Raw genomic sequence first — 72089 nt, forward strand, 5'->3', positions numbered from 1 at the left:
CAAAGGGCATCACTTCAGAAGAATGAGAATTGAGTAGCATGTTACTGGTGGTTTTTTCCAAATTGGGTTTCCACGTAAATCAATGTGTTATGTGTTGATCTTATATGTGTTATGCTTGTATGTTGATTTACAGTAACTTGCTAAGTAGGAAAGTTTAAGCTTGGATGAATGAACAATTCAAAAGGCTCACTTTACTTGATGAAAAAAACTTTAATTGGACATTTGGACCTTGAATAATTGATTCACCCCCCCTCTCAGTTATTCTAAAACATTTCTAAAAATTGATATCAGAGCCATCTGTTGATTTAGTTTAAAGGCACTAGAAGTAGGAAGATCAAGATGTCCAAGAGAGAAGTTCCCAAGCTCAACAAAGATAACTTCATTGCTAGGAAAAGCCTAATGAAAATGCACCTTGGATCAATAGGTGATTATGCAAAAACCTTAATTGGAGTGAAACATGTAGGTCGAGCTAGACCCCTTTCTATAGATGATTTGAACAAAAGGAAGGAGCATAATCAGGCAATGCTAGAGATTGCCTCTGCACTCACCTATGCTGAATTTGATGACATCAAAGGATGTGATTCTGCATTCAAGATACGAAAAGCCTTGTCAGATATCTATGGAGGAGATTAGAATGTTCAAAGAGCTAAGAGAGAAATCCTCAGAGGAAAGTTTGATGACATGAAAATGGAGGAAGGTGCTACTCAATATGCCTCTAGAATGAAAGAAGTGGTAAGTGCAATAAGAAGTCTAGGTGGTCATTTGGAAGATGATACTATTAATAGCAAATACTTAAGAACTTTTCTCCCCACCTATGCTATTAGAGTTTCAGCAATCCAAGAGCTGAGGTGTGTCTCAGGAAATTAGCTAATCTTTGAAAGTATAGTGAGAAGACTCACTACTTTTGAATTGTCCAATTTTGATAACTACAGACCTGAGAATCTTGAATGTTCTTTCAAGACTAAGCTATCATTGAAAGATATTGGGGTGGTGAAATGAAAGAAGAAGAGTAGAAAAGGAAAACATGCATCCAATGATAGTAGCACAGATGAGGAAGATGTGGAACAATTGGAAACATTATTAGCCAGGAGATTTCATAGAGGCAAAGGTAAATTCAAAGGTAAGTTGCCTATCATTTGTTGTAATTGCAATGAAGTAGGACATATTGATACAAAGTGTACACAAAAGAAGAATTACAAAGAAGGAAACAAGTAGAAAAACAAAAGAGAAGATGATAGTAGAGATTACAAGGACAAAGGCAAAAGATGCTACATTATTGAAGAAGATTTTGATGAGAATGATGATAAGGTAGTCTATGTAACCATGAAGGATGAATCAGATGAAGATGAGGCAACAACACTGGTAACCTATATGAACAAGAATGACAAGTGGATTATAGATAGTGGATGCTCACATCGCATGACTGGAGACCAAAGTAAGTTTATTACCTTTACCCAGTATGATGGAAATAGTGTTATATTTGGAAATGATGCTTCATGTCAAATCAAAAGAAAAGGTTCTATCAAACTTACAGAGAAAATTTCATATGATAATGCATACTATATTGAAGGATTGAACTATAATTTGCTGAGTGTGTCATAGTTAGGTAATATAGGTTGCAAAGTAGAATTTGAAAACAAAATTGCCAAAATCTATGACACTGATGGAAATCTGATAGGAAAAGGTGAACAAACTAGGAGTAATCTATTTTACCTAGATATGGAAGATGCATCTTGTCTTATTGTTAGACTTGATGATGTGTGGTTATGGCATAAAAAGACTTGTCATGTTAACTTTGACAATTTGATTAGCATTGGAAAAAAGAAGAAAGTCAGAGATCTGCCTAAGCTAAAGAAGCCTAAGAATACAATGTATAAACACTGTCAGCTAGAAAAGATGACAAAGTCAAGTTTCAAAAGCAAAACCTACACTTCCAAAGAAGTATTGGAGTTAGTGCATACTGACTTATGTGGCCCAATAGAAGTACAAAGTCCAAGGAGACAGATACATAATGCTATTTGTGGATGACTATTCTAAGATGAAGACTTAAAGCAAAAATTTGATGCATTTCAAATGTTTAAGTGGTACTTGGCCAGGGTTGAGAAGGAAGGAGGAAAGAGTCTAAAGTGCCTAAGATTAGACAGAAGAGGAGAGTTCTTGTCAAAAGAATTTGAGATATTTTGTAATGGTAAAGGTATCAAAAGGCAAACATCAACACCAAGAACTCTCCCACAAAATGGGATTATAGAAAGAAGGAATTTAGATCAGTGATAGACTATGCCAGAACATTGATGATGGAGAAAAATGTTGCTCTAAAGTACTAGAGAGAAGTTGTAAGTACTATTGCTTACACCCTGAATCAAGTACAAGTCAAGAAAGGAACAAATGCAACACCTTTTAAACTATGGTATGGTCACTCACTAAATGTAAAAACTTTCAAAGTATTTGGTTGTAAGTGCTATATTCTTAAGGCTACTAGAAATGGCAAGTTTAATGCAAAGAGGGATGAGGGATATTCCTTAGATAATCCACTAGAAGCAAAGCATATAAGTGTTTAAATACTAAGACTAACAAGATTGTGGAGAGTGCAAATGTAAATTTTGATGAGCATGCAGAAGTCCAAGTTGATGAATCCAAGAAACCAGAAGATTATAGATCTTTTGTATACTTCTACAAAGGAATGTCTATTGAAGATGAAGTTGCCAATCAAGTTGGGAATCAACAACAAATTTTAGTATCAACCAAGTCATAGCCAATGAATGTTGAACTACATTCAGAAGCTGAGTTGCAGAATGAAGAATATGCACATTCTGATTCTGAAATTAGTACACATGAAAGAGAATAAAATACCAAACAATTATGTGCAAAGTGACTCTAAAGTTGAAGGGTCAAACATGGAAAGAAGGACAGAAGCAAGACTAGCTAGGTATGTGAGAAGACATCACCCTACAGAACAAATCATCGGTGACAAGGATGCCAGACCAATGACAAGGAACATACTAAGCAATGAATCATGTCTACTGAGTAAGATTGAGCCCAAAATAGTGAAAGATGCACTACAAGATGATAATTGACATAAAGTTATGGAAGAGGAGATAGATTAGATTGAGAAGAATAAAAGCTAGACCCTAGTTCCAAGATCAGCTGATAAAAATGTAATTGGTACAAAATGGGTGTTCAGGAAAAAACTTGATGAGAATGGTGAGATAACAAGAAACAAGGCCAGACTATTCTGCAAAGGTTATGCACAAGAAGAAGGACTAGATTATGAGGAAACATTTTTTCCTGTTGCAAGAATGAAAGGAGTAAGAACACTACTTGCATATGCTACTTATAAAGGTTTCAAAGTTTATCAAATGGATGTGAAGTCTGCTTTTATGAATGGCATACTAGAAGAGGAAGTCTACATAGAACAACCATAGGGATTTGTTGATGATAACAACAAGGATATGGTTTGCAAACTACATAAAGCACTCTATGTTTTGAAGCAAGCACCTAGAGCATGGTATGAGAGACTACATAAATACCTTGTGAAGATAAGATTTGAGAGAACATATGATAACAATAGTTTGTACATCAAGGCAAAAAAAGGTAAAGACATTTTGATATCTAAAATCTTTGTTGATGATATAATATTTGGAGGAAAAAATGTCCTATGTAAAGATTTTTCTAATCAAATGAAACATGAGTTTGAGATGTCAATGTTTGGAGAAATCAAATTCTTTGTTGGATTACAAGTACATCAACTGAAGTATGGCATATTTGTGACCCAATTGAAATACATCAAGGAGATACTCAAGACATTTGGATTAGAAGACTCAAAACCAGTCAGTACACCAATGGTAATAGGACATAAGTTAACGAAGAATGATGAGTCAACTAAAGTAAATCAAACAATGTATAGATCAATGATTGGAAAGTTGCAGTATGTTGTACATAGTAGACCAGACATTGCATTAGATGTTGGAATAGTGGCAATATTTTTTGCTAATCCAAGAGAAAATCATCTGATGGCAGTAAAGAGAATACCGAGGTACCTAAAAGGAACTAATGACTTTGGTTTATACTATAAGAAGAGTGAAATGTTTGAGTTGAAAGCCTACACTGATACAAATTGGGGAGGTAATATAGATGACAGAAAGAGCACCAATGGAGGAGCACTTTTCTTAGGAAAAAGACTGATTACTTGTGTAACGCCCCACTCGGGAATCCAAGAGAAATAAACCTAACATGTTACAATGTTTACTGAACTATTTTTTTTAAAAAAGTTTTAACAACATCAAGATAACATTAATGCGGAAGCAATAAGAACATACACATCAAATACACATTTGCAATTACAGATACAGTTTCAATTCCTCAAGGGTTCCTTTACGTTGAGTCACATTTAATAGTTTAAAATTAATTAGTTTAAGTTCCAAGTACAATGTCTCAAGATCATAAAGAAATAATAGATACATAATCACATAAGCAAAGCATAAGTATATCTAATACAATGAAATTACATCCAATTAATAACATCCATTGCACATGTCGCAGGGTATGTGAAAATAGATACAATACATCAGAATATATGATAACATATATACATCAACGGAAAAGAAGTCTCTGAGATAAGAAATAAGAATGATAAAAGTACATCTTCTGCAACAAACATCCAACAGCTGGCAATGTGAGGGGAACCCAAATGGTAAGAAGGCACTACCTCCCGACCGCGTGGTTACCTAGTTAGGCTTCCACTCCCATCGTGCAGGGAAGATAATGAACGATCCACATACGGCTAATCAAACATTCCTAGGAAAGGTACCCCTAATAGCCAATACTACCTCAAAGGTAACACATGCTAATCAAGAAGATAAAATAATCCAAAAGTAAGAACTCGCAATCCAATATCCACACCAAATAACAAGTATAAACCAATGCCAAGATCATAAGATAAAGTCAACGAAAGATAATCACCTCAAGTCAAAAACCACATGTCAAAAGTACAACATCCATGAATCATCAATCCTCATTAATGAAAGTAAATATCCACAATAAACACATCCAACAATAAGTACACCACCAGAGGTACACAAAAAATCTATAGAGGAGACTCAGGCTACATACTAGGGAGTGTAATCACATGGCTGCTTGAGTTACCCTGGACTAATCTCTAATAGACCCTGGACCCTCAAGCGTTGAGTTACCCTGGACTAGTTACTCTGAACCCCGGACCCTCAACATCAGACATGTGGAAACCAAAAAGCCCTCTCAAGAAGACGAGGCACTCATCCCATTCCCATCCTTAGTCTATACAAGCACTCAAGGCATGGGTGGATCAAATATCTCTAACTTCCTCAAGGGTTCCTTTACGTTGAGTCACATTTAATAGTTTAAAATTAATTAGTTTAAGTTCCAAGTATAATGTCTCAAGATCATAAAGAAATAACAGATACATAATCGCATAAGCAAAGCATAAGTATATCTAATACAATGAAAGTACATCCAATTAATAACATCCACTGCACATGTCGCAGGGTATGTGAAAATAGATACAATACATCATAATATATGATAACATATATACATCAACGGAAAAGAAGTCTCTGAGATAAGAAATAAGAATGATAAAGGTACATCTTCTGCAACGAACATCCAATAGCTAGCAATGTGATGGGAACCCAAATGGTAAGAAGGCACTACCTCTCGACCGTGTGGTTACCTAGTCAGGCTTCCACTCCCACCGTGCAAGGAAGATAATGAACGATCCATATATGGCTAATCAAACATAAAACATTCCTAGGCAAGGTACCCCTAATAGCCAAAACTACCTCAAAGGTAACACATGCTACTCAAGAAGATAAAATAATCCAAAAGTAAGAACTCGCAATCCAATATTGACACCACATAACAAGTATAAACCAATGCCAAGATCATAAGATAAAGTCAACGAAAGATAATCACATCAAGTCAAAAACCACATGTCAAAAGTACAACATCCATGAATCATCAATCCTCATCAATGAAAGTAAATATCCACAATAGACACATCCGACCAGAGGTACACACAAAATCTACAAAGGAGACTCAGGCTACATACTAGGGAGTGTCATCACATGGCTGCTTGAGTTACCCTGGACTAATCTCTAATAGACCCTGGACCCTCAAGCGTTGAGTTACCTTGGACTGGTTACTCTGAACTCCAGACCCTCAACATCACACATGTGGAAACTAGAAAGCCCTCTCAAGAAGACGAGGCACTCATCCCATTCCCATCCTTAGTCTATACAAGCACTCAAGGCATGGGTGGATCAAATATCTCTAACTCCCTCAAGGGTTCCTTTACATTGAGTCACATTTAATAGTTTAAAATTAATTAGTTTAAGTTCCAAGTACAATGTCTCAAGATCATAAAGAAATAATAGATACATAATCACATAAGCAAAGCATAAGTATATCTAATATAATGAAAGTACATCCAATTAATAACATCCACTGCACATGTCGCAGGTATGTGAAAATAGATACAATACATCAGAATATATGATAACATATATACATCAACGGAAAAGAAGTCTCTAAGATAAGAAATAAGAATGATAAAGGTACATCTTCTGCAATGAACATCCAATAGCTAGCAATGTGAGGGGAACCCAAATGGTAAGAAGGAACTACCTCCCGACCGCGTGGTTACCTAGTCAGGCTTCCACTCCCACCGTGCAGGGAAGATAATGAACGATCCACATACGACTAATCAAACATAAAACATTCCTAGGCAAGGTACCCCTAATAGCCAAAACTACCTCAAAGGTAACACATGCTACTCAAGAAGATAAAATAATCCAAAAGTAAGAACTCGCAATCCAATATCGACACCACATAACAAGTATAAACCAATGCCAAGATCATAGGATAAAGTCAACGAAAGATAATCACCTCAAGTCAAAAACCACATGTCAAAAGTACAACATCCATGAATCATCAATCCTCATCAATGAAAATAAATATCCACAATAAACACATCCAACAATAAGTACACCACTAGAGGTACACACAAAATCTACAGAGGAGACTCAGGCTACATACTAGGGAGTGTAATCACATGGCTGCTTGAGTTACCCTAGACTTATCTCTAATAGACCCTGGACCCTCAAGCGTTGAGTTACCTTGGACTAGTTACTCTGAACCCCGGACCCTCAACATCAGACATGTGGAAACCAGAAAGCCCTCTTAAGAAGACAAGGCACTCATCCCATTCCCATCCTTAGTCTATACAAGCACTCAAGGCATGGGTAGATCAAATATCTCTAACTTATCTTTTTAGTATATTTCCCCCCATAAATTTTACGTACTAGATTATCACTTATTACATAACTTGCATTAGGTTACCCTGGCACTGACCACTTTGGGTCCCGAACCCCTATGCAAGCCACTCCCAAAGTCATGTACCTAGACAACCTCTCCTAAGCACATAAATCCACAGTTGTGTCCCATACCATAACACTCATAATGATCAAATTCGGTTCCTTAACAGGCAACCTAATAATAAGATGGTTCTCCCATCCAAGTATAGATAAATGCTCCACAAGATAAACCTCATAAATATAATCTCCAATATGAATTACAAAACACATCACGACATCCAGCCACATAAATGGTATCAAAGAAACCTCACAAAACCTTTGGTGTACATCCTAGACTAGTTGACATCTAATCAACACCAAAATCCAAAAGCATAGATAGTACAAGCAAACAATACAGTTCATAGTTTGGGTTTGATTTGAGATTACACAATAAAGTCAAAAATAAAGTTTTTAGTTTCGTGTTCAATGTATGTTTCAAGTGAATGAATTCTCAGTTTATTCCACAAGTCAACTCTATAAAATTACCCCCATTTATTTGTCTGACTTAAATATGTAAAATTACTTTCATAATAAAAGTCATTTTTCCTAAAAGAATTATCTGAGGATAATCGATTATTTATTTAAGTTATAAAAGTGACAATTACTAAATTAAATAAAATCTTTACAATTTTATTAAATTTACACATTCAATAAAATTACACATTGTTATATAACCATCGTATTAATCATTCTTAATTAAATCAAAATTTAATTAATTTAATTAATAATCATTTACTATATCTCACTCATTAATAGTTTATCTAATTATAAATATAATTTCATAATAAAAATTTAATAAATTATTAATAATCAATATATAAATTTAATTTAATTCAAACTTAATAAAAATTAACAAAAAATGATTTAATTTAATTAATAATATAAATTTAATAAAATTTATTACTAAACAAAAATAAGTTAAAACAATTTAATTTGCACACAAATCGCAAGCCTTAATATAAGGTTGCTGCCGGTGGCAGGCCTGCTGACGCAGGGCCTGTGGCAGCTCACCTGCGCAGTACTTGCGTCAGCAGGATTGCCGGCGGATCGTACGCCAGGGGGGTGGGGGAGGTCGTGGCCTCCACTTTCCAATTGATTATAATTATATTTTTATTTTTATTTTATTTTTAAATTTAATTTCATTTAAAAATGTAGTATGATTGATACATATGTTTAAAAATTATTATATATGACATTTAAAAGTTGTTTTATAAATTTATAATTTTTATTTTATTAGAATTTATAATATTTGTTTCAATCAATTCCACAATAATACTTCTTTTTAATAACGTTTACATTATTATTCTGATAGGAAAACTAATTTTAACCATTCAAATTTCTAATTCAAAATTTTCTTTTTATATTGAACTTTTCCTCAAATTAATTTTTGTTCTTAAAATCTATTGAAAATGGACAATGTTTATCTTTTAAATCTCAAGCTTGATTTTAATATCTAATAGATTCTCGTATTTGTTTGATTTCTTATAAAATCTTATTCATTTTAGAATACAACCCTCTAAAGTAAACTCAGCTACGTATCCATCTAAATCCATGTACAGATATTTCTGAAACAAGAACAATATTGCATACCAGAAACACAACACATGCAAAATACACGGAGCAAACAGAAACTTGAAGAGTGAAACCCACTATACAGTCAAGCCACGAGACCCTACCTGGATCTAATGCTAACCTCTGACAACTAGATGCAAATTCCTACCGCAAGCAAAATCTTTCAAGCTACGTAAAATTCTTTTCTTTCCAAACCCTTCGAGTTGCTCTCCATCAACCTGTGTGTGCAATAATGACCCTAAAACCTCTAATATAGAATCTAATTACCTTTTAGGGTTTCTGTCACCACCACTTCTAAAATTACAATTATTTTATTTAATTAATTCTTTCATGCACAATTAATTTGCTTTTAATTAAGACAAATGAATTATTAAATTACTTTATTTAATTTTCCTCTTGACTTCACTTTAATAAATTTATAACTTTAATCTCATGCGCACTTTATTAAAATATCTTAATCAAGTTCACATATCTTTATTAAATTCACATATTTTATCTCTTGATTAATTTCCTATATTATAGTCTCATGTAGGCATCATGCGAACTTAGATCTTTTTCATAAATTAATATCTTTTCACTTCTAAATTTATTTTTGAACGTTTTAATTTGATAAATACTTAACTTACATAACAATAATATTTAGCATTTACTTAGAAATGAACTCTAAATATATTATTATTAAATTGAATAAATATCATCACATTCTAAATTTAATCTTATAAGTTTTATCTTCAAATTCAATTCTTTTTATTTAATTAATTTCTCAATTAATTAAATATAATTAAATATTAAAATGTTATAATACTTCTCCATTAAATTAAATCATTAATTTAATCTTTAAATTATACTTAATTAATAGAAAATTCATCAAAGACTCACAAAACAACATATGCACAAAATACTCATGGGTTTTAAAAAGGGCAGACAGTCTGTTATGAGTCCTCCTTGCAGGACAAGTATTTTAGGCTATGGCTAGGATTGGACCTGATCATTATCTTCCCATTCTCACCATTTGAGTATATTTAATAGGGCACGCTCATCCTGGCAATTCAGGGAAGTCGATGCCCAGTACCTGCATCCTGCATAAAAGACGAGCATGTACATGTATATAATTATATCTAAACTAAACAGGCAATGGCAGGGAGTGGTTCATCTTGTAGATCCTGACTAGCAGGTGACTACGACTCCCTCCCTTAACCACATCAAACACGTCAGACAGAAAGATAAAATAAACATGCACACCATACACATGCAAGTATGGGGTAAGTATTGTAAAAATCACAAGTCTAACATCAAATGCGTACATATAATAATGCATCTCTATCAATACAACATAATCATCATTAAACACATCATGTTAACAGTTTTATGAAAGAAACCAGATTTACTAACTAGGAATCATCAAAACATCATTAATGTCATGTGAAATGAAATCAACTAAACAATTATAACAGATATGTTTGTAATTCAAGACATGAAATAATATCATAATATTGTAAATCTAGTATCTCTAAAACTAATCAATACATAAAATTAGCTTAAAATAATTTGACAATGCTCGCAAAAATGTGAACCAGGGGTAGGCACTACAACTTGGACTAGCAAAAAGCAAAGTTGTACCTCACAGTCCACAACAGAAGCTGAAAATGTTGCTGCTGCTATCAATTGCATGAATATTGTATGGATCAAACATCTGTTGCAAGGTATGAAGGAAGAGGTAATTGAACTTGTGATACTCTATTGTGATAACACAAGTGCAATCAACATATCAAAGAATCATGTGATGCATGCCAAAACAAAGCGTATTTCAATTAAGTATCATTATGTAAGAGTATTGGTGGAAGACAAGCAAGTAAGGATGGAATATGTTAGCACAAAGGAACAAATTGCTGACATCTTCACAAAAGCACTACCTAAAGATGCATTTGAGTATCTTAGAGGTAAGTCAGAGGTGATACCCCTATCCAAGGCTATTTGGGCAAGTAGAAAAGTTGTGAAAATTGTTGAATAACATAATCACCAAGTTTGGATGCCCATAAAGAATTGTGATAGATAATGCAATGTGTTTTCAATCTGATGATTTCATACAATTTTGTGACAAATATGGCATTGCTAGATATACCTCACCTCCATATCATCTGCAAGGAAATGGGAAAGTAAAATCCACAAATAAAAGCTTGTTGAAGATCATTGAAAGGATTCTAGATGACAACAAAAAGGCATGGCACTCCAAGTTACCATTGACAATTTGGGCTGATAGGGTAACCATTCAAAAGGCTATTAGAGTATCACCTTTTGATCTTGTAAATGGGATTCAGGCAAGAGTGCCCCAGAATAAACTAATTGGTTTATACAACTTTGTCCAAAAGTATGATGAGGATATTATAGATGATATGCAGGAAAGGATGGATGATTTTGCTGGGTTAAATGAGCACAGAAGAGAAGCAAATGTGAGAAACATTAAATTACAGTTGTAGATGGAACACTTGTTTGATAAAAAGGTAGTGGAGAGAAAATTTGAGACTAAAGACCTGATGTTAATGTGAATGAAAGAATAGAGGATAATGGGAAGCATTGAAAGTTTGATCTTATATGACTTGGCCCTTATTTAATAGACTCCAAGTAAGGAGAGAACTCATACATCTTGAAAGAGCTTAGCAAAGATATTCTTGAACTCCTAGTTCATGGATAGTTCTTGAAGAGGTATTTTCCTAAAAGACACTTCTTATTCTCTATGAATAGTAATTAGGCTGTTAAGTTTTGTATATAGTGTATTTCCTTATGGTTGGTTTGTTGTTTGTTGCATTTAGTTTAGTGCTCTCTAGTTTTATCAAGTTTGTGGTTTGTTTTAACTAGAGATTTTGAGCCCCTAAATGAATGTTGATCATTCGCCATCCCTAGACAAAGCCACTATTAGCCCCATTTAAGTTGTTTCCCTTTTCAAAGTTTGAATCTTTAAATCATGTTAGCAATGACCTTATTTTCAAATTTTATAAGGCAGGAAATCATGTCACAAACCTTAGGTAATAAACGAGTAGGTTAAATCCTATTAAAAATTTTGAACCTTTTAGGATTTTTCTTAATTAGGAATAATCCTTTTGATGGGTTATATCCTAAGTCTTTTATGTTTTGTGTCCCCTTTGTCAAAAGTGATTTCTAATAGGGCCTTCATTTCAATTTTCTCATTATATTATACCTTTGTGGACCTTTGAAATGAGCTACTATCACAACCATTAGATATAATTTAAATTAATGATCATCACTTCATCGTTATGAGAAATAGAAAGGATTTTATGTTTTGTGACATATCAAGAAGACGACACACGTCCAATGGGTCCACATGAATACAATAGTCTCAACATTTGAATGTGAGTCGTTGGATGTAGATCAATTCCATGTTGGTCGTATAGTCACCAAGGGAAGATGCGAGGCTTTTAGCTATAGTGACAAAGAGACATGTGGATGAAGTGGGATAGAGGGTTTGTTAGTTCCAAAAGCTATAGCATCAGCATAGGAAAACAAGGGTCATTTTGTGATTTGGTGTGTAGCTCAAGGTAAGAAAGTTTCAAAATTTATTCCTAGTCATTGATCAGATTAGAGATTGACAAGCATCACATAGTCACTAAAAGAAGATGCTCAGGTATTAGTTATGGTGACAACATGACATAGTGATATGTATTCATGTGGGCCACATAAAAAGGAACAAAATATATTTTTCCTAACTGTCAGATCAAAAATAGATCAATGGATGTTTCTTTGTCATGATGAAAATGTGTTTAGTAGATAAACCATGTGACATAGTGAGAACAAGCCACATGTCTCAGGTGGGCCTCACTTTGAAACAAAGAGTGTTATTTTGCTAATCATTGATCTTAAATAGATCAATGATTGTCACTTTTTCATGATATGAAGTAGCAAGGATTTTAAGTATAGTGACATAGCAAGAAGATGGCATGCATCCATGTGGGTCATCCAAGCAAAGGTAAGTGTCTTTTCTCATAGTCGTCAGATCAAAAGTTTATCTAGTGTTGTCATTATATTGCTATCTAAAGATGCAAGGTCTTTAGTCCATTTGACTATGCAATGAGGTGACGTGTGTCCCAGTGGGCCCAGTAGTATGAAATATCAATGAGAAATACTTACCATCCAATACTGAATAGATCAATGATTGTCATGATGTCACAAATGCAATATGTAGGGTTTTTAACCATAGTGACTACGTGACATGAAGAGATGTGTCCAAGGTGGGCCATCTATGGGGAGAAATAATGAAGGAATTATGAATGTTTTGAATCATCTAATGAAATATAAATCTATGCCTATCATTGTGTAACTATTCAAAGATGCAAGTTTTTTAACCACAGTGACATACCAATAAGCTGACGCATGTCCCAAGGTTGTTTCAGCCAAGCACAATGAGGATGTAAATAAGAAAGGTTCTTTCTAGCTAATAATATACTATTGGTTTGATTGCCACATTGATATGAAGAAATATGAGTTAGCAATAAGATTCAATCAAGCCCATTATATATAATATAGATCAATGACCTATTTTCAAAATTTTATGTGAAGCATGCATAGACACTCCCTACAGAACGTTTATAGTAAATTGAAGTCTCCTCATGTGGACATAATGTGGAAATATAATGGAGAAATAATGTTCTATTATGAAAAATAAGCAACTGAAGAACCATAACAGAGTACAAGGAAAAAGAAAATCTAGTGCTAAAGAAAGTGTGAATTGTTTCAGCAAGGAAGTAGAAAAGTTATTCTAGTAAGTTTCATTTTTCATCTCTATAAATAATTTTGTTGTAGAATTCTTCGATTTCTATAAATATGCCTCTCAAGAAGGATATCTATAGAAAGACATATTATCAACATAGAAATGTTCATGAAGATTTCCTCGGACAATTTTGTGGGGCAACCAATGATGCAAAATAGATGAGGAAATCGGTCCCTATCACTCCACAATTGAAGCTAGTCAAGGGTTTGTATGATAGGGGGAATTGGACTTGAGATGCATTGGTAACAAAGAGCGGGTTACAACTTATTTTTAAAATAGCTTTCAGAAAGAAAACTCTTTGCCCCACATGGTAATATCTGGAACTTTCACCTTGGGAAATTGGTAGTCCTTGGAGGGTTTATGGATTCAGACCTTTTGACATCAGTTTCAAGGATGTATGATCAAGTCACTAGGTTAGTGTGGGGGACCAAATGAGACTTGCATTGTGAAAATAACATGTGAGAAGATTAGAGAAATATTTGGGATGGATTATGTTTCTAAATATCATGAAGATTTCCTCGGACAATTTTGTGGGGCAACCAATGATGCAAAATAGATGAGGAAATCGGTCCCTAACACTCCACAATTGAAGCTAGTCAAGGGTTTGTATGACAGGGGGAATTGGACTTGAGATGCATTGGTAACAAAGAGCGGGTTACAACTTATTTTTAAAATAGCTTTCAGAAAGAAAAATCTTTGCCCCACATGGTAATATCTGGAACTTTCACCTTGGGAAATTGGTAGTCCTTGGAGGGTTTATGGATTCAGACCTTTTGACATCAGTTTCAAGGATGTATGATCAAGTCACTAGGTTAGTGTGGGGGACCAAATGAGACTTGCATTGTGAAAATAACATGTGAGAAGATTAGAGAAATATTTGGGATGGATTATGTTTCTAAATATCATGAAGCTATTAATTTTTCAAGAATTAGAAGAAGGGTATGAAGCCTAGAGAAGGACCTCTAAAAGAACATCAGGCAGTCATTAGAAGTACAACATTGGTCACAGGCTCAACCCCAGAGCCTTTCAAGAAAGATTTTTTAATTCCTGTGCTTTAGATATTTACATGTCTCTATGTAGGGTTTTTGGGGAAGATGAATAGAGCTATATGCCTGTTAAGTTCATGTATATGATGGTGCAAATTTCTTGCTTTGGATTTGAAGTTATATTTGATTTTCCCTCATTCTTAGCAAAAGAAATCCATAATGGATTGATTAGAATTGTAAAAGGGGAGGTGGAGAAGGCTTTCAGATGGTATTCAATGTTGATTCATATGATTATTTTTAAGGGAACCACCTATTTTGGAGGAGAGATGCAATTAACAAGGGAACATGAAGAAGAATCTCTACCTGTCCAACTTTGGAGTGCAAACATGTCATGGTGATGGGATGCAAATAAAGCTATCTTTGTCAGATTTGACAAATATTTTGCATCAAAGTTTAGGACATTGTTATCTAGGGAGAATCCAAGGATTCCTAAATTGCTACTATATCTTATCAGACCCATGGATTCCACTACTGAATTAAAAGTTTCTCACAATTGGGTTGATGTCATTCCCTATCTAGTTTCTATTGTTTTCATAGTGTATGGTTTTGAGGAACCCCTCATGTTTTACCATACGAAGTGCCTCTAAAGGTTGGCTTGGTTGAGATTCTATCGTAGATAGGAGGTTTGGAATAACCCAAATTAGAAGGAAGGTCAAGAGGTTCAATATTTCCCACTTGTACTATTGCCCATCAATTTGTAATCACAAAAGGGGGATGGCTCTTCTTGTATAAATTTTTAGATCCTTATAAAATGGCAACATCCCATGCCAGATTCTCTAATACCAAGGGATTTTATGAAATGTTTAGAAAGAGAACAAAGGCAAAATTGCATGATCATAGATTTTATTACCCTGAGGACATCATAAGGAATGAGTTCTCCCTACAAGAATAAGAAGTTAAGAAAGAGAAATGGAGGGTCTATTGTAGAGTTTGGAGTTTGTATATTCTTTTGATAAAGACTATAGCCCGTTAGCAAATGCTAAAACTATGGCTAACAAAATGAATAAATTGATGACTTTCTTTGCTAAAATTATGGACACATTAAATAAAAAGAAGTCTCTTTTGATCAAAACTTACCCTAATCAATCAAGAGAAGTCATGCAGAGATTAGCTTTTATTCTTGTTATGGACTTAAGGTATTATTTTATCTAGAAGAAGACAGGGTATAGTATAGTTAAAATGGAAGGGGAAGTTGATAAGAAAGGAAAAGAGAAGAGTGATATTGATGTGCCCTCCACATCAACATAGAAGAGACCTCAATCTAAGGTATATTCATCCAAGCATGCATCCAAGAGGTAGAAGACTGAAGAAGTCATTATGTTTGAATGTCAGATGTATACACCATCTCAATCACCTCTTCACCTAGGAAATAAACAACTCTTAGCTGAACAATTGGAACAACTTGGAAATCAAGGTGATTTTTTTGTTACTTTGGTTGAATTGGAGGAAGGGGCATTAAAGGAACCTCATATACCAAGCATCGAGTTAATTGTTGCTAATTTTAAAGGTAAGGAGTTGAATCCTTTGATTGAGCAAGCTAGTCATAGAATTTTGGCAGATGATAGTTTTCTAAAGTCCAGGGCATTCTTTTAATTTGCACGTGTTAGTGTAAATAATTATTATTTACACTTTGCTTAAGTTTACTTAGGTTAATGCATTATTTTATTATTTATTAGGTTAGACACCTAGGATTTTGCATACTCATACGAGTTGTCATGTTGACAACAGAAGAGTTAGCAACTCTATTTTAGCACATGGTGTCTACAACATTGGAGTTTGCATAATCAACTGTGTTGTCATGTAGACAACATAGTTGTTCGCACTCTAATTAAGCACATGGTTTCTACAACATAATTTTATGTAACACACCTATGTAAGCTTATACTCTCATTATTGCACTAACTTCTATGCTCAATGGAGGATAATCCACTCTTAGTGGACATGTGCTTAGCTGTGAGGCTTATCATATTGCTAACTCCTAGTCATTCTAGAAGCATTTTAGAGGCCTTTATATATAGGCACTTCTAGTGTACATGAACATCAAACAACATCAATTCATTATCATATTATTCTAACCATACATTATTTGGTCCATATTGTGCTAGTCTTGTGCTTCTTGATCTTGGTGTTATTTTGCCCTAAGGAAAATTTTTCATGGTATCATAGCTATACCAAATTCTTACATGGTTTTAGAGACATAGGAGTGTCATTTCATAGCCATTGAAGACCATTTTTTGCTTCACCTCTCAGAGGACCACGATTCAAATCTGAAGTATTTGCACCTATTGGGAGTGTCTAGAGCCAAAGCAGACCTCACCATTACATCCAGAGCGTCGATTTGGTGAATTTTAACTATAAGTTTGCCTACCCTAGGCCATAGTCAAAATTGAGGCAATTTTTTTTTGCAAATCGGCACGCGAAGGCTGAATTTGCAAAATTGGTATCATCTCATTAGATCTGTGCAATTAATTTTCAAATCTGCATTTTTTATTTGCATCTCTGCAAAAAAAATTCAGATCTACATTATTTTCAAGAATTTTTTTTGGCCATTAGGCCAGTAGGAGAGATTTTTTGCAGGTGAAGGTTGGAGCTTGTTGGTGCAAATAAGATATTGGCATCATATCTAGAAGGTCAAAAAAACCCCAAACTAACTTTTGCTTCATCAACATCAGACATTTGAGGTGAAATCTAGAGTCAATTGATTTTTGGAGGTGCGACGATGGCGATTTAGAAAAAATAATTGCAGAGGTGACTTTCAAAAAGTGATATCTCCCTCATATGAACTCCTTTTTTTAAGCAATTTTTTTTTTTTGTTTTGGGGTAGAATTTTGTGATCTACACAGTGGTACAGGTTGTTTGAGATCTCTATTCTTGAATTTTTTTGCAACTCTCAAATCCCAATTTTTGCAACTTCAAAGGCTTAGTTCGGGCTCATCTGGACACATATTCAGGTGCTATTTTTTAAGAGTGCATGATTTTTTGTCTACTTTCTAGATCTGGTATCAGTTTGGAGTAATTCTGAGTAGACATAATACTTTCATAATTTGGTCTCATTTTGGCCTATTGGCACTTGTAATTAATTAGATCCTTAAGAGGTCTTGTATCTTATCTTGTTGTGTCTAATATAGCTTCATATTTGTTGTTATAACCAGCAAAATTAGAAGTCCACTTTTGTCCATTTTGACAAGTGGCCTTTTGTAATCGCACTAAGTATAAAGTGCCAAATCATACATTAGGGGGGGTTCATTGATTATTTTTATATTTTGGGGGGTGCATTCATTTATTGATCTCATGGAGTTTTGTTTCACATGTTAGTTTGGTGTTAGAGCAAGGTTGACAAAAAGGAACTATAAGAAATGGAGTGCCTTGATAATTGATCATCTAAGAAGAGAGCATAGGAAGTATTTCCTTATCTATGTTCCAAAGAATTGCTCTCTGATGATCTGACACCTATTAAAATAATTTTAGATGTCATTTTTTTTAGTATCAATGCTAATTTCTTTGATGTAATTAGGAAGGTTAATGATCCTTATGACATTTGGATGGCTCTTTGGAAAACATATGGAGATCCTACCGTTTCTCCATTTCTAGAAGACATTCTATCTTTAGTGAGTCTAGTTATGGTACCTTCACCTCTAGATGAGATCCTACCTCCTGATGCTCTTGTTGCTTCTACTGATCCAATTCTAGCTACAGATGCTCCTGATTCAGTGCAATAGGAAATACCATGTCTTCCTACTTCAACTTCATGGAATGGCTTCCTTCCAAACATCGCAAGGTTGTTTGTGGAGTCTTACATTAAAGATGTGGGAGACATCATTGATGACAACTATCTTCTCTTTGTTGAGGAAAATTATTCTTCACTTGTTGCGAGGGAACACTCTAACACTCAACCACTTGATCTTTCTTTTGAGATTGACATGATTGTAGATACTTCTTTACAGCCAATGGAGAAGGATTCTTTCACTTTAGAGGAGACATTTCAGTCTTTGGAGATTGTATTCTAGTTTCCTCAAACATCATATTTTTTGAAGATTCTTCCAACTAGTTGGGGAGCATTCTCTACTACACCTATGGCACCACTTCTTCCTACAAGGAGGAACTTAATTCAGCTTTCATGGTGCAACTTCTTCAGTCATCAAGGAGCTTCTTCCATGGGTGTGTATTCATTATTGAGGGGAGGTGGTATTGCTTCTCTTCCCATATCTTCCTATTAGGATGCTTCATTGTCTTTGGAGGTTGACTCGCTTTCATACATGGACATGCTACCTTATTTTCCACCTTCTTTTCAATATCCACCAGATTGGTTTGTGGCATCTACACTCATCAAGGACTTGCCAACATATGAGCAGACTTCAGAGGCAACATCCATAGCATACTACATAGGGATCCCTCTTCCATCTTCTTATCCACAGTGGGAAGCATACTTGCACCTATACTTGATGTTTCTTCTTCCTAAAGGGAGAAATGTTGTTTATAGGCATTGGATTCTCTTTTGTCTCCAAGTACTTATCATTATGAGATCCTTCACTAAGGGGGGGATTTCATGGAGAGATTCTCTATTGTATATGCATAATGTATGTCGTAATGAAGGGGTCTTGATTACTCCATCCATACATGCATCTTTCTTTATTGTACTTATCTATCTTTTTGGAAGAGGATTTTTTCCATGAGGTTTTCCCTCTTTCTCCATTTTCAGAGAGATTTCAGCATTGCATTTGGACATGAGTACCTAACATAGCCTAGTAGCTAGGACCCATTGTGCATTTTCATCATAGCTTTTGTGAGCTTAAGTGCATTCCCTAAGTTGCACTTAAGGGGGGGTGTTAGTGTAAATAATTATTATTTACACTTTACTTATGTCTACTTGGGTTAATGCATTATTTTATTATTTATTATGTTAGACACCTAGGAGTTTGTGTACTCATATGAGTTGGCATGTTGACAACACAAGAGTTAGCAATCTATTTTAGCACATGGTGTCTACAACACTAGAGTTTGCATAATCAATTGAGTTGTCATGTAGACAACACAGTTGTTCACACTCTAATTAAGCACATGGTGTCTACAATATAATTTTACATGACACACCTATGTAAGCTTATCCTCTCATCATTGCAGTAACTTCTGTGCTCAATTGAGATTAATCCACTCTTAGTGGACATGTGCTTAGTTGTGAGGCTTATCATATTGCTAACTTCTAGTCATTCTAGAAGCATTACAGAGGGCTTTATATACGGGTACTTTTAGTGTACATGTACATCAAACGACATCAATTCATTATCATATTATTCTGATCATACATTACTTGGTCCATATTGTGCTAGTCTTGTGCTTCTTAATCTTGGCATTATTTTGCCCTAAGGCAAATTCTTCATGGTATCATTGCTATACCAAATTCTTATAGCATGGAGGTTGAATATTTTAGAATTTTAGGAAAGGTGTCAGAAGAGACAAGCTAGGCAACCTAGTAAAGAGGAAATGATGCAAGAATTTTATAAAATATCTCCAAAAGAAGGAAGAGCAATGATCAAGAGGGCTGGAGTGCAACTCCTCCCTAATTGGGATATTGTTGATGCAATGGTATTTGATGCAATAAGAAAAGAGATGAATACCGTGTACAAAAGTGAAGAAGAGATCAAGAGAGCACCAAAAGGTGTGAAATATAGTGAAGATCATATTGCTTTGGTTATTTGGTCATTGCAAAAAAGAAATAAGTTTCATTCTTCTGAGCCTTCTAACCCAAATTTAATAAGGAGCTTAATTGTAAAGAGAGTTTAAGATACCCCTAATGATGAGGTTGCTACTAATTATGTTGAGACTATAAATTTTGCATTAGCTACAACAAGAAAAGAGAAGAAAATCATGAATGAATTACATATGAAATTTGAGTAAGTTTTGGCAATTTATAATGAGGAAATTAGGAGAACATTGAAAGTTAAAAATGAGCTTGCTCAATATAAAGGACAACAGGTTAGATTGTCAGAGGTAGGGGAATATTCCCAAAGAATGATTGCATCTTCACTTGCTCCCCCACCACCTACCAATCCCATAGTTGGGATCCTTGATACTCCATTGCATTGAGAAGAACATTCTAGAGAAGATATAGAAGAGGAGAAAGCCAAGTTAAAGGCTATACAAATAGAAACATGGTAAAGATATGAGGAAAAGATAAGGAATACAATGTTACAATTTGTCTTTGAGATTGACACCAAAGGACTGCATCATATGATAACCAAATTAATTTCCATAATAAGATATCCTAGTGATAATGAAGATAAGTTAAGAGGAATTCTAAATAAATGGATTGGAAGAGAGGAGACAGTGATTGAAATGAGCTTCAATGTAGTTGATAATAAAAATGATGACTATCATTTTGAAACAACATATGATCAAGTAATTGGTTTGTTGGATTTTGATATTTGTAAATAATAATGAGATGAAGACACTTACAATCTAGAATGATCATGTTCTCGCTATGTTAAATGATAAAGTGAGTAAGATGGCAATAGTTTATTCATAGAGGTTGTAGAGGATTTGATGGATGCAAGAAGATTCCATAAGTTTTTCATCTCTGAGGCTAAGCAATTGAATAATAAATGGAGAGATATCTCTTGCAAGGAGAAAGAAATCTTCAATTTTTTCTAGCATGATGATTTAGTTTGTGATGAATGAGTGGCCAAATATATTTCAATAACAGAATCATCACAACTAGTAGTAGAGGATATACCACAAGACAAATCAACAACCACTAAAGAACTAAAATTAGTTGACAAAAGTGTCCAAGTAATAGCTACGGAGATAGGAGGGGCAAACCCACAACCAACACAAGAAGTTGAAGACAAAAAATCAGAGATTGTTGAGGAATAGGGAAAAGACAAAGTAGAAGAATCCCCAACCCCACCACAGAACACATGACAAGTGATTATTGGAAAGGCGATCATCATAACAAGATACCTTACCTTTATGGTTCATCCACTGTGGGTATACATGCACAAAAAATCATGAAACTACTTTTGATATCAAAATGAAAGGTGTCACATGTGCTCAACTCAACTCTCTCATGGTTTGAAGATAGTGACATTTTGCCAAGTTTTGTAACTATGTTTTTGTCAAAGGATAACTACCCTTTTTCCTATATGCCTGAAGCTTGTTGCAACTCATGCTATATAATTTGTTTCCAAGGCTAGAGGAAGTGTTCAAGTTTTCATTAATGAATTAGCCTATACTTTCATATTTTCAGTCACTCCAAAGTTGTATAGTTTCTTTTTGTCTCAGAGAAGCCATTAATGGAAAATATAAAATTATATTGCTGGGTCATTATTGATTTTATTTTCTTGCAAATGTTGACGCTAAATTGTATATTTTTAAATGAGATAATACAAAAAATATTCAGAATCTTATTACTCAATTGAGATCTTGTCTCTTCTTGTGTTTCTTTCAATTTGCTAGAATTTGATAACAATGTCTATTAAGTTTTAGTTATAATTTATTTAGAGCTATATTTCTATTCATATTTTTCTAATAATATAATGGTTAGGTAAATGTTAGGAATAGGTGTCTCAACCTTGTATAATTCCTATTCTTATTATTTGTTTTGTAATATGTATTTCTTGCAAATAATGTTGATGTGTCGACATCTTGAATTGTGTGTAAGGAGATCATGACTAAAATGGTTATGACGGATTCCTATGACACGTAAGAGCTATATTAGGAAGATTCAATGCCAGGTGAAGACATGTGGCAACTAAGATATTTGAGTACTGTACACTCTACCCCAATAGTGAAATTTTTTTTAGGGTTCCTATTTTCTCGGAGAATGGTAAAACCCTAATATGGTTTACCTTTTGGGAGTAGCCCTAAAGTGAAGTGCATGTTATAAGCATTTTTAGGGTTGCGAAGAGATGTGATGCGAAAAGGGTGTATTGTTCATACTGCGAGTAGCTACTGGAGTCTTCTGTTGTTGATGTTGAACTTGCATTGCAAGTGTATTGTAACCTTGTGTTGAAGATAATACATTGTGCAAGTTCTGAAGGGGTGGAGTTGTTTTACCGAAAGATTTTTCCCCACCGAAAAATCCTTGTGCTATGGTTTTCTTTCTTTGTCTAATTTCTGTATGCATGGTTGGCTGCAATATTGTTGTTTACATGATATTGAATCTGTAAGTGTAGAAGATTTTAATAGGATTTGCATCATACTTTCCTTATGAGATTAGTGTAGGAAGTTGTTTCTGCACTTGAGTTTCCTTACAGTAAATGCCCGATATGAACATGGAAGGATTGAAGGTTGTCTAAAGAAGATTATTATGAGAATGAGATTTATATTGAATATTGTTTTCCTTTTCACAAAGTGATAGGATAGATCTAGTCATTTGTGTCAAATTTTCTACGAGAAATATCCCAGTAAAAAAGCCACTGGCCATATTTTAGGTGTCGGTGAACTTTGGGAGAAAATACACAGTAAAAAATTAATCAATCAAAATCTTTTTACTTTTTAGTATTATGAATTGAGTGCATAAGCCTACACTTGGTTCAACATTTCAGAGGTAATGAGAATCAACCATTTCTCAACCACTTCTCATCTCCCTTTCAATTCCTTGAATTAGAAGAAAACAAGGCATATTTATCTACTATAATGGGAATTTGTGTTCTAAGGTGTTGATTATAAAGAAGCCATAAATTATTGGGTGTACACGTCTGAATCTTGCAGAGTTCAAAGAGAAGGAGGCCTGAGCAGTCTTGTTAGTTAGTCCTTTTGATTTGTTTATTGGAAACCCACCATGGTTTCTTTTGGCTAACTCCTACATTTTCCTTTGCATACTTGAGAATTAGTTTAAATCTTGTCAAATCAGGAGCCAACAACTTGAACAAGAGAAAGAGACTACCAAGCATCAGCAATCAGGCAATGTCAAGTTATAATAGAGAAGCTTTGTCAAGTGTCAACAAGTTGTTGAATATCGAGCTATAGGAACCAAGTCATAGAGAGAGCATACTGAATACTAGATAGATGAAGTCGAGTTATAGTAGGAGACACTTGGAGAAGACAAGCATGCTTGACTAAGTGAAGTACAACAAGGAGAAAGAAGACTTGAACCTATTTTAGAAAAATAAGTGAGAAGACACCACACACCTAATGAAATCAATGGAGACAAAGATTCAAGAGTCATGGAAAGAAACAAACTGAAGAATGATACATGTTTACTATGTGAATTTGAGCCAAGAACAATTAAAGATGCATTGGAGAGTGAATATTAGATTAGGGCAATGCATGAGGAGATTGATAAAATAGAGAAGAACAAAACATAGACTTTGGTACCAAGGACAAAGGATAAGAATGTGATTGGAACCAAGTGGGTTCTTAGAATCAAGTTGAATGAGAAAGGTGAAGTCAAGAAACAAAGCAAGATTGGTTTGCAAGGGAATGCACAAGAGAAAGGAATTGACTATGGAGAGATATTTGCTCCAATTGCAGCGTTGGAAGGAGTAAGAATGTTACTTGCATATGTTGCTTATAAAAAGATTCAAGGTATATGAAATGGATGTGAAATATGCATTTCTTAATGGAATCTTGGAAGAATAAGTCTACATTGAACAACCTAAAGTATTTGTTGAACCTAGCAAGAAGAAAATTATATGTAAGTTGCACAAAGCATTATATGGTTTGAAACAAGACTCTAGAGCATGGTATGAAATGTTACATATGTATTACGTAAGAATTTATTTTAGTAGAGATAACAAAACAATAATCTATACTTGAAAAGTGAATATGAGGATAAGATATTGTTAGTTGGAATATTTATTGATGATATCATATTTGTTACATACATATTACGTGAGAATTTATTTTAGTAGAGATAACAAAACAATAATCTATACTTGAAAAGTGAATATAAGGATAAGATATTGTTAGCTGGAATATTTATTGATGATATCATATTTGGAGGACATGATTTAATGTGCAAATCATTTGCTAATGCGATGAAGAAAGGACTTGATATGTAAATGTTTGGAGAGATAAAATTCTTCATTGGTTTGCAAGTATATCAAATGAAAGGAGGTATATACATTACATAATCAAAGTATATCGAAGCAAGGAGATACTGAAGACCTTTGGAATGGAAGATTCGAGACTAGTTGGAACACCTATAGCCACTAGACATAAACTTTCAAATAATGATGATTCCTCTTAGGTAAACCAAACATTGTATAGGTCAATGATTAGCAAATTGTAGTATGTTGTTCATAGCAAACCTGATATTGCATCAATTGTTGGTATTGTTGCAAGATTTTTTGTAAACCTAAGGAGAATCACATGATGGCTATATAAATGACATTGAGATATTTGAAAGGAACATAAGACTACGGTTTATGGTATAAGAAGAATGACAAATTTGAGGTGGAAGTTTACACATGTGCTAATTGGGCTGGAAACATTGATGATAGCAAGAGTACAAGTGGAGGAGCTATCTTTCTAGGCAAGAGGTTGATTTCACGGAAAAGTAAGAATCAAAATTGTATTTCTCAATCAATAACAAAAGTTGAGTATGTTGCAACATCAATCAATTGGTCAAACATAGTGCAGATCAAGACATTACTGAACTTGTGGTGATATATTGTGATAACATAAGTGTGATAAACATATCTAGGAATTGTGTGATGCACACAAAGACCAAGCATATTTCTATCAAGTGTCACTACTTAATGGAATTAGTGTAAGACAAAGAAGTAAGATTGGAATATGTGAACACAAATGAATAAATAGTTCATATATTCACTAAGGCATTAACCAAGGATTTATTTGTGTATCTAAGAGGTAAGTAAGGGGTCATTCCCATATCTAAAGCAAACTAAGAAGAGATTCAACATTGCATTAATTGTTATGATAAGAATATCTTACATATTAATGCAAAAGGTCACACTTTAGGAGTTGCCTAAAGATGTGAAAAGAAGGATAACAGTATGAGTTGATGTAGCTGCAAGTAAGTACATGGTGATATAGTTAAGGCCAAAGATGAAAGAGGGAGAGATAATTCAAAGATCAATTTTTACAGAAGCTTGAGAGGGATATGATGTGTAAAGGTGTCTTTGACATTATTGTCAAAGAGGGAGATGAATGTCAAGTTACCATCCAATATCTAAGGAAGATGAGAGACATATCAAAGAGGGAGCATATTAGAAGTTGTCTAGATGAGAATTAGAATAAAACTAAGGATATTAATGAAGATTTGATACAGATCAAAGAGGGATTTGACAGTGAAAATCTAGAGAACACTTTTGCCATTGCATGGTTACTAAGGGTGTTGCCATCAATGCCAAAGGGGGAGACTATTAGAACTACAATTGGAATAATTGTTATGTTGTCAAACCTTATTGGTAAGACATTTGTTAACAATGTAGAGTGCCATATCAGTTGATTGATGGAGAGGATTTGAAAAGATAGATAATAAGATGAACTAGTAAAGTGGTTGAGTATGATGGAATTTCAAAGGGCACTCGATTAGTTAGTATTTGACAAGATAATGTGTTGTTTGATCATTGTATTAACTAAAGAAGACATATGAGTTGAAGTGCAGAAGAGATGATTGCTAGAAGCCAATAAGTTAAGTAAAACATGAGTTTGATTGAGTGAAATGTTACTAGGTCAACAAAAAAGTTAAGCAATACCAAGCAAAATATTAAGGAACTTAGCCAAGTACTGGTAATGGCTGAGCAAAATGAAGGAAATTGAAGTAATAGCCATGTACAATATTAGCTGAGGGAGCCAATGTAAGCCAAGAAAGTGAGACAAATTAGTAGTGACTGAGCTACCTAGTGATGATCGAGTGTCAACAAATTAACAGTTTGTGAAAGAATTAAGATTTGAAGCCAACACAGTTGAATTTACAGATCAGTCAAAGTGCGTTAAAGATAAGGATTGATGAGATGATACATTTAATGCATGAATTGAGTTTGTTAAGTGATATAAGGCAAGGATTTAATGAGAAGTTTCTAGAAGTTTCAAGGAAAGAAGAAGGACAAAATGATGGACAAATTTAATGAATCTAATCAAACCCTAAGATTTAGGGTTATGTTTAAGTGGCAGAAGATCAAACCTATCTTTTTAAGGAGGCACGAGAGATGTTTTACAATTGTTGTTGGCTAGCGAATTTGTGAAGAACAAGTGCAAGAAAAGAGTTGTAGAGGAAAAGTGAGAAGTTGGTGAAAGCAAGATTACTTGAAGTACTACCAAGCAAACCAGAGATGGAGAATGTGATGAAGATAAATCAATGAACCAAGAATGAGTCGAACAAAGAACTGAACATGCGAAGTGAGTTTTATTTTATCAGATCAACCTAGCTATTACTTTCTAACCATTGTGGTAGTAAAATCCTTTAATCAATGTTGATCTAACAATCATATTGTAAATCCTTTAATTAAGGTGACATTTTGATGGGATGGTTTAAAGACCTCTACGAAGGCCACTCCTAACAAGGTGATTAAATCCTTTTAATAGGGTCACACCTAACAATATGTTTTGTAACCTTTAACTGGATTGGCTCTTAACCAAGCTCACTTTAGAAGAGTGAAAAAGTGGTAGCATGTTACTTGGTGGTTTTTCCCAAATTGAGTTTCTACATTAAATGCTAGTGTCATGCCCAGAAAACTAGGGCAAAACACACCCGCAATTTTTTTTTTTTTTAAGTTAAAACTTAAACTACTATAAGCTTGATATGCTTGTGCTCAATTTTAAGCAAAGGTTCTCTGCATTTCATCTAAGTTTTATAATCTTCACACATGAATTAAACATTAATTTAACTTTCATCATAAATGAACTTGAGCTAATTTACAATATCAACAATCCCTAATTTAAAACTGAATTAGTACAACTACCTAAGAGATAATTATAAATTAAATTTGAATGAATGAAATCTAAACTAAAGCATACTATGACAATTAATATTTAGCGTATCCATTAACTTACCAATCTTAACATCTCAATTGAAAATTAACTCCACATACTTATACAATCTAATTAATTAATTTAATGTTCACTGTTAAAGTTGGTGTCTATAATAATTCAATAAATCTATATTTTAATCTGAACTTTATTTGAATTTTCATAACTTTAAGTCCACATTAAAATCAATCTATAGAACTCATAATAAGATAAGACTAATTAATGAATCATTAAAAATTGTATTAAATTACAATATTCAATTTACGTAAAAATTCTCTAAATAGAACTAATCTAATATCAACACCATTACCAACCTAAACGAATTATAACCTTACTTCCTAAAGCTAAGAACTATAATCTAAATATAGGTTTCAAGGTAATCCTTAATTCGAAATATAACAATCTAAACTTTATCCACAACTAAACTATCTTAGCTTAAATCACCACCATCTAAAACTAACATACTAACTATAAGAAACTTTATTAATTTAAGCTCACATTACATAAATTAACGTAAATCTAAACTTAATTACATTTAAGCCACTTGACTTTAAACAATTAACCAACTTAAATAAATCAAACATTACTAAAACAAATGACTTAAATTTAAACCAAAAATGATAATCAACATTCAAACTTAAATTTAAAACTAACTTAAACCCGAAATATTTTAATTACACAACCTAACTAATTACTAATTAACTTACTAATCAAACATACATTAAAAAAAAATGGAAATTATAACCTACACTACAATAAAATACCACTCTCATCTACAATAAACCTAAATCTAAGCTATATCTAACATTAATAAACTACACATACTAACTAATATATATAACTATACTAACCAAAGAATATTATCACTTAACTACAATCCTAATACCTACTAACTAAGAACTAACCCACACACCATAACAAGATTTTTGAAAAAAAAACAAATGGCAACATATTATGCCAAAATACCCCACCCTCTAACCTAATACCTATCCTACCCAGCACCCATCAAAGGCCTGCCCACGCGCTGCCCAAGGCCTGCCCACGCACTGCCCAAGGCCTGCGCGTGGCAGGACCGTCCCTTGTCCTTGCGTGGGGGACAAGTCACGCAGGGTCTTGCAGATCTGAGAGGGTAGGGGGATTTACGTTTTAAAGTTGTTTAATCAACTTCACCACCCTCCACAATGACAATGCACGACCCCATTCCATGTCATCGCAAGGTTATGATGATGAGTGGGGGAAAGTATAAAAGAGGGTCTGACACAATTTAAGTGTTAAATAAAAAAAACTCATGCCCCCCCCCCCATGTGATTCGACCCCTGTACTAGCTGACAGGTGGTTGGTTTTCTTTTTTCTTTTTTTTTATTAATAAAATCTTCTATATGATTCGACTTGGATCATGCTTAAAATGTCTAAGAGCTATGGAATTAAATGCACAAAAGTTTTATAGTTGAGAGATGGAATTTAAAAGCATTAAAACACACACACACACACACACACACACACACACACACACACACACACATATATATGCTTTATATTCAATCTTATTAAAGTTAAATTATTTAATGAATTGACAATGATTTTTAATTTGCAATGCAAAGAAGAATATTTCATGGAATATTCTCTGTGACAGGGGGATTTTAAGGCTTCTCCATACATTTTCCAAAGAGGGTTTTTAGACCTGGAGATGCACAATTTGAAAACCAATTTCTTTTGCCAAGTTCTAGCATGTTTTCTTTTTGCCAAGTCCATTGTTAGGCAAGATGAGTTTAGATATTTCTAGAGTTAATGGAGTTTCTATGAACAAGCACTCTAATGCAAAAGAATGCAAGGGATTATAATTCTCTTTCTACTATAGTGCATGTTAATTCAATCATCTAAAGGCAAGGTTGTATGTTTTATATATAGTCATCATAGCAAGGTATGTGTTCTTTCTTCTTTATTTAAATTCAAAGAAATTCAAACCTCTTAATCAATTGCTCTTGTTCTTAATGAATCTTATCAAGGAATTATGAACCAATAATCAGAATTCAAAAAGGTGATGAATTAATCCTTATCAAATTTAATTGTATCACTATTGTAACTTAACAATGAAAGTGCTAGCTTGGTGATCACAATATAGGATTGATATTATAACATGTTAATGTTCAAAACATTGAATTAAAACTTCATCACATCCATTTGCCTTTCATTATCATAATTGGAACTCAGAATTTCCCAATTCAAGACATTAACTATCATTCTAATTTCTCACATACATATGCCAAAGTTTGGAAACACATGAGAGCATTGCAAGGAGAATTTCATAATCTTTTCTTTCCTCTATTATTCATCCTGGTTCAAGGCTCCATCGGGAAAGAACCAGTAAGAAAACCTGATGTCTTTGCCACTACATCAAAATCAATTACAACTTACAAAATATTACAATTCAATGAGTTTTCTTCGAGGCTTTCACAAGAGAACTTTTATCAAATGTCTTCGTGGCATCAAGGGAAAACATGGAAGAGACAAGAACCAACATGGAGATAAACAACACAAGGAGATAAGCAAATTAAACATGCATTCCCTCCCGGTTGCACAATAGGTCCAACAATGAACCAATATAGGGAAAAGGTGGATTTTTTCAATAGGAGAAGTCAATCACCATACCTTCACTTAGCCCTTTCGGGGCTAAAACTTCAAGAACTTCCATTCTTTCACAAGGCCCTTTTGAGGCTATATCCACAAGAATTTTCATTCTTTTTCACATTCAAGAATTTTCAATAACAGCAAGGTATGGTATGACAAGTAGGGGCCCATACACCCTACCCTTTCTCCCTCCTCTCCCCATGAGAGGAGACTCTACACTATTGAGGTCCAACTAAGGCCCTTTCCCCAAACATGGCCACTTCTTCCCTATCCAAGGGTGAGTGTTGCCAAAAACATCCCCATGAAAATCTCTCTAAAAAAAAAATCAAAACATCAAGAAGGCATATGAATAACATCAAAGAAAAACAAGATAAAATCCCTCCCAAATCCACCCCCAACACACAAGCAAGAAATGTATAACTACACAATGTCTCCAACATGATTCAAGTAAGATTCAAAACATGAACACACATAAAGAACCATTCATGGAGTGAAGAGCTCCTACCTTCTTAAAAGAGTTATGGCAATGGTGGTTTGGGAAGAGCTTCCCTTTCTTCCTTCAATCTTCAAGACTTCCTCCAAAACTAGAGGATTGGGTGACAAAACAAAACTCCTCCCAAAATGCCTCTAAGTATGGTCCTTAACTCCACTAGGCTACAAGTAACTCAAGATGGGGGTTTGGTTTCACTAACCCAAGTAAAGAACAACTCATTTTCGAAATCAACCTAAAATAGGGTTTTTGAGTGACCCTAAGAGTCAACCTAGGAGGCTAAAGGGTTGGAAAGTACCCCCACCCATACCCTTATCCATAGGGGTACTTAAATTTAATGTTTCTAAGCCTTTAAAGACTTATTAGGAACAATTAAAAGTTAGGAGAATAGTAAGATCAAATTACAACCTTTAAAGAATTACAATATAAGGTTAGCACAAAATTAACAAGTAATTTAGCTCCGCTTTTCCGTTGGGTTGTCTTGGCTAATTTTCCTGCACACTCATTGCACACATCAGTAGGTCCAAAAACCACATGCATAATGTGAATTACATATTAGAGGAATTATATAAATTAAAGCATCCATTTCTTAATAAATAGTTGTTTATCTAATTCTACTCATATTTCTAACCTTTCGACTTGCATAACTAAATGTGTTAGTGTTGCATACATTTTCTTCATCGTTATACATATTTATAAGCATTAAATGACAAAATCAAATAACTGAAGTAAGCATCACACATCGTAAAATAGCTTAACAATGTTCAATGTATCCAATAATGTTCTGACATAACAAAGCATGAGTATCAAAATAATAATGTATCCTTGGTGCTAGGATGGGTCAGGGCGAGGCCTCATAGCTAGTGTCATACATGTGCAAATGTTGTTTTCACGCCTCATGCTATTTACTATTATATGTTTTTGCAATTCGACTAACACTAAAACAAAGAGCTAAGTGATGCAATGAATAAGTTGAGTTACTGATGATTTTCTATATTGATCAAGTGGATTTACAAGTTTGATTAAGTTGTTTGAAGTTGTTAAAAGTTGAATTGTACATTTGGACCCAAGGATAATTGATTCACTCCCCCTCTCAGTTATTCTAATCATTCTAACAACAAATCACTATTAATTTCACTTAAAATAAGCATTCTCTCCCCCACACACAATGCAAATATATAATGAACTAAATATAGAAAATCAACAACCACTCCTCATCATTAATATTTAATTAAATGTTAGAGACATGAAAAAATTACATAGTAAATATGAAAATAGATTACATGACATCCTTATAAGCTTCAAATTACACTCCAAAGCCTTAACACATAACAAGAAAGAGCTACAAGCCAGAATCACTTTTTCATCTCATGCATCCTGCTACAAATATGACTTCTTAGCCTTTACTCACACCACATTTTAACATGGCTTCATGCAAAAGCCTCCTCCTAATCCACCTCCTTCATCCCTAAACACACAATGGATAAACTTATTATTCCCTTAAAACTTCCCTGATGTGTTTTTTAGTAGGAATCCCAATATAAATGTTGAAGCTTGTCTTTTAACCTCATAGTTACTAAAACTCATATTTTGGTAACCTTCCCAAAAAGCTACACCAAAATTAAGAGGGAAATATTCCACTTTAGAAATTTCATTTAATACCATTAGATTCCTTATCAACTCCACCTCTAAACTTGCCAAAAATACTACTAACCTAGGCCACCCACTCCATTCAACACGATTCCAAAATAGAAAGTGTACCATAACTCACTCTTGAGCACCCAATTTTAAATTTCTAAAATTTAGAAAAAAGTATTTTTTTGACATAATGCAAGTTGTAACTCACATTTTCTAAACCCAAATAAAAACATTTCATATATTTATTACATGAAATACCAATTTTAAATTAGAACTCCTATCCATCGTTAAGGGAAGGGAAGAACTCATAATTTCCATTGTAATAATAATATAACTTTGATCAATACTCTTTTTCCCTACACTTTACCATACTATAAAGTAAATGTCCTTCAAGACAAATCACACCAACCAATGAAAAAGGTAGTTATCTAATTCATATATTTATGTCTTAATCGAGTGTATCATAAGTTTTATAATCTTTTTAATGTCCTTCGAGACAAATCACACCCACCAATTAAAAAAAAAGTATTGATCTAAATCCATATTTAAATCTTAATTGAAGGTATCGTAAGTTGTACAACTTTTTAATATTGTATTTCTCAAGCCATTGTTATATTGCTTAGAATATTTTTATAATATAATACACATAGAATATTTGTATAATATAATACACATAAAAAGAGAAGGAAAGTATCCCACAGAAAAAGCAAACATTTTAAATCATGGCAGACAAAAGAGGGCAATGGCCACTCCCCACATCCAATTCCTTCCCAAAGCACAGCTGTATACCTACTTTTCAACTATCTTATACGTTTCTTTCACTTCAACAATCCTATCCTTTCCTTAAATATAATGCTCTACCTTATCAACCTTACAAACCACCCAACCCAACCTACGTCCTCTAATAAAAATAACCAAAACAAGAAGGTAAGCACCATTGTACTGCACAACTCTCCCTCTCGGTGAGCACTTGCCTATTGCAATTTCTTTAAAAAAAAGTGACTAAGTTCCCGCCTGTGGGTCTGACAGATTAACTGTCTTCATGTAAATGAGCACTAACAGTACGTTAGTTGTGTCTCATTAATTCTTCTACCATTCCTAAATGAGCATTTAGCGGTAGTTGTGTTTTTGCCAAAATAGTTTTTGCTCCCAAAAGCAATGAGTGCTCCTATTACTCGGGCTTTTAAAAGTTAGGGACTGGGACTGGAACTGGAGTGCCGATCCTACTTTTTTTCTCAGCTGTTTTGTTTTGAACTGGGAAATTTGAGATGGGTAGCAGTAAATGGAGGAGAGCCAGAGATTTGCTGGGGAAGCATTTTTGCATGGTGGTTCATCCAGAAAATGAAGATCCTTCATATGGAATTGTGCCCTCGCGTTCTACCGCTATTAGCGTAGTGGAGGAATCGAACCCGGGACCTTTGAAGTCTTCGCCACTGCAGTTGAGCAAGTTCGGCATCCGATCTTCTCGTGTAAGTTTGTCCAGAAGTTTTGAATATCATTTCTGAGTTGGGTTTTACTTTTTCTTTGAATTGGTATAAAGTTCTTTTGTCTGGATGTAAAATCCCTTTCGTCTTGGACAATGTTCTTATGTTACATTACTAGGTGCATTTGTTTTCTGATTTTGGTTCTTCTTACCTTGGATTGTATGTGCGAAGTTTTCATGTCTCTATACTTGAAGATATTTCAATTGGGTTGTAAGATTTTTCCTCTGAAAAATGAGCTGATGATATTTCACATTGATGCTATTTCACATTGTAAATCTGTTTTATGAATTTGGTCTTGTTTTATATAAGTGGGTTAGATGAACCTGATGAACCTACCTTTTAAAATGCCTTATGCCAAGATGGTTGGACGGATCTACCGTAGTCACTTCATTTGCTTAAAAACTCGTTCTCCAATGTCTAGCTTTCTTTTTCTTTGTTGAGCGTTTTGTTTGATTGCTTGACTGCATAGTTTTGTTTGATTGCATATTGTATGTTTGCTTTTGGAATTGGGTTTCTCTTTAAGGAATAGGAAAGGAAAGTAAAATAACCGCTCTGTGTTTTTGGGTCTATATTTGATGATAATAATATAACAGTATTTCATATTTCTTTACATCTAATTGTGTGAGAGCAATGTTCCATTGTACTATGAAAGAAGAGTATATAAATTCTATTGAATTTAAACTTGTAACCTCTCTTTGAATTAAAAATAAAATATCTTCTGTGTCACATATGTTATTAAATATAAGATGTTATCTTCTGTGTCTCATATTTTATAACTGAAGACTTGCAACTTCAATGCGTAAATATATATGTATAGAATTGGGGTTTTCTTTTAATGAAGTGGGTATGAAATATTATCTTCTCTGCTAGATATTCTTTTATCAAAGTCCCGTGCTATTTCCCTTCTGTACCTGCTTTGTGAAGTAAGTTTTGCTCTTATTGAAGCCGGTACGAAGTGTTCTTTGTCTGGATAAGAAGTGTCTTCAATTGGGATATACGATTTTTCCTTACCTGTTTTTAGTGGTTTCTGTCTTTAGATTTACAGGTAGGCATTGTTCCTATTGGGCCTGGCTTTTTCGATTTTTTCTCAGGAACGTGGGCTTAAAGTATTTTTAATGGTTTTGATGTCAAATTTTCTCGATTGTGTCTTTGTGGGGTTTATTTTGTGAGTTCAAGGGAAAAAAGGGAGCAAGTTTCATTATTGGATTTGGCTGGCACTTGCTTTACTAAATGAGACGTGCTTGATCTTATTTAAACGACAAAACATCCCTACTCTTCGTGTATAGGTAATTTTTTATTCGAAACAACGGGCTGAGGTTCCTTTATCTTATTCCTGTTTTTTCAGAACAAGAATCTGGGCAGTTGGGTTATATACTTTTTCCAGCTGAAACAATGGATCAATGCCATTATAATTGTTTTCAATTTTCAATGTTTTATTATTATGGGTTTCTGCATTAATTGTTTTTGACATAATAACGATTAGCTTTTTCAGCGTGTTCTTTTGATGGTTGCTTTTTAAAAAAACATGTTCAGTAGGGCGGGGAAGATCTTGTGAGAATGTGTATTTTTATTGGGCTTATAAGCAATATATGTTGGGATCTTTGAATCTGTTAAAGGAGACTTCTTTTATCAATTATTTAATTAAATGTAAGATCTTATAGGATTGTTTAATCAATGGATTTATGTGTTTTATGTGTAGTCTTTGATTCTCCTTCTGAGTTCTATAATTTTATGTAGATTTATATGGGTGCAGAAACTTTGTGAAGATTTATAGTTCTCATTAGACTGAAGCATGATGCATCATGTTGGCATATTTGAAGATGTTAAAAGCATTCTTTAATAAATTATTAATTAAACGTAATAAATTACATGATAATGTAGCTCAAAAAAACATTACTAATATAATTTAACAACATAGTTCCTCAATTAAATGAGAGTAATATCAAAACTATGATTAGGGAATTAACGGTGTGAAAAAAAGGCTATTGACAAATGCCAATAAATAAATGCAGCTGACAAATTAATTGTGCAATTTCTAAGAATTGTATTGGTCCATTGAACAATCTTTATTATTTGACGCTTGAACTTGATTGGAAAAGTTCATCTTACTTTCAGACTTGATTGGGAAAATTCTCTCTCAAAAATGCATTTTCATCTTCAACAGTTGTACATCATGTTAATATGGGCATGTTGGATTATCGTCTAGGCATTAACCTGTCTTACATGGATGCATCCCCAGTCCTCAAACTCTTGTCCCCGATCTCTAGGGCATTTCTTGGACATGGGGATGTTAGGTGGTGTCACCTCATCATCATCTTCAAACTGACAAAATGTCCATGAATGCATCCCAAAAACCAGGGATGTCATGAAATGCATAGGGGATTTCTTACCATCCTCAAGGCGGGGGGGTGTCTCAAATGTCCCTCAATTGTCTCGTGGATGATTGACCATTTGTCCCCTACAAGAAAACAACTCTTATGACAATATCTCCCAACCAGCAAAAAAGTGGCTCCTCGCATGCAATCCAAAAAACATGTCCTATGCTATCTTGTTGTCTCCCATCCCAGAATCATGTACCCTGCTATCTTGCCATCCTCGTCCTGGAAACTCCATGAACTGTATAGGTTTTCTGCCTCTACTTGTGCCACTTCTACTTTTTTTGACCCTCTCTAAACCAACAATTTGTAAAAAATATTATCATTTCATTTGCATTTTGTTTAAAATCAACCATTTATAGAATTTATCATCATTTCATTTGTTTTTTATTTTTTCTTTCAAATTATCATTAAATTTTATTTTTTAAATCCATACATTTTTGATTTAAGTGGTAGAACCTTTGGTCAAGTTTGTGTGCTTGGTGGATGGGTTAAAAACTCAATAAATTGTTTGTTGAGGCCACTAACAAGGCCGCAGAGGCAATCGAGATTTAATATTCATTTAGTGAAAGAAAGTATTTAGTACAAAGGTGGAACAAATGGCTCTTCTAAAAGACACATACAATAGTCTATTCTTATACCCTAAGTTTTTACTTTTAAAGTTCTCAAACATAAAGTTACCTTGAAGATCTATAATCTTGGCAAACTTGTGATAAAAAGCTCTTCATGATCCTTATTTTTCTGATAATCCAACCATCTAGTGCTTACAAAGATTTGATTAACGAATGTTCATGAATTGAATACATCAAGCTTTCATAATCCATTAGATTTGTAGGTGCTATTTTTGGATTAGATTTTGTTATTAGCATTTTGGATCATGCTTAATAATCCACCATCAATACGATAAGAGAGTGATAACAAAGAATGCTTTGAAATGTGACGAAGTTAACAACAAATCGCATAACCTCTTCTCCTTTGGTGTGTTCTTTCAACAGGCTAACCACCCAAGGGTGATGTAGATGTATTTAGTAATGCTTTTCTCTCTTCCAAGATGTTTTCACCCTTTTAAGTTTGATTATATGCTCAAGGATTGATCAATGTAGTGTGTGACGCAAGGGCTCCAAAAATGATAGGATGGTCCTCTCGAAGAGGACTCCTTGTTGGTACATATGCTATTGTATTGTTAGTCACAATGAGAACAACAATTTGTCACTTGCTATCACGAGCACGTCATTTAGGATATTGCATTGGTTCTCCACATTTTTCTCTTTGCAGGAGGCATTGATTGACTTAAGAATTTAGTTTGTCAGAAGCTGCTAGAAAGTTGTAGTGTGTAAGTTTTACCATGTGTCTGCCCATTAAGAAAAATATTACAACTTTTTTTACACAAAACTCTTATTTCATCTACTATGGCTTCAATGTTTCTCATAATTTTTGATGAATAAACCTTTCCATTACATATAAATAAAAATATGGTATTCACAAAAAAGTTGGGGATATCAAGTCACCCCATGAGAGTCAAATAGTTTGAGCTCAAAAAGCTTAACAAAAACTCAAAAAACATGGGCATAGCCCAAAAACAACAACATATCATATTAAGTAGCTAAGGCAGTGCTTATACGAGGTGAAACATCAAGATTCATCACTTTTACCCCATACATCAATGGGGTCTAGATTAGGGTTTGGGAGGGAGCATTTATCTTCAACTTTATCTTTGTCATTCTCTTTCTTGGTGGGAGAAATGACTATTCCCAACTGTGGGAATCGCTTGGAGGAGATGGGCCAACCAGAATTTGCGCTTGTGTCTGGCCAGCCAAAGCCACTTGGAGTGGTGGGAGCCACATTATTAGTCTGCCATGCAAGGATTGAACCACCATGGGGTAGTGAAGCTGAGTGGCGCCATTGAAAATCTCTTCCCTCACCAAAAGGTCAGCGAGGGGCTTGAGATTGCAACGTATTAGAGTGGCATATGAGAGCAACGAGTTGATGAACTACAATCACATCTACAATTGTAGGAGGAAGATCTTTCATCAAAAATAGAAATGTTCGGTGGAATTGTGGCAATCGTGCATGGGGCATTTGCCGAATGCTTAAGTAGCTCTCGCAAGTGGGCCACTTAATTTGCTTCAACTTGGATTTGCACCAAAACATTATTACAAATACACACTTTTGATACATAGGGACATTTATATCAAGATAGATGTGAGTAAATGACATTGCATTTTTACGTTTCCAAAGATTGAAGACGAGTTCCATCTTGAAAGCATGCCACATTTGCAAAATTTTGAAGAGGAATCTAGGTAAAGCTCCCAACCAGATCATATGCTAGGAGAGAGGTTCCGGCTTGAAGGGTTGAAAGAAGTCATGAATCCAAACCCAATACCATTGGGCTCTTCTGCAATACTAGAATATATGAATGAAAGTCTCAAGTTGCCCACAAAGAGGGCATCGAGAATCTGACACATCTAGATGTCAAAGTCGAGAGCCCAAGTAGACAAGACTTGGCAAAGAATACACCAGGCGAAGTGAGCTACCTTAGGCTCCACAATGGTATACTAGATTGTGAGAAACTTGTGTTGCCAAGTGGATTGAGAGGAATGCTAGTGCTATCGTGGGTTCAGGGTGGGAACCATAGACAAGTGAGTAACCAATCAATTGTAGCCCATCTTTGGGTTGTAGTTGCAAAATGAAGTACATAAATACCACCGCTAGTCTTTTCACCATGGCTTGACAGAATGGATGCCAAGCTTGTGCAACATATTCATAGGCAATATCGAGATGACCAGGTCAAAAGTCTGTTGATCTAAGCAAGAAAGATGAAATTGGGCCTACATATCTTCCCAAGTGCAAAGGTCCATTGTAGCATGAGAGGGGATCTCTCAGAGTGCAAATGTCACATTTATGAAAATGCAGAGCACAGAGACTAGGGACTCTGGCTAATGGAAGTCCCTGTGATTGAAACAAAAAAGACCACTAAATATTATCCCTGCAAAGCCAAGGTTTGAGAGCTTCCCAGGCATGCCATATGTTTTTGGCCACAAAAATACCTTGGGTCTCGATTGCTTCTCTTATAACTAGAAGAGTCTAAAAGCCAAATCCTTTTCAAGGCCGATTTGTGAACTAGATAGTCTAAAGAAATACAATGCCTGATAAGAATTTTCCAGGATTCATTGTTAGAAACGGCTCTAATAACCCATTGTGCACTCAAGCCAAGCCTTGCTTCCGGGTAGAAAGAAGGCCACAGCCTCCATATTCCTTGGGAAGACAACAATATTCCCAAGTAACTCTGCGAAATCTTGTGATGGTTAGCTCCAGAGGCCCACAAAAATTCTGGCAGAAGCTTTTCAAGTTTACTGTATTAGGCTTTAGACGGAGCCCACCACAAAAACTAATAGACATGAGTGGCTACTAATTTTTTTGAATAAATGTGGAATGTACCAACCAAAGAGAGTGGCTTGATAATCCAGTATTGCAGTTATTTCTCTATCCCAGCTAGAACTGCATTCTGGAGGTCAACGAGGGAGCACTGGTAAGCAAAAGGAATGCCCAAAAACAGAAAGATTTCCCCATGTTGTATCCACTTCTACCCATATTGAACAATCCAGAGTGGGGCGGGAAGAAATGACTGCCTGTAACACTGAGTTTTATGCCATAGAATAGTGAACACAAAAGCTTGACAAAAGCTGTTAAGATATTGAAGAGCTGGCTGAACATTGTCTTTGTCCTCTATCAACGTGAGGAAGGAGTCATCAACAAAATGGCCATAGACAAGTTGAGAAGGTGACTCAGGCAGGGAAAAATTCCCGACACAACTAGCGGAAGTAGCAGAGGCCAATTGATAGCCAAAATAAAACCCTTGGCCATGAGAACATACAACGATAGGGCCAAAGGATGACATTGGTGGATGGATCTGAAAAGACCAAAGGCAGAGAGGATTGCCGACCATTAATGGTGATGCAAGCAGAAGCATCCCCGAAGAGCATCTAAACAGACTGAATAAATCTTGGCCCAAAACTAAGCACTTTAAGCATCGCAAGGATAAAAGGCGACTCAATGCAATTTCTCATAATTTTTCCAACAAGTGACATTTAAATTTCATGGATTAGCTTTTTGCACCCGTTCCCAGCAACAGTCAAAGTATTGACCAATGACATGAATGACATGGGATTCTTTAGCATCAAATTCACAAATTATGTATGATTGTTGATGTTTTCTGGTTGTAAAATATAGGTTCCAAATAATGAGGTTTGGAGTTTTACAAAGCAAGTACAGCCTTCTGTAAAGCCTAAAATGATATCATTTTTTCTGGCCACTAGTTTTGAGCATTGACCATAATACTATGAAATGACTTATTCATTTAACATCAGTTTTTTTTGCTCCACTACCATCTTTCCTGGTGACTAATTAGGAGTATTGACCATGATATTATGAAATGACTGGTCATTCAACAGCATCTTTTGTTGCTGCGTCTTTGGCTATATCCTGTTACATTATTCGAATGAACTAGCTTTTGATCAAAACTACTATGGCATGGGTGGCTCTTCCATGGATTTGTTGCCATTGTTTCATTTCAATTCTCACAGAAGTCATTGGTATTTGTGATTGCTATTGAGTATGATATATGTGTGCTAACTTGTGTTCCACTGTGTTTTGTGAACAGTGACAGTATTCCTACAAGTTTAGGTATACATGAGATCAAAATCCAAATTTACATTATTAGAGCATCACAACTATGAATTCCCTGTTTTGTGTGGTTGATATATCAAGAAGTTCAAATGACTAAAACTTGTCCTTTAGCTCTTATCAAGATGCAACTTAAAAAAATACAAGTTATACAACCAAGAGCTATCAAGTGGATGCATTAAGATAGTTAAGCTCTGAAGCAAGAGTGTAGCATAATCCATCACTAATATGCTGTATCATTTTCCAATGCATTATTATCTAAATGACGCAATTGGAGGCTTATAACTGCCACCTATGTTTTAACAAAAATAAATCTGAAGTATGTTCCTCTCTTCATTGTTTAAACTTAGGGCAATCTTTTCAACCATTTGACCTCTGCTATACTATATAGTACTCGCAAAACACTGTGATCCATAAATCATTACACTCGTCATCCATCATGTGAATGTTTTTACATGAAAATGTAGTGTTCTTTATTTCTAGAACATTTGAAAATAAGGTGTAGGGGATGTTTCCTAAATAATGAGATTTGGGAGTGCACAAAGCAATTACAGCTTATCATGCAGTTTTAACTTGTCCATGTCATTATGAGCTTTGAAATATGACTCAAGTATATCATTTTTAATATCTGAATATTTTATCATTTAAAAAATTTATTGGAATAATTTGTAATTAAAGAGTATTCACCATCGTAGTTTGTCAAACAAGTTCCAAGTAGCTGTTTGAATTCTTCACTCAGAACATTAATTTTGAGGTGCATCTGTTCCAGTGTAATTTCTAGATGTGATGTTTCTCTAGTGTTCTCACCTTTAACCCTGGGATATTTATGAAAAGGCAAAAACAAAATTGTGAATTTTTATGAGATCAGAAGAGTGGGTATGCTTTTCATCAATTATCTTAATTATTTGATTTGTGTTGCAGAGCACTTGTGCTATTTGCCTTGAGGCCATAAAACCAGGTCATGGACATGCCTTATTCACAGCAGAATGTTCTCACACATTCCACTTCCCTTGCATCGCTTCCAATGTCAAGTATGGCAATCTGATATGCCCAGTTTGCCGTGCTAAGTGGAACGAGGTTCCTTTGCTTGGGCTTCCAGCAACACAAGTGTTGCCTCTTAGAACACGAAGATTAAATTCTTCAAGCTGGTCACAAGAAACACAAACTTCTCGCCTTTCTCGACATGGACTTATATTGCATTCCTGTGTTCAAGAGCCAAGTGTGTTTGATGACGACGAGCCTTTAGCACTGGCACAAAGAAGTCCTCATGAAATCAGACAGAAGAAATCATATAGGCATACAAAGAGTTCAGATAATGCAGGTGAAGAAGTTGCAGGTAGTTTACATTCAATTGATGGAGGTACACATGAAGTGATTGAAAGTATGTGCAAATCAGTCAAGTCTAACAAGTTTGTCAGAATGAAAGATGAGTGTGAAGCTTTGTTTGTTGAAATGCTTCCTGAGCTTGCTGCTGTTCCACGATCAGAGGTTCAGGACAAGTTCACCGTACTGCTTCACCTGAAAGCTCCATCTTCTATTGCTATTCAACAAAGTGATAATCAAATGCACGAAGAGGTAGTTCAAATTGGGGCAGCTCAGGAATTAGAACTAGGCTCTCAAAACCACACACAATCATCAGAGGGTATAATGAGAAGCCCATTGCAGGCCTGCGAAGCAATCACCGACCGAGCACCTATAGATCTTGTGACTGTTCTTGATGTGAGTGGCAGTATGTCAGGTGTTAAATTGGTTCTCTTAAAGCGTGCAATGGGTTTTGTAATTCAGAATCTTAGCCCTGCAGATCGTTTAGCAGTAGTTGTATTTTCCTCCACTGCAAAGCGATTATTTCCTCTTCGTCACATGACCAAGGAAGGTCAATGTCAAGCACTGCAAGCAGTGGATTTGCTTGTCTCAACAGGTGGAACCAATATTGCTGAGGGTTTGAGAAAGGGTTCTAAAGTGCTGGAAGATCGACGTGAGCGGAATCCAGTATCTAGTATCATGTTACTTTCTGATGGGCAGGATACTCACATCATTAGCAGTAAGTGGGAAGTTATATACACAAACTCCAGGAGAGCATCGGATTACCATTGTCTTTTGCCGGGTTCGATAAGGCATGCATCACAGCATGGATTTACTTCAATCCCTGTTCATACATTTGGATTTGGGTCAGATCATGATGCTACAGCTATGCACTCTATTGCGGAGGCTTCTGGAGGCACTTTTTCTTTCATAGAGACAGAAAGCTTTATTCAAGATGCTTTTGCCCAGTGTATTGGTGGGTTGCTTAGTGTGATGATCCAGGATGTGGAGGTGGTGATTACCTCATCTAATCCAAATGTGCAGTTGGTTGCTATTCAAGCAGGCGGTTATGTAAGCAACATCACAGATGAAAATCAACAGGGATTCATAAAGATTGGAGACTTGTATGCAGAGGAAGAAAGGGACTTTTTGATTGATGTTAAGCTTCCAGCTTTATTGAGCTCAGTTGACGGTAGTGGTTGCAATGGCATGAATGTTATTAGTGTAGTTTGCACCTACAGAGATCCAGTCTCACAGATAACTATTCAAACCATGGTAAATAAGCTTGTTATTGAACGCCCAGGGACAATCAGTATGGAGCAGCAGTCTGTGTGTCTCGAAGTTGACAGGCAAAGAAATCGATTAATTGCTGCTAATTCCATTGCCGATGCCAGAGCATGTGCTGATAGAGGCGATTTGTCAAGAGCACAACTAATCCTAGGCACTACGAGGACCACTCTGCAAAATTCTCCAGCTTCTCAGGCAGGAGATCAACTTTGCAAAGCACTCGAATCTGAATTGACAGAGATTCAAGAGAGAATGGCAAATGCTCAGCTGTATGAGAACTCAGGGCGTGCATATGTTCTCTCTGCCCACATTTCTCACTCTCGACAGAGGGCTACTACACGAGGGCATTCCAATGAAGGCTTAAGCACGGTTGGTGATTATAAAACTACTAAAATGTTAGACATGCTGACACGTTCTCAAACAATGTGCCCACCAGCTCAAGTTGCTGTGTCAAGGACATTGCTCCCTTCAAAAACTTTTCCTTTGCCAGAATCGAGATCCTCTCGTTAAGATTGTGACACTACAGCCTTGGAGGTTGAGACCATCTGAATGTATTCATGCTAATACAGAATAAAGCTTTTGGATTCTGCAATCAATATCATAGAATTCTTCTATTGTAATCAGTGATTCAGTTCTCCTGAATCTCATTTTCTTTTTCCTACCTTTAGGAGAACAAGTCCGTATACAATATTTGAAGCTCAGAATGTTTATTTTACATTTTTTCCTTTTTCTTTTATATCCAGTAAACAAATATGGAGTTTAAGTGCACTTGTTTTGAAGAAGTAAAAAACATCAAAATTAGTCTTGTTTATTGGCTTGGCCTTTGGTAGTTGATATGATTTTTCAGGTTTTCATATGAGGTGATTTTCTTTTCTATTTTAGGAAAACAACTACATATTAAACTAACTTCGAGCGTGGAATTGAAGTGTACATGACTGGCATTCTAACCTGATATATGAAACTAATATTTAAAGACCAGCTGAACAACTTGAGATTCCGTGCTCTTATAGGAATTGTTTTTTATTCCCCATGCCTGTAAGTTCCATTGGCATTCTCTTTTGGTAAATCATATCCTTACGGGGCAATATTTTACTTAGAAATTACAATCTTGCATTGAATGGCATGCAGGGACCTGCTTTTTTGTATTTGCTTTCTGTTGCTTGTATAGGCAGCTAATATGGGTAGCATCAAAGGTCCCCATATTGCTTTCTGTTGATTCATGCAACAGAGAGTAAATTAGGATGTCCTAGTGTGATAGCAATGACTTACTGTTACATAGTTAAGAAAATGTTGGGTTAGCAGCTAATTGTTTCCAGTACGTTGTAAATTTTTGGTCGATATTACTGTTAGACAATAGTTTTTAACTAATGAGGTTTGCAATTTGTTTATTAGACTTTAAGTGGTAGGATTTATGTTGCACTAAAACTTATTTAAATTTTCTCTTTACTTTTTTGGCCTTTCAGAGTTGAACTTAAATATCACCGCTGTCTCATATTTAGTCATTTCATTCCGACATCCGTACATCCAGTATTTATTGGGGATGTGAACCACATATTATAATTTATAACACTACAGTGTTGGAAGCATTTGCTGTTGTGCCAAGAGCTCAAACTATGATCCCAATAGAAATGCCCAAATTTGCCCGGATCCATGGCACAAATCTCCAAGGAGGTGCTGACCACCCAGTCAACACTCTCAATGTAGAGTATTAGCTGTTTTCTGAATTCCCATAGTTCCACCTCTTTTGAACTCTATGAAGCTCTATAGCACCAAGTGAATTTAAGATTCAGGTTCATTTTAAACAGTGACTGGCATGGGTTGCTTTTTTTTGAATGAGATTTTGTGTGGCTGTCCTTGTTAATGTTTGGTAGCTTCAGATGGATAAAATTCGAGAGACTAAATTGAAGTTACTGTTGAAAATAGATTGATACAAGTATGAATATATGTTTCATTCATTGTTTTGTCATTGATGTCAAACTTGCTATTTTCTTGTAAGAGAATTGCTTACATGATTTGAGTACCATCATTTGTTTGTTTGATGAAGAGGATTTGATCAAACGAGGTAACAGTAATACCTAGAGGAAAGGTTGACTTATGATATGGAAAAGGAGTACAAGGATCAATTAAGACTGATATTATAATGCATTGATAATTTACTTAAGGTTGCAAATGATACTTACATTGATTAAGTTCAGAAAAACAAGTTAAACAAAGTTTGTCTTCCATGTTTAACAATTTGCACAATAGGTGCCGAGCAAAATTAGTGTAAGTTGAGCAGAAAATCAATTGAGCTGAGCAAAGTCAATTTTAGTGTAAGTCGAGTGACAGTGTAAGCCAAGTAAAATTTAGTTGATGCCGAGCACACGTAAATTTTAGTTCGTGTCGAGTGATTTGTTAGTGAATGCCGAGCAATGCAATATGTGTCAAGCATCAAAAGCTAATTAATGTCGAGTGTCAGTATTATGAGAAAGATTAAGAATTTGATAAATCTAAGTCGACAAGTTTGGTTTTTTGTATTGTGTAAACCGTGTGGAAAATAAGCTTGATGAGCTGGTGATACAAAATTCAAGGTAAACCGTTTTGAGACAAATTCAAAGAGAATTGAAGAAGTTTCTAAAAGAGGATGAAATGAAAAGAAGGGTAGATTCATTGAATCCTACCCAATCTAATCTAACCCTAAAATGGACAATGGACGATGAACAACAAAAGATTTTAATTTTTTATTTATAGAGATGTTTGGTCAGAAGCAAAGATTGTCAAATGCGTGAACTTAAGGAAGATAAGGAGTTTTAGGATATTGCTTCATTCAATGACCTTAAAAGAAATGTCTACATTGACAAACAAAACAAGAAGACTAGGGTATGATGTTTGAAGCGTGAACAAGCTATCAGAGTTGAAGTATGTGAAAGCCAAGTAGAAGGGAGGATTGAAACATAGATCTGTAATCTGTAAGTGTGTTATAAGTTGTTATCAGATCAAGCGTTATTGTTACTTTCTAATCATTGTATCAATCTAGAGTAAATCTTTTAGATTAAGGTTGACTTAACAGTCATTTGTAAATTCTTTAATGTGGTGATATTTCAAGTGAATGATCTAAAGTCCTCTACCAAGGCTCACTCCTAACAGGATGATTGAAATCCTTTAACCGATTCACATTTAACAGTGTGCATTGTAACCTTTAATGAGGCTGACCTTTCATAGGGCATTATTTCAAAAGAGTGAGAATTGGTAGCATGTTACTGGTGGGTTTTTTCAAATTGGGTTTCCACGTTAAACCATTGTGTCAAATGTGTTATTGAATCTGTTATGTTTCATGTTTACATTTCTACAAAGTTGATTTGACAGTAACCTACAAGTTTTAAGTGATTGCATAATCTAATGGATGCATCCATGATAAAAATGTTTTGTGGATATGGGTTCACTAAGTTGTGAAAAGTTCTAATTGTACATCTGGACTTTGGATAACTGATTCCCCTTCCCTCAGTTATTCTAAAGAATTCCAACAATTGGTATTAGAGCCATCTGCTCAAGAGCACTAGTTTGAAGGTATTATAAGAAAAAATATCAAGATGTCAAAAAGAGACGTACCCAAGCTTAATAGAGATAACTTTTCTGCATGACAAAGTTTAATGGAACTACACCTAGGAGGTCTTGGAGATCATGCACAATCTACCATTGCTGTTGAGCATGTTACGCTTGCTGGAGTCTTAACTGTTGAAGATTTGAAAAAGAAAGAACACAATTAGACAATGTTGGAGATTGCCTTTGCCCTAAGTTATGCCAAATTTGATGATATCAAGGGTTGTGACAGTGCAAAGAAAATGTGGGATGCTCTACATACTATCTATGGAGGTGACAAAAATGTTCTAAGAGCTAAAGCTGAAAGTCTTAGAGGTAAGTTCGATGATATGAGAATGCAAAAAGGTGAGAATATTGCTCAATATTGCTCCAAGATAAAAGATGTTAATGCAATAAGATAAGCTACTGGTAAAATAGATGATGATATTGTGCTAAACAAAGTTTTGAGAACACTATTGCCCATCTATGCTATTAGATATTTTGCAATACAAGAACTGAGATGTATGCTAGGGAATGATCTAACTCTTGAAGGTTTGGTAGGTAGGCTCACTGCTTTCGAGCTATCTAATTTTGATAATTACAACCCTGAAAATATTGAATCTGTTTTAAAAGCTAAGCTGTCATTGAAGGAACCTAATGAGAAGAAGAAGAAAAAGGTAAAATATGTGTCTAGTGACAGTGATATAGATGAGGAAGATGTAGATCAACTTGAAGCACTATTGGCAAGGAGATTTCATAGAGGTAAAGACAAATTCAAAGGTAAGTTACCTATCATGTGTTTCAATTGCAATAAAGTTGGTCATATTGTTGCTAGATGTCCAAAGAAAAAGAATTACAGAGGTGGTGACAAGTATAAAAGTAAAAGAGATGAAGACATACAAGATTACAAAGACAAAGACAAGAAATTTTGCTATATTGCTGAAGAGGAAACAAAAGATGGATCTGACGATCATGATGATGAAGTGGTGTATGTTGCAATGAAGGATGAATCTGATGAGGTTGAGGCAACTGCACTAGTGTCTTGTGTGAACAAGAATGACAGATGGATCATTGACAATGGATGTTCACATCATATGACTAGAGATAAAAGTAAGTTCATTACCTTGAATTATTATGATGGAAATAGTGTAAGGTTTGATAATGATGCACTATGTTTGATAAAAGGAAAAAAAAGTTTGATCAAACTCACAGAAACGATTTTATATGACAATGCTTATTATGTTAAAGGACTTAACTATAATTTGTTGAGTTTGTCACAACTGAATAATTCAAGTTGTGAGGTTGAGTTTGAAAATAAGGTTGCTAAGATATATGATACTGATGCAAAAAATTTGGAAAAGGTGATCAAACTAGAGGTAATCTATTCTAACTTTATATAGAGGATGCTACTTGTTAAGTTGTAGAATTTGATGCTACTTGTGAGGTTGAGTTTGAAAATAAGGTTGCTAAGATAGATGATACTGATGCAAAAATAATTAGAAAAGGTGATCAAACTAGAGGTAATCTATTCTAACTTTATATAGAGGATGCTACTTGTTAAGTTGTAGAATTTGATGATCTGTGACTATGACACAAGCGATTATGTTATGTTACTTTTGATAACTTGGTTAGTATTAGTAATATGAGGGGAGTCAGAAGTTTTCTTAAGTTGAAGAAGCCTGACAATAGAATTTTCAAACAATGTCAGTTAGACAAAATGATAAAGTCAAGTTTTAGGAGTAAGACTCATACTTCTAAAGGAATACTAGAGATTGTTTATACTAACTTGTGTGGACCAATTGAAGTGCAAAGCTACAAAAGAGATAAGTACATTATGCTACTTGTTGATGATTATTATAGAATGATGATAGTTATACTTTTGAAACAGAAATCTGATGCTTTCCAAATGTTTAAGTGGTACTTAGCAAGAGTTGAGAAGGAAATAGGTAAAGTCTAAAATGTTTAAGATTTGATAGAGGAGGAGAATTTACATCAAATGAGTTTGAGATCTTTTGTAATGATAGAGGAATCAAAACACAAAAATATGCTTTCAGGACCCCTCCACAAAATGGAATTGCTGAAAGGAGGAACAAGTTTGTAATGGACTATGCTAGGACACTCATGATGGAGAAAAATGTTGCTTTGAAATACTGGAGAGAAGCTATAAGTACAACTGTCTATACCTTGAACCGTGTGCAAGTCAACAAAGATACTCATTCAACATCTTTTGAACTATGGTATGGATACTCACCAAATGTAAAATATTTTAAGGTATTTGGAATCAAGTGTTATATTCTGAAAGATTTTAGGAATGATAAACTAGATGCAATAAGTGAAGAAGGTATATTCCTTGGTTATTCCACAAGAAGTAAATCTTTTAAGCATTTAAATACTAACACTAGCAAAGTTATGGAAAGTGCAAATGCGAAATTTGATGAATATACATAAGTATATGAGGTTGAACCTATGAAGGAACCAAAAGAATACAAATCATTTGTATACTTTTATGAAGGTATGCAAGCTGATGAAGATGCTTTAAATCAAGCAGCAAACCAACAAGAAGTTTCAGTGATTGTGAAGTCACATACTACGAATGTTGAGTTGCATTCAGGAATCAAGCTACATTTAGGTACTGATTTACATAATGAAGTTGAGACACATTCTGATTCTAAGATTAGTGTACACTAAAGAGATGTTGAGCTACCTAACATAGATGTACATAGTGATTCAAAAGTTGAAAGACCAAGTGAAGAAACCATAGTAGAACCAAGATTGTCTAAGTATGTCAATAAACATCACCCTGCTACACAAATTATTGGAGATAAAAATGCTAGACCAATGACAAGGGACAAGCTGAGAAATGATACATGTTTGCTGAGTATGCAAGAACCTAAAACAATGGAAGAGGTGGACTAGAGTAAAGCCATGAAAGAATAGATTGAACAAATTGAGAAGAATAAAACATGGAGTCTAGTTCCTAAACCAGAAGATAAAAATGTGATTGGCACCAAGTGGGTATATAGAAACAAGTTAGATGAAAATGGTGAAATCATAAAGAATAAGACAAGATTAGTTTGTAAAGGATATGCACAAGAAGAAGAGATTGACTATGGAGAAACATTTGCTCTTGTTGCAAGATTGGAAGGAGTAATAACTCTTCTTGCTTCCTCTGTATACAAAGGTTTCAAAGTGTACCAAATTGATGTGAAGTCTGCATTTCTGAATGATATATTAGAGAAAGAAGTTTATATAGAACAACCGAAGAGATCTGTTGATGCAAACAACAAGAGCATGGTATGTAGGTTACACAAAGCTTTATATGGTTTGAAGCAAGCACCAAGAGTATAGTATGAGAGGCTTCATAATTATCTTGCGAAGATTGAATTTGAGAAGACTGATGATAATGACAATTTGTACTTGAAGACATTAAAAAAATAATTTATTATCTTAATTTTTTGTTGATGATATCATATTTGGAAGTCAAGATACTTTATATAAGGTTTTTGCAAATGAAATGGAGAAATAATTTGAGATGTCTATGTTTGGAGAGATCAAGTTCTTTGTGGGTTTGCAAGTACATCAGATGAAATATGGTATATACATCACTCAGTCAAATTATGCTAAGGAAATACTGATTTATTTTGGATCGAAGGATTCCAAGCCAGTAAGCACACTTATGGTAACATGACATAAATTGTCAAAGAATGATGATTCAACTAAGGTGAATCAAACATTATACAGGGCTATGATTGACAAATTACAATATGTAGTACACAACATACTTGATATTGCATTATCTGTTGGGATAGTTGCAATATTCTCTGCTAATCCCAAAGAGAATCATTTGATGATGGTCAAGAGAATAATAATATATCTGAAAGGAACAGAAGACTATGGTCTATACGATAAGAAAAATGTGAAATTTGAATTAAGAGCCTACACTGATGCTGATTGGGCTAGAAATATTGATGACAGAAAGAGCACCAGTGGAGGAGCATTTTTTTAAAGCAAAATACTGGTTACGTGGACTAGCAAAAAACAAAACTACATTTCTCAATCTACTGTTGAAGTTGAATATGTTGGAGCAACATTAAATTGTGCAAATATTGTATGGATCAAACAACTACTCAAAGATATGAAAGATGAAATCACTGAACCTGTGATACTTTATTGTGATAATACAAGTGCTATAAATATATCAAAGAATCCTATGATGCATACAAAGAGTAAGCATATTGCAATCAAGTATCATTACTTAAGAGAATTAGTTCAAGATAAAGAGGTGAAGACGGAATATGTTAACACACAAGAGAAAATAGCTGATATCTTCACAAAAGCATTATCTAAGGAGGCTCATGAGTATCTAAGAGGTAAACTAGGAATCAAAACTAGGGGTGATACTTGTATCAAAGGCTATCTAAGAAGCATGAGGAGTGCCTTGCATCAAACATGATTAATTGACATATGTTACACATTGATGCAATGGATCTTACTTTAGGAGCTACCTAAAGTAATCAAAGAGCTGAAGTTATAAATTAGTCACAAGCTAGGTGACCGAGGGAGAAATTGAGAAAGTTCATATCTGCATATTAAGAGGACAAGTCTTTGACATTGTTGTCAAAGATGGAGAGAATTTACCAAAAGAATAGTTTACTAGAGGGAGATATTCCTGAGGGAGAAATCCTAACTACTGAGGAAGGTACTATTGTCAAAGAAAGGGAGATAGAAGAAATATGGAATATCTATTCAGAGGGAGAAAGTGTACTTGCTGATTACATTTACATAGTAAGAGGGAGATAATGTAGAAGGAGATATAAGAAGTAATCAAGAGGGATTCATAGGGATGAGTTGATTGATTGTCTGTTGATTAGAAAAGAATTTTGTAACCTATTCAAAAGATGAAAGTTGTTGAGAGAGAGAGAGAGAGAGAGAGAGAGAGAGAGAGAGAGAGATTTCAATATAAATATTTGTTTTCTTTTTGGTATTTTGTTGGTTGAATTGATTAAGTTTTGTCAGTTTGGTTTGCCATCAATGACAAAGAGGGAGGTTGTTGAAAACATATTGATACAAATGTGAATATGTGTTTCATTCATTGTTTTGTCATTGATGTCAAACTTGCTACTTTTTGATAAGACAATTTCTTACATGATTTGAGTACTATCATTTGTTTGATTGATGAAGAAGATTTGATCAAATGAGGTGACAATAACACCTAGAGGAAAGGTTGAGTTATGATATGGAAAATGAGTACAAGAATTAGTTAGACAATGATATTATAATACATTGATAATTTACTTAAGATTGCAAAAGATGGTTACACTGACTAAGTTCAGAAAAATAAGTTAAACAAAGTTTATTAGCCAAGCTTAACAATCTGCACAGTAGGTGCCGAGAAAAGTTAGTGTAAGCCAAGCAGAAAATTGGTTGGAGCCAAGCAAAGTCAATTTCAGTGTAAGTTGAGTGACACATGTAAGCAGAGTAAATTTTAGTTGATGCCAGACATTAGTAAACTTTAGTCTGCGCCGAGCGATTTGTTAGTGGATGTCGAGCAATGCAATATGTGTCAAGCATCAGAAGCCAGTTAATGCTGAGTGTCACCATTATGAGAAAGATTGAGAATTCGATGAATCTGAGCCAACAAGTTTGATTTCTTGGATTGTGTGAACCATGTGGAAGATAAGCTTGATGAGTTGGTGGCACAAAATTCAAGGTAAACCATTTTGAGGCGAATTCAAAGAGAATTGAATGATAAATTTCTAGAAGGGGATGAAATAAAAAGAAGGGTAGATTCATTGAATCCTACCTAATCTAACCTAACCCTAAAATGAACGATGGAGGATGAATGACAAAACATCTTAATTTTCTACTTATAGAGATGTCTGGTCAAAAGAAAAGGTTGTCAAGTGCGAGAACCTAAGGAAGACAAGGAGTCTAGGGTATTGCTTCATTCAGTGACCTAAGAAAAGTATTTGCATTGACAAGCAAAGAAAGAAGGCTTACAGGTATGGATGCTTGAAAGGTGAACAAGCTACTAGAGCTGAAGTGTGTGAAGCTAAGCAGAATGGAGAACTGAAACAAAGATCTGTAATCTACAAGTGTGTTGTAAGTTGTTATCAGATCAAGCCTTACTATTACTTTTTAATCATTGTATTAGTCTAGGGTAAATCCTTTGGATTAAGGTTGACCTAATAGTCATTTGTAAATCCTTTAATTGGGTGACATTCCAAGTGAATGATCTTAAGTCCTCTAACAAGGCTCACTCCTAACAGGGTGATTGAAATCCTTTAACTGGATCACATTTAATAGTATGCATTGTCACCTTTAACACAGTTAGCCTTTCATAGGGCATCACATAAGAAGAGTGAGAATTAGTAGCATGTTACTGGTGGTTTTTCTCAAATTGGGTTTTCACGTTAAATCATTGTGTCAAATGTGTTATTGAATCTATTATGTTTCATGTTTACATTTATGCAAAGTTGATTTGACAGTTCCTACAAATTTAAGTGATTGCATAATCTAATGGATGCATACATGATGAAAATGTTCTATGGATATGGGTTCACTAAGTTGTGAAAAGTTTTAATTGTACGTCTGGACCTTGGATAACTGATTCACCCCCCTCTTAGTTATTCTAAAGAATTCCAATAGTTTTATGTGTGTGTGTGTGTGTGTGTGTGTAGTTTAATTATAAATTGTTATATTAATTAAATATTATTGAATTGACAAGGAATTATAATGAATTGACAAGGGACATGTCTATCCATATTTCATTCACAATATAAAAAGAGACTACTACACATGGAATGCACATATTGATAAGACAATGTTATTGCATCAAGCAATCCTCATAAAACATGGTATCAGGGCCTAATTGCAGACGTATATCGAATAAATGGTAAAAGAAAATGATCATTGAAGAAGTTTGAATTAGGCAAACGGTGCATGCTGGAAAACACATGGAAGTTGAGTAATGTGGTTACCTAGATACAAAGGGACCGTAATGACTGCAAACCTTTCATTTACTACTTGTATCAGGCTAGAGATTATTATCATTAGCAATTTTGAGTCAACAAGGAGATTTCTAGGTACGATAGCATTAGATATTGTGTGCTTGGTGCTCACTAGAAATATCAAGTTTCTAATTATGCTAGTATTTTGAGTTGTGACATAGCATGGGAACATTAGTATAAGAGAAGTCATCCAAATTGGTTGTATTCCCTTTTCTTTCTTCAGAACAAGCAACATTGAAGGAGTATGAGCTTCACTTGTTACGTGGGCTTGTTTGTGAACCAATTTTGAGAAGGGTCAATTGCTAGAAAAAAACCCCAGAAAAACCAAAACAAACCATGGAATACTAACAGTGAGATCTAACGAAGTCCTCCACCCAAGTTTTGGAACACAATTATATGTCATTGTAAGTAGTCAACTTGTGGGAAGAATGTAGATAGAGAACATAGGAAGAACATCCAAGGAATTTGAATCAAACAAACTATTAGCTGGAAAATGACTAATACCATTACTTGTGAGTCTTGAGTGGAACGACTTAAACATCACACACTAAGCTTAATTCCTAGACCAAAAGTGTTAAATAGTCAAAGTTGACTTTTTTTTCCAAGCTTAATGCTTCCATTAGTGTGTGATGTTTGTTATGAGTTGCTAGAATATAGTATGGATAGATGAAGCATTAATTATCGAGTTAAGGTTGATCATTATTAAAGCATTATATGAAATCATAAAGCAACCTACAATCAAAACACTTTATGTATATATTTTGTGGCAATGACAATATTTTGAAGGTCTTGTCGTCAATGAAGTGTCACGTTAATAGGAAAATGTGGAAGATCATGGGAAGAGAATTATCTTGATCATAATAGAAATGTGATAATATCGACATCACCTCATAAAGAGGAAAGGCTAGGTAAGTTGGTAGGCCATGAGTACAAGGAGGATTCACCTACTGGTATGTTATAATTTTATTATTTTTTGTTTATAAATAATTATAATGTAATTTATTTATGTGGATGAGCATAAAGCTTGGTGAGTAGTTTAATGAATAAATTAAATTGATTTACTGAAGAATATATATATATATATATATATATATATATATATATAGATTATATGCATTTCAAAGTTGGATTATAAAGCCATAAGAAATCTTAATACAAAAGGCATTCATCGATTTCTAACTATTTTTTGTTAAGGATTATGTTTATATCAATATGAGAGTATCGAAGATAAAGATAATAGTTATTTTCCTTGATCTTTTCCTTCGAATATGCTCTTGTAGGAAGAGGGAAATTGAGATTTAGAGGGAGCTTGATGTTTCATTAGAGTGAACCTTGAAAGAGAGGGACTACATAAAGGATACGGTTTGATCAACCTTTAGTGATCTTAGTCGTACTAATTCAGAGGGAATCTGAAAACCCATATGAGTGACTACATGATTTCGATTGGCCTACCCCCTAAGTACATCATGAGTAATTGTCGACTTTCAAATGATTATCACTTGTATTTGCAAAAGTTATTGAAAGGTGACAATCTTACAATAGCTTAATTTTCTATTATGATGGATGTCTTACGATGTCTATGCAGATCATGAGAGATTATAGTGGATGTTTATATGGTACACATTATGAGAATACATGTGCACATACTATTAGCCCAAAGTTGCCCTCCCACCAAAAAATCAAATTCAAATAGCGATCTTTTTTAACGGCCACCTAGGGTTCTCATGAAATGATTTAACATTGGCCATATTCCTTATTTCATGTTATGCCTTGTAATATTTTAAGTCACGATCATGCGATTTTCATGGTTAAGGTTGGTTAAGTGTTGACTAAGGTCAAGATGGCAAAGGTGCACTTTGCTTTGATTTTGCCTGATCGAATGGTTATATTGACATGCTATGGTTTAAGTTGCGACGACGCGACAAAGACAGATCTTTGGTGTTTTAGACATATCCTGCACTGTTAGATCATCTAGATCTATAGCCAGTGCATGATCTCTGCGAATCAAGAAATGATTAGGGTTTGAGTTGCAAAGTAGTGATTTCCTTAATTCGCTCGATCACAAGGGTTAGATAGAACCATCAGTTTAAGTTGCGACGGTATGAATATGGTTTAAATTCAACTTCGCAAGGTCGCAGTTGTTAGTATAGAATGCCAAGTACAGGTGGTGAGGCAATGATGATAAGTGGATCATGATTTTGCAAGCAGTAATAGTTATTAAGGGAAGGTGATGGTGAGGTTGCGATCGTGGATGATTAAACACAAGGCATAAAGATTGGATTATTGACAAGGTGGCATAATAGTGAGAAATGTTTGGTCCACGTAGTAGAACTTAATGGTTAAACCTCAATTGACCAAGGGTCGTGATTGAGTTGGATGTCAATAGTAGTGGGAGCAGTTCCTTAAACAATCTTTTTGATCCCTTACAACCACTTTCATTGATCCCTAGGCTTGATAAGTGTAAAGAAATACTCCACCACTATTTGTTGATCTATTCATTCAATCAGAGATTAAATGACCTTCATTCTTGACGTCTTAGAGATCTATTTGGTGAAGAAGTGATCCTTTCATGCATAAATTTACGCAATAGTTAGATCTTTTCCAATTTTTTGCAGTGATTAGTCTCTGGAGATTTGATTATAGTGGTTGATTTTTGTCTTATGAGGGAAGTCATCCAAGTTATGCCTACACTATAAAGGCAAATATTGTACTCTTTCTTAGGGTCGGATCTTCTCTGTTTCTCTAGTACTGCCTTGGCATTCTATTGGAAATTCCCTTTTTGCCCTTGAGTTATATGACTTTCTACCTTATCTCTTTCAACCGTTGTTGTATTGTGTAAGCTTGTTTTCCTTTCTTTGACGTACTACGAATATTTGTAATCTGCATTCTCTATATCTCTTTGGCCCATGAATGATAAGAAGTGAAGTATTTTCCTTGTGTCATTTATATGGTTGTCTGATCTTTGTGTAGTTTACAAATTAAAGAAAAGTTGAATCCGTATATCTTTGGACTGTCATAATAATAGCACTATGCATTTATTGACAGAGACTAGTCTGGACACCCTATTTTGGTGCATCACCTCTTTAGAATAGATTAGGTAGTTGCTTTCATGTATTCCTTCTCCCTTTTCTCTTCAAGAATAGTTTAAGTGCATCCTAATAGTAGAGGAAGCTGACCTTCTTTAGAGACTCAACCTCATAGTTCAAATCCCACGACTTGGAGGTTTTTTCCATGTTCACGAGGCTGTCCTTAGGTAAGACTTTGGACAAGGGCACAAGCTTTTGTGACAACAGTTTTTGGCACGCCTAGTGGGATATCATATATTTTAATATTCCAAAGTTCATTGGCATTGGGAAAATATTCCTTATTCATGTTGAGGAGATAGTACTGCCTTTAGTATAAAGCCTTAGAGAGGCTCACTGTTCAGAAGTACTTGGTGACTCTAAGTTTCAAGTGCATCTAGTTTTTAGACCAAAGTTTCTATATTTCATGCCCAAGAGACACACAAAGGCATCTTCCAAAGGTAAGTTCCAGTATCAAGAACTTTCTAATCCAAGAAGAAAGGTTAGAGTATCCTTATCACCAGTTAGGAATGTGACAATAACACATACCCCTGTAAGATCTATCTCCACTCCTATTGTTAGGTCTTAGCCTAGGATGCCATCTACTCATATCAACATAAAATTTTCTTATATGGCTAGAGCTCATGCTTTCGCCACCTTTAATAGTGGGAGCCCCCTCCTATGAACCTAAAGGCATGCCATACTAGTATCAGCTCTCAAAGGTGTACCTAAGTTTACTGGTGAGACATCTATCTCCCCCATTGAACATATTCAGGAGGTGTCTAATGTCTGTAACTTTCATGGTATCATCGAGGACGATGTAGCAGTCAGACTTCTGGCCTTATCCTTGAAAGGAAAGGCATTACAATGGTATAGAGGTTTGCCTCATAACTCTATTACTAATTGGGATGGGTTAGGAGCAACCCTATGCAAGCATTTTGAGGACAAAAGTGACCATGTGTCACTTTTAGAGCAATTGACAACTATCAAGAGGGTCCCTTATGAATGTATGACTAATTTCAATTATAGATTTTAGAAAACATGACAAAATACCTAGTGTAGTGAAACCCTCTCCTAGTCATGCATTCTTGTATTATCTCAGAGCCTTCAACAATGATATTGCTACCAACTTGCAATCTATGGGAGGAGACACTTTACCAAATGCTTATGATGTTTCCATAAGAGCTGAAAATATTTTGATATAGGGAGGGGATTAGCTCCAAGACCCCCAATGCCTTTCTTCCCCAACATGCCTAATCATCAGTCCACTATAGCCCCTATTCATATCTCCTCTTTAAGTCAACCTCTTGCTATGGTCTCCATAACCTCTACATCCTCTAGTGGAGTTGACAGGATTGAGGCTATAATGTAGACATTGATGTAAAATGTGGATAGAAGGATGTTGGATCAAGAAAAGAAGATGGAGGAAAATAATGCAGTAGTGCAAAAAATGGGAAATGAGTTGGTAATCATGAAGATGAAACAAGTTCAAAATAATAAGCCTCTCCAACTCCAGATTCAAGGTCCTACTCATAGTAGACCTCCAAACTAGAGTCATACTGCCTACAATTAGAATATACCTATTGATCACCCTTACAATCAAAATAGGGCTATCGATCACCCTCACAATTAGAATAGACCTATCAACCAACCCTAGTCTTCAAACACCAACCTAAATAGGACTTTAGTCCCTCAAAAAAACCTAGCCCAAGATCAAGATTTCAGCCCTTCTTGTAACTACTCCTATGGATACTGCATGTGTCAGAAGGCAACACCTTACTTGGCTTTAACTGTACTAGAGTGAGTGGTGGCCCAACAACACAACGCTAATCAACCTATTGCTACCTTTTAGCATGTTGATTGTTCTTTTATGAACTGCTTGGTGGAAGAGCATGGTAATGTAAACCAGGATTCTTGTGCTTACAATACCAAGAGCAAGAGAAGAGCTGTGGAAGAGGTTTCACCTCAACCTCCTAATCAGCCTTCTACATCAAGTGCAACGCCACGTGTCCAAGTAGTTGCCCAACAACACAATGTGGATCAGCCTGCCAATGCTTCTCAGTAGCAAAGGCAAGGTGAAAGTAGAGATAATGTGAATAACCCATAGACTATCCCACCTCAAGCTTCTACTTCCAAGGCTCCTACCACAACATCTAATGCATCTTTTAGTGTGGTAGATCAAATGAGGAAGACTAACATGAATATTTCTATGTGGGAGGCTGTAACTATTGTACCATCACAAAGGAGGCTACTATAGCAGGAGTTGGAAAGCATTGAACTCAGAGATCAACCACCTAGCATGGATAATTCCATGAGTTTGATACAACCATCAAAGGAGGTAGAAATAAGAAAAAAGGTTAGACCTCCTCCATTTTATGTTCCTCTGCTTATAGGAGATAAGCTAGTCCACAACTGCATGATTGATTCCTGAGCTAGTAGTTTAGTAATGCCCAAGTGTGTTGCTAATACTTTATAAATGAAATATGAACCTATTGTTAAGGATGTATTGCAGTTAGATGGTAGTACCATCAAGAGAGTGGGAATTCTTAGGAATGTTGACATGGCCTTACATGCCTGTCTAGGTTGCACTATAGTTCAAGATATATCAATTGTTGAAGTCAAGCCACATTTTGCCATTTGTCTGTCAAGAGACTTCACTACTCAAATAGATGGTTACATATCTTCTGATTGGTCATATATGCTTTTTAGAACTAGATATGGAACCAAGGCTTCAATCAAAGCAAAACCATTAGCCCTCCATCATATTGAGCCCTATACTCCTAATCTCATCAATATGAATTGTACCATCCTAGATATAGATAAAAATGATACAACAAATGAGCCTACCACTTCCTTATCTAATACACCTAATTTCCTCTTGGATGAATGGGCTAATGTTTATCAATTTGATCCTATAACAGAAACCTTAGAAATTGGCTTAGGCACTTATTGTATTTTAGAAAAGGATGCTCTTGTCCCTAATTTGATGAAAGCCAAAGAAGATACAAGTGGAATATGGAGCATGTATTTTGATGGATCAAGAAATAACAATGGGTTAGGGGCTGGTGTAATGTTGGTTTCTCTTGCATTAGAAAAGTACTATTTCTCATTTAGGTTGTAGTTTAGTTGTACTAATAATGTAGCCAAATATGAGGCATTGATTCAGGGTCTCTTGCTCAAAAAAGAGGAATCCAAGCATTGAGTGTGTATGGGGATAGTAAGCTAGTAATCAATCAGGTGAGGAATCAAAATGTCACTAAGAATAATTTTCTCAAGTCTTACAAACATAGGGCATGGGATTTTCTTGAAGGTTTCATTGCATTTAATATTCAAAGCATTCCTAGAAAAGAAAGCAAACATGTTAAAAGAGTTATGGCAGTGGGTGCATCTCATGATGTCCCAAGAAGCCTCGAAGATGAGAAGAGACAAAATTAAAATGGTGGTCAGGCCCGTTGTTCTTGATAATAATGTCAATTGGCAAGTCTTTGAATCTGATGCACAATTTGTGAGTTTCTTGTCAAATGAAGCAAAATTCTTAGATAGAAATCAGTCGAGACTACATGACCAATATGGTGATCAAATCATCAACCTTAGCTCCAAAAAATTACCTAAGGGTCTCATTACCTTAGAGAGTGTCTTTAGCCCTGATGGCCAACTTAGGGCAGGAGGCATGAATCTTGCTATAAATAAAGGAGACCATATGCCAATCACAGTTGCTAATGGAAGGATGCTAAACTTGGGGAAGGAATGTTTTGAAACTGAGCAAGAAAGTTTTGTCAATCTGTGTCAAGAATTTAATGATATATTTGTTTGGAAATATGATGATTTAAGGGGGTTTGGCCCTAGTCTATTTCAATATACTATAGATTTGGTGGATAATGTCAAGCTTGTTAGGCAAAAATAGAGGCCAATAAATCCCAAGATTGAGCCCCTAATGAGAAATGAGCTATCCAAATTAACTAAGGGAAATATCATTTTCCCTATCAAGCACTCCTCTTGGGTGGGAAACCTTGTCCCTGTTAGGGAAAACATGGAGAGATTAGACTGCGTGTAGATTTTAGGGATCTTAACCAAGCCTCTCTTAATTATCATCACCCTCTTCCTTCTATGGAACATATATTGTCTAAGATTAGCGGTTCAAAGAGATTCTCCTTCTTGGATGGATTCTTGGGTTATAATCAGGTGTTGGTCAAGGAAACTAACAAATATAAAACTACTTTCACTACCAAATGGGGTATCTATGCCTATAGTAAGATGCCTTTTGGACTAATAAATGCAGGTGCCACATTTCAAAAAGAAATGGAGACGGCCTTCAAAAATATGATTGAGAGGTTTGTGTTAGTTTACCTTGATGATATCATAGTATACTCAAAGGATGTAGAAGAGTATTTTGGTCATCTTGGGTAGGTATTTGTGAGATGTAGAGAGTACAGGGTGTCACTGAATCCAAAAAATTGTGTCTTCGCCACTAATAAAGGGAAATTATTTGGACATATTGTATCTAAAGAAGGTCTGACCATTGATCCAAAAAGAACAAAGGAAATAGTTGCCCTCTCTCCCCCTAGTCACAAGAAAGGTCTGCAAAGTTTTCTTGGTAGAATAAATTTTGTGAGAATATTTATTCCTAACCTAGCTACCATGATGAAACATATTACAACCATGCTAAAAAAGAATATGGCCTTCTCATGGACCAAGGAAGGGAAAGAAAGTTTTGAAGAGATCAAAGAAGCCATAGCTTTAGATCCTACTCTAATTAATCCAAATTTTGATAAGGATTTATCCGTTATACCTTAGGAGGTGAGTCCAATATTTTTGCTGTTTTGACTTAGCTAAAGGGAAAAAATGAAGAGCATCCTATTTCTTTCTTTAGTGAAGGACTCAAGGAATATGAGAATAAGTATAGCTATGTGGAAAGGCGGGCCCTTGTGGTCATAAGATCCTTGAAGAAGTTCAGATACTTATTGTCTCATAACAAAATCCATTTATTGGTTCCTCATGCTAGTATAAAGGATTTTTTGTTGAGCAAAGACATGAGTGAGAAAAGAGCTGGTTGGATCACCAAGCTAATGGAGTATGATGTGGACATTCAAATTTAGATTGCCAAGCTAGTAAGGAGAAGGGGATTGTGCAAATAGATGATTTCATCTCATGAACCCGAGGAAGAGGTTGTCTTGGTGTTGACGGAATGATAGGAGGCAAGAAATGACAATCCAAGGAGTTGGATGGATGATATGAAGATCTTCATAGGTAGAAATGGGTATCCTCAAGGGTTGGATAAAGCTAAGAAAAAAAAGTTTAGAATGTAGTCTATTCCTTATGCTATAATTGATTTTGTTTTTTTCAAGAAATATTTCAATGGAGCCCTACTAATATGTATTGATACAGATCAAGTAGAGAAGATAGTTAAAGAACTTCATGATGGTCCTGATGGCAACCACTTTTCAGCAAGGACTAATGCAATGAAATATATGAGAGCTAGTTACTAATGGCCATCCTTGTTCAATGATTGCCACAAAAATGTAAGGAAGTGTGAGAAGTGTGCTTTCTTCTCAGGTAAGCAGAGACTTGCAACTCTTCCACTTCATCCTATCCAGGTTGATCAACCTTTTGCCCAATGGGGATTAGATTTTATTGGTCCCATCAATCCTCCCTCTAGCTTTGGTCATAAATGGATTTTAGTTGCTATGAATTATTTTACAAGGTGGAAAGAGGAAATAGCACTAAAAGATGCCACATAGCCTTCAGTCGTTGAATTCCTTGATGGAATTGTAACTAGGTTTGGTGCCCTTTCAACTATTATTTTAGATAATGCTAAATCGCTCATAGGAGCTCAGATTTGTACATGGGAGCTTGATCATGGTATTTACTTGAACACATCCTCTAATTATTATCCTTAGGGAAATGGCTTAGCTGAGTCATCTAATAATAATTTGACTAGAATCATCAAGAGAACTATTGAAGATAGTCAAAGGTGTTGGCACCAGAAATTGAGAACTGCCCTATGGGCTGACATAATAATGCCCAAGAGAGCCATAGGGAATTCTCCCTTTATGTTAGTCTATGGTAAGGAAGCTAGACTTCCTATCTCATTTGAGTTTCTTTCTCTTGAGCTAGCTCATCAGCTGGAGTTGATTGAAAATGATGCTATGTCTATAAGAATGACATATATGATGGAACTAGAGGAGAAAAGAGGTCAAACAATCTAGACCTTAGAAATACATCAACAACAAATGAAGAGGAGTTTTGATAAGAAGGCTACGACCATAAGTTTCAGAGAAGGTGATCTTTTACTTAAGTGGGATGCGAATAGAGCAAAGACATGAAGACACTTAAAGTTTGATGCCTTATAGAGTGGCCCCTATGTGATCATCAGTTGCAAATAGTCTAATGAATTTTAGTTGAGCAGGCCTAATGGAAAAGTCTTGCCTATTCCAGTCAATGGAATATATCTCAAGCCCTATTTTTGATGAAAATCAACATTCATGTACATAGAGCAGTTTTACTTTCCTGTTCTTTCCTGTTTTCAAGAAGTGCAGAGGCACATGTTTTGTTTTGTAGAAAAGGGGCCCAATTTTAAGTTTTTTGCAAGTTGTAGAGGAAAAAGGCATGTTATGGTTCAGAATATAGCGGGTTGAACATTCAAAACCTCTTTACCCTCTACACCCTTTGAATTAGATGCCATTATGTGAAACTAGGGTTTACATAAATATAAACAACATAACTCAAGACTTGATAAATACCTTATAAGATATGACAAAATGGTGTTGAATCACTACTCAAATCTTTTGCAATCACTTTGAAATAAATTTTTTGATCGCTTCTTGTTCCTTTTTCTATTTCTTGATTTTGGAATGATGTAAAATGAGTTGAAATTGATCAAATACCTTTATGAAATCCTGCAATAAATGCTAAGTGCTTACACAATTGTAAGCTCAACATCAACCAATTTCAGGCTCACTCGACATCCATTAGCATTTTATTCATTCGGCAACCATTATGAGCTCCAAATCAACTAGCCAGTTTGTTAGCTTGACATCTTCTAGCATTCCACTCAACAATCATAGGAAACATTTCATGCTTGGCAGTAACATGAAAAACTTAAAGATTTTTTTGGATTCCTAATAACATCTTGCATCTTTATTCGAGCTTTTATAGTCTTTAAAGTACTAAGTCCTTTTGGAACTGATGTATGATATAACCTTATACCTCTTGATTGCTTGGTTTGATGAGGTGTGATCACTTGACCCATTGGGTGAAGTGATCCTTTCTCCATTTGATGTGCTACAACCATCCTTTTTCTTCCATGTCTTGTTCATCTCATCTCTAACATTTTCAATGTCTACGTTGCCTTTGCCTTGATCAAATTCACAACTTGGTGCCTTTGAACTTGTTGGATAGTAATGAGTGATGTGACCAATCTTCAAACAACTAAAACATGTGGTTTGACTCAACCACCTTTTGTAGTCACCTCTGAAGTGTGTCCTAATACAATTTTTAGGAACATGTCCATATTCTTGACAATAATGATAGCTATATCTTGTATTATAATCCTAGTTGTAAGAGTTGCCATTGTTCCTTATCTTTGTTTGCCTATTTGATGACCATATGGGTTTGGATTTGCACTCAAAATCTCTATGTCCATACTTCTGATAGTTATAACAATATCCTTAAAATCTTTGTGTGTGCATGGTCTTAGTTTTTCATTCATTTGCTTGATGTCCTTGTTTGTTGCACTTAAGGTAGTGAACCATGCTCTTATGCTTGACATTTTGATTTACAGTCTTTCTCCTGCACACATTAGCAGTATGTCCTTTCTTACCACAATTATGACAAGTAGGTTTAGAGTTCTTATCTTTGTTGTTCCTTTCTTCAGCACCTTTGGATGATTCTCCTTCTTCAGTACTTGTGTATTCTAGTCCGGATGTATCATTATTTGATCTAGGAGATTTCAATAATTACTCAAAGTATTTGATGGCTTTATATGGTTTGTTGAAACTTTCAACAAATTCATTTTCCCTTTTTAGGTCACTCTTCAATTGCTCATTCTACAGTTTCAGTGTTGTTATTTCAATGTCCTTAACATTCAATTCATAGTTGGCATTCATCATTTGACTTAGAGTATCCAATTGCATGCTAGAAATTTTGGTTAGCTTTGATGACTTCTCTTCTAGTCTATTTTTCAAAACTCTCTTCTCATCTTCAATCATGGCTTTTTCTTCCATAGCTTTATTTTTTTGTTCAGACACCTCACATAGTAGTATGGCTTATGATTCTTGCTCTAACTTGATATTTCTGATTTCCTTAGCTTGGGCTATGTTCTTTTCCATTAGATCTGCAACTGTTGCATCAAATTCATTAGAGTCTTCATTAGAAAATTGATGTAGGAGCATCTTGGGTGTAAGAGCAATCTTGCATCACCCAAAAAGTATTTGTATTTCACTCTTTTTTATTTTAATAGTGACTAGTAGACAAGGTGCTTACTATTTATGAAAACTTTTTATTTTACTAAGTTTATCATATGAGCTTAGAATGTTCTCATTTTCTCTAGGAAGGTTTATTTTAGAGTTGTAAGCCTACCATAAAAATCTCATTGCTCAAGCATAAGTATCAAAGAAGTGATTGCGGATTTTTGGTGGAAAAATTTGCAGAAAAATCTTTAGGCTCACCGTTGGAGGCTTTAGAGTTCCTGAATCAAGTTTGAAAACTTGATGGAAGGGCGCTAGCACCATTTTGAACCTATAGATCAGAAGCTGGCATTTCTAAAAAGTGGTTATAATAGCCAATCAAAGCAATAGTTCGTGAGTTATGGCCTTTCAAAATTGGGCTACCCAAAATATCTAAAATAATATATATGTATTGTTAGGGTCTATTAGCCCTAGGTATTAAGTTTCAATGTGTAGAACCTTCCTAGGTGGCATACAATTTGCTATTTAAGAAAGGCCCAAACATTATCTAGGACAACTCTAAGTGATAGTTCGCAGCTTGTCTTGCAGATTATTGTAATGAAGGCACCCATGTGGGTTAGCATATTGTACTTGAGAATTCTGTAATTCTACATTTGCGACACAAATAAGAAGTCCATATTTTGTTCTCACATTGGCTATTATTTCTTTGTTTCTGTTATGAGTTTATGGTTTTAAAGGGAGAACCCTTTATCAAGTGGTATCAGAGCTAGAGTTCTTAAGTGTGTGGATAGATCTTCAATTGTGAGGTAGTTTGCACTAGGACCATGGTTTGGGTTGTGTGTGTAGACAGATCGCCGATTGTGAGGTAGTTTGCACAAGGATTTTAGCAGAAGCGTGAAAATGCCTCCATGAAGAGAGTGTGGTGAAAGAGCTGTAGGTGTTACACCTGAGGGTTTTCAAGCCTTCCAAAAGAAAATACAAGTATTGGAAGAACAAATATGAAGAGGAATAAATCTTTTTATGAGAGATGAAAGCGAGGATGAGGATGAAGTAGAAGAAAATGCCAAAGTAGAGGCAGTTCTAAATTCAAAGGAAGAGAGGCTTTTTTGGGCCATCTCCAAGATTGTAATAAGACCTAAGTTTGAGGTTCCCACATTTTTAGTAAATCTTAACCTAGAAGAGCTAATCAATTGGATCAATGAACTGAAGGAGTACATTAAGTATGAAGATATTGAGGATTCAGATAGGGTCAAGTTTATGGAGGCAAAAATGAAGGTACATGGAAAGATCTGGTGGCAAGAGGTTTAGTTGAAGCAAAATAGAAAGGGAAAGGAAAAAATCACCAGATGGGATCAGATGATAGCTAAATTGAAGTGACAATTCATTCTTATGGATTATGAGCTTGATCTATTGAAGAAGATGCAATGAATGAAGCAAGCAAGAAAATTTGTTCAAGAGTATATTGAAGAGTTCTACTGAGTTCTCATTATAACCGACCATGTAGAAGATGATAAGGAGAAAGTTGCCTATTATCTTAATGGGTTAAGGCCAAGCATTTAGGATGAGCTGAGTCTGGTTCGAATGAACAATATTGAGGAGGCACACCAATTTTCCCTAAGAGTTGAGGAGAAACTAAACAAGAATTTTGACAATAAGAATAGTGGAAGAGGTCGTGGTGGAAGATCTGACAGATGATCTTATGGAGGCCGTAATAACAATTAGAAGAATAAGGATGAGGCTAGAAGTAGTAATTAGAACCAAAGGGGAAACAATTCCAATCATTTCCATGATCAGAACAATAGAGATTAGAGAGGAAGAGGCAAAGGAAAAGGATTTGGAAGAGGAGGCTTCTGTGGGAAATGTTTTCACTGCATAGAGCATTTGAATGTACCCAGCACCGAGGAAGGGTAGATTGAAGAACTGAAGACCCTACTAGAGTTGCACATGTTGATGAAGATGCTAGATCCTCACATTCTGAAGATGCTGAAAGAGAAGTCCTAGTTAACAGAAGAGTCCTATTGAGTGGTGAGAATGAACCTGATCAAAGGAGTTTGTTTCACACAAGGTGTAGATGTAAAGATAAGTGTTGTGATGTGATCATTAATGGTGCGAGTATTGATAATCTGGTGTTAGAAATGATGATCATCAAGTTGAAGTTGAGGAGACAAAAACACCCATGTCCATACCATATTGCTTGGATGTAAGATGACCACAAGGTTGTGGTCAATGAGCAGTGCTCAGTGAAGTTCAAGATTGGAAGCTACCAGGATGAGGTATTATGTGATATCATACCTATGGACACATGTCATATGTTGTTGGGTAGATTATGGCAGTTTGATAGGCATGTTGTACATGATTGACGAGAAAATACCTACACTCTAAGGATGGAGTGAAACATAAGTTGAATCTATTGAAGGATAAAGAAGAAAAGGTATGTACTGCTACCAGAATATGTTTTCTTGATGGAAAAGAGTTTCTCAAAGGTATGAAGCGTAAGCATGTGTGTTTTGCTATAATTCCAAAAGATGGTAAAGAAGAAGTAGATGAGGTACTTAATGGATTGCCCCCAATGAGGAAGATGGATCACTAGATGGATTTGGTTCCAGGAGCTAGTTTGCCAAACAAAGCAGCACACAAAATGACACCAACAGAAAGTGAAGAGTTGAACATACAAGTTCATGAGTTTTTGCAGAAGGGGTTGATTTGAGAGAGTCTAAGTCCATGTGTTGTACTATCAGTATTAGCACCAAATAAAAATGGAGAAAGGAGGATGTGCACATATTCTCATGCTATCAACAAGATCATAATCAATTATAGATTTCCATTGCCAAGGATGGATGATATTATGAATTGTTTGAGTGAAGCTAAGTATTTCATGAAGATAGATCTGAAGAGTGGATACCATAAGATTCATATCAAAGAAGGTGATGAGTGGAAGACTACTTTTAAGACAAGGGAAGGACTATATGAGTTGTTAGTCATGCCTTTTGGGCTAACCAATGCACTGGGCACTTTCATGAGGCTCATGAATGAGGTATTGAAGGAATTTTTGGGTAAGTTCATCATTGTTTACCTAGATGATATATTGATCTTTACTAAAACATTGGAGGAGCATTTGATTCATATTTGTGAGGTGTTTGATAAGTTGAGGGAAGAAAAGTTGTTGATAAACTTGAAGAAGTGCAATTTTGTAAAGGAGTTGGTATACCTAGGATTTTTAGTCTCAGTAGGAGGTCTGAAAATGGATCTAGAGAAAGTGAAGACTATCCTTGAATGGCCTACTCCAAGGCATGTGATAGAGGTAAGATCTTTTCATGGACTAGCCATATTTTATAAAAAGTTCATAAGAAGTTTTAGCAGTATTTTTGGACCCTTGACTGAAACAATAAGAGGGGATATGAAAGAGTTTAAGTGGACTATAAGAGTAGATAAGAGTTTTAATCTGTTAAAAGAGAAAGTTACTGATCAGCCTATTTTAACACTTCCTGATTTTAACAAGTTGTTTCAAGTAGATTGTGATGCTAGTGGTACTGCAATAGGAGCTATTTTGAGCAAAGAAGATAGACCTGTTGCTTATTTTAGTGAGAAGTTGAATGATACAAAAATAAAATATTCTATTTATGATCAAGAATTTTATGCTATAGTTCAAGCATTGAAGAAGTGGAGACACTATCTTCTTCCTAAGGAGTTTGTTTTGTATACTGATCATCAAGCTTCACAATATTTGAATAGTCAAGGAAAATTGAACCAAAGGCATTTAAAGTGGGTTGATTTTTTGCAGAGTTATACATTTAATTTGAAACACAGGAGTGAGAAGTCTAACAAAGTTGTAGATGCTCTTAGTAGAAGACAACTTTTGCTGATAGAAATATAGATAGAGGTGTCAGGTTCAAGGAACTTAATACTTTGTATCTAGATGATCCTGATTTTGGTAAAGCATGGAAGGCTTGTACAAAACTTGTTGCACTTGATAAGACAAGGTGGTTGGATTTCATGATCCAAGATAGTATGTTGTTCAAAGGAAGCTGATTGTGCATTCCTATAAGTTCAATGAGAGAGAACATCATCAAGGAGAAACATAGTGGAGGATTGGATGGACATTTTGGCAGGGATAAAACCATAGCTTTTATTGCTGAGAATTATTATTGGTCATAATTATAGCATGATATGAGGAATTTTGTATAGAGTTGTAGAGTATGTCAAATGGTGAAAGGAGTGAAGCAAAATATAGGATTATATCAGCCATTACCCGTACTAGAGAAGCCGTGGGAGGATGTCAACATGGATTTTGTTCTTGGATTACTGAGGACTCATCATGGACATGATTTTATTTTTGTGGTGGTTGATAGGTTTTCAACAATGGCACATTTTATTCCTTGAAAGAAGACTAGTGATGCTATTCATGTAGCAGAATTATTTTTCAGAGAAGTGGTGCGACTACATGGCCCGCCAAAGAGTATTGTTTTCGATTAAGATACCAAATTTGTTGGGTATTTCTGGCATACATTGTGGAAGAAGTTGAAGATATATTTGAATTTTAGTTCATCACATCATCCACAGACTGATGGATAGACAAAAGTTGTGAATAGCAGTTTGGGAAACTTGTTGAGATGTTTGGTTGGAGACAAGCCAAAAGGATGGGATTTGATTTTACCACAGGTAGAATTTTCATATAATAATTTTTTCAACAGGAGTACTGATAAATCACCATTCCAGATTGTATATGGGAGTAGTCCCAAAAATGCTTCCAAATTGAGGCAGTTTGATAAAGGAGAGATAAGTAGTGCTGAAGCAAAAGATTTTACTGAACATTTGAAGAACATCCATGAGGAGGTGAGGAAGCACATCATAAAGATGAATATACAGTATAAGGCTAAGACAGATGTGAAAAAGAGGTATAAGGAATTTCAGATTGGAGATGAAGTCACGGTTCATTTGAGGAAGGATCATTTTCTAGTGGGTACATATAATAAGCTAAAGATGAAGAAGTTTGGCCCGTGCAAGATAGTGAAAAGACATGATTCTAGAAATTCTAATGAAGTGGAGTTGCATATTGAATTGCATATTTCACCAGTATTTAATATTTCAGATTTGACAGAGTATTATGAAGGAGGTGATGGAGATGAAGTTGCAGAAGCACAGTGGAGTATTCCAGCAACTAGTTCAGCTACAAAGGAGATTGAGGAGATACTAGATAGTCGTGTTGGAAAAAGTAAAGGAACAAAACTTATGAGGAATACTTGGTAAAATGGAAAGGGAGTCTAGTAGAGGATTCATCATGGCTAGCAAAGGAGGTGGTTAAATGTCTTGATTTTCCTCTGAATACTTGCGACATGATGGAGTCACTTCTCAAATTACCCTGGGTGTTTGATGCAGGAGCATCCTGGGTGTAAGAGCAATCTTGCACCACCCCAAAAATATTTGTATTTCAGTCTTTTCTATTTTAATAAGGACTATTAGACAAGCTGGTTACTATTATGGGAACTTTTTATTTTTAGTAAGTTTGTCATATGAGCTCAGAATGTTCTCATTTTCTATAGGAAGGTTCATTTTAGAGTTGTAAGCCTACCATAAAAATCTCATTGCTCAAGCATAAGTATCAGAGGAGTTATTGTGGATTTTCATTGGAAAAATTTGTAGGAAAATCTTTAGGTTCACCATTGGAGGCCTTAGAGTGCCCAGATGAGGTCCGAAAACTCAATGGAAGGGTGGTAGCGTCATTCTAAGACTGTAGATCACAAGATGGAATTTTCAAAAATAGGTTATAACAACCAATTAGAGGAACGGGTCGTGAGTTATGGCCTTTCAAAGTTGGGCTACTTGAAATATCTAAAATAATTGTCAAAGATGTATTTGGCCGACTCTATATGTATTGTTAGGGTCTGTCGGCCCCAAGTATTAAGTTTCAATGTCTAGAACCTTCCTGGGCGACATAAAATTGGCTATTTAAGAAAGGCCCAAACATTGTCCAAGACAACTTTGGGTGATAGTTCGCAACTTGTCTTGCAGATTATTGTAATGAAGGCACCCATGTGGGTTAGCATATTATACTTGAGAATTCGATAATTTTACATTTGTGGTGCAAATAAGAAGTCCATATTTTGTTCTCACATTGGTTGTTATTTCTTTGTTTCTCTTATGAGTTTATGATTTTAAGGGGAGCACCCTTTATCACAAATAGCTTTGTAGTGTCTATCTCTCTGTATTGTGTGCCATTCTCCTCAATGGCAATTTCCTCACATCTCTTCAAATATTTCTTTAGTTCTTCTCTTGCTTCATCTAGTTTATGCAGAATGAGTTGTATTTCAATTCCCTGATTTAGAACTAGGCTCTGATACCAATTGTTGGAATTACAATAGGAAAGGTAAACTTTTGAGAGGGGGGGGGGGGGGGGTGTGAATTAGTAGTTTAAACTTTTTCCCATAAAAACTTTCACCACACATCC

At 35.1% G+C, this 72089-nt stretch overlaps 1 protein-coding gene across 1 annotated transcript; it reads left to right on the top strand.

The window, feature by feature from the left end:
• The first annotated feature begins 33417 nt into the window (after positions 1-33417).
• Positions 33418-44324, top strand: LOC149568580 (E3 ubiquitin-protein ligase WAV3-like). The gene is made up of 2 exons (XM_089821473.1): positions 33418-33947; positions 41942-44324. The coding sequence occupies exons 1-2, from the start codon at positions 33747-33749 to the stop codon at positions 44117-44119; spliced, it is 2379 nt and encodes a 792-aa protein (XP_089677599.1). The 5' UTR covers positions 33418-33746; the 3' UTR covers positions 44120-44324.
• The last annotated feature ends 27765 nt before the right edge of the window (positions 44325-72089 follow it).

The sequence above is a fragment of the Cupressus sempervirens genome, chromosome 3, assembly GCF_028749045.1.
Source record: "Cupressus sempervirens isolate cs-2001-9-10 chromosome 3, ASM2874904v1, whole genome shotgun sequence".
In the NCBI taxonomy this organism is placed as follows: domain Eukaryota; kingdom Viridiplantae; phylum Streptophyta; class Pinopsida; order Cupressales; family Cupressaceae; genus Cupressus; species Cupressus sempervirens.

What these genes read in the sequence shown, in the direction of transcription:
- LOC149568580 (XM_089821473.1), top strand. Translation starts at nt 33,747, where the DNA reads ATGGGTAGCAGTAAATGGAGGAGAGCCAGAGATTTGCTGGGGAAGCAT. An exon ending in TCGGCATCCGATCTTCTCGT is followed by an intron (nt 33,948 to 41,941) that starts GTAAGTTTGTCC and finishes TTTGTGTTGCAG; the next exon opens with AGCACTTGTGCTATTTGCCT.